Raw genomic sequence first — 72,089 nt, forward strand, 5'->3', positions numbered from 1 at the left:
ATCTCCATATCAAAACAACTTCCCTTATGTGCAGTCAGAATTGGAAAATAACATTTAACACAGCACAGCCCTTAAACCCCCAGTTATCTCGATCCGTTCCAGTCTGGCTTCAGACCTGGCTGCAGCACAGAAACCACTTTGGTCGCGTTGACCGATGATCTCTGGAGAGCCAGGGATGGAGGCCACGCTTCCATCCTGGTGCTCCTTGACCTCTCGGCGGCTTTCGATACCATCGACCATGGTATCCTTCTGCGACGACTGCGGGAGGTGGGGGTGGGAGGCACTGTTTTACAGTGGTTCTCCTCTTACCTCTCGGACAGGTCGCAGTCGGTGTTAGTTGGGGAGCAGAGATCGACCCCTAGGCCTAACATGTGGGGTGCCCCAGGGTTCGGTCCTGTCCCCCCTTCTTTTCAACATCTACATGAAACCGCTGGGTGAGATCATTCGACGGCACGGGATAAAGTACCATCAATATGCGGACGATACTCAGTTGTATCTGTCCGCCCCGTGCCAACTCAACGAAGCGATGGATGTGATGAGCCAGGGGCTGGATGCTGTTAAAGACTGGATGGGGGTCAACAAGCTTGTGCTCAATCCAGAAAAGACCGAGTGGCTGCTGTGTTTCCCTCCCATGAATTGGCCAAGTATTCCATCTCTCAGGCTGGGGGGTCAAATTATACGCCCCTCAGACAGGGTTCGCAATTTGGGAGTCCTCCTGGACCCACAGCTGACCTTCGAACATCATTTGTCAGCTGTGACCAGGGGGGCATTTGCCCAGGTTCGCCTGGTACACCAGTTGTGTCTCTACCTGAACCGGGAGGCCCTCACAACAGTCACTCGTTCCCTTGTGACCTCTAGGCTGGAATATTGCAATGTGCTCTACATGGGGCTGCCCTTGAAGAGCATTCGGCGACTCCAGCTAGTCCAGAATGCTGCCATGCGAGCGATTGTGGGTGCACCTCGGTTCACCCACGTAACACCTATCCTCCACGAGCTGCACTGGCTACCTGTTGATCTCCGGGTGCGCTTCAAGGTGTTACTTATCACCTATAAAGCCCTTCATGGTAGTGGGCCTGGGTACTTGAGAGACCGCCTACTGCCAATTACCTCCACTAGACCGATTCGATCGCATCGATTAGGCCTCCTCCGAATTCCATCTTCTAGCCAGTGCAAACTGGCAACTACCCGGAGGAGAACCTTCTCGGTGGCTGCTCCGTCCCTTTGGAACGAACTCCCCGTGGAGATTCGGACCCTCACCACCCTCCAGTCCTTCCGCGCCGCTTTAAAGATCTGGCTGTCCCGGCTGGCCTGGGGTTAAGATTGTGGCCCCACTCAAATTGTACGATTGTTGTGTTTTCTTTTTAACATGCTGTATTGTCTATTGTTTGTCTTCTCCCCCTTCCTCTTTTGAATTGTGAGCCGCCCTGAGTCCCCCCAGGGAAAAGGGCGGCATACAAATAAAGGCAAAAAAAAATGGTTCAGTTGAGATCTGCATATGTGGGACTGATTGGGGTTGATTGCAGGGGTGACACAGAAATATAATTTTATCATGTTCTATCTATAACGTAAATTATTATATTTGATACCAATCCCATTTTAAATCATATTTGATTCCAATTCCATTTTGAATTGTATTTTATCAAATTCCATTTGATAAAAGCAATATAAAATCCAGATTTTATATTGCTTTTATAAATTGTAGTAATAATTTCTTTCTGGAACTTTGCATTTTTATATGGCCCAAAGACTAATCAATGTAGACTCAATGTCAATGTGTACAATGTCATTATTCCTAAATATGTCAATTTCAATACCCTGGGCCAAAGTCAAGATTTAAATATATGTAGTTAAACATCACAGAGGTAAAAACCATGCACTGAATTTTGGAATGTGGCATTGGAATCTCTGTCTGTAGATATCATTCTGACAAAACCGTGGTTGATGATGCCAGGATAAAAAATGGCAAATGTAGTTAAAATTTTGTAGTATTCCTCATTGTTCAGAGCTCCACCAATAAAACTAGATTCTCAAACATAAATGCATCACTTAAAAGAATGGCAGAATGATAGAAACCATGATGTCTCATTTGTGACTTTCAACCAATTACTCCAATTTCTGAAAATCTCTTTTCTTTCAGCTTCTTCCTTATTTTAGCCATGTGCAGTTCAACAACAGTGCTGGAGAGGAAGTCTCCTTCTCAGAAAATGGACTGGGGTCTGCTGGTTATGATCTTCTCAACTGGGTTTTCCTCCCCAATCTATCTTTTGTCCCTGTGAAAGTTGGGCAAATAGATTCCAGGGCTCCTTCAGGCCAGGATTTCACTATTAATTCTGACGCAATTGTCTGGGGGGAAAAGGTGAGCTGAAATGTTCCCTAAATTCATCCCCCCCCAAAAAAATCATTGTCTTCCAGGGATGAAAAATATCCTCCTAACTGGAAAACAGGCCTATTGAATCGGGGAGGGGGGGACACGCATTTGATGAAAAACTTGTTTGCATGTAACTGATTTGTGATAGATCAAAAAAGGGTTGAGATCAGGAAGAAGTTCTGCTTGAAACCCAGGATGCAGTTAGAACAGCCAACAGTGGTTTCCATAGACATTCCCATTTTGTTGGCCCTCATGATTGTTTGTTTTAGAAAATCAATAGCTCAATTCTAGTCATCTCATTGTTCCTATCAGAGGTGGGTTCCTACTGGTTTGGACCAGTTCAGCCGAGTAGGTAGTAACTTGTCCTGCCATGCCCCTGAACCAGTTCTATTGGCCACGGCGCCATCTTGATTTTTGGTTCTGTGCATTCGCAGAACAATCTTCATTGCAAAAATGTATTTTTTTTCCCTTTTCTAACATGGAGAGTGCATTTCATGTGCATGCAAAACTTTTTGTATGCTGAACTGCCAGTAAAGCCAGCAGCAACCCATCCCTGGTTCCTATCCCCCAACTCCTCCCACTTATGACTGCATGACTGTAACTTTGTTGTTTGTATCATTACAATATATATTGATATTGATTGTTTCCTGATTGCTTATTTGTACCCTATGAGTATCATTAAGTGCTGTACTCTATGATTCTTGATGAATATAACTGGTCTTTTTATGTACACTGAGAGCATATGCACCAAAGACAAATTTCTTGTGTGTCCAATCACACTTGGCCGAGAATTCTATTCTATTCACAAGCCTTTTTGCATGCCAAGTCCCAGTTCCAATCTCCAGCATTCATTGGTGGTTTAGAGTGGGATTGACCTTAATCCCCCTAGGAGTTTTCCTGGTTTCTAATAGACCCTACATAACAGTAGGTAGAAACAGAAATATACAAATGAAAAAATGAAGCATATTTGTCACCGAGGCCAAATATTTCTCTCTTCTCTTTTAGAAAGTGCCCTTTGCCAGGTGTGGCATGAAGAGGTGCCAGGCAGGAGAGAGGAGAAGAGTTCCAGAGGGCAAGCAGGTTTGCTGCTATCAATGTGCCCCTTGTCCAGGAGGGACCATTTCTAATCAGACAGGTAGAACACACTTCAAAAGTAGATCTTCCAGGATCAAGGGAGCCATTCAGTAGAAACAAATATCCATTTTGTTGAATGTCTATGGAGATTCTCAGTCATCCAGGCCATGATTGTCTCAAACATACTTTTTCAAGAGGCAACTGGAATTTCTGGTTTTTCTTTGAAGATGTGTCACTTCTCATCCAAGAATCTTCTTCAGCTTGCAAAGAAAAGCCAGAAAGTCCAGTTGTCTCTTGAAAAAGCACCTTTGGGACCATCATCCAGTCAGAGCTGATGAAGCTTCTTTGATGAGATGCAAAACATTTTGGGGACAACCATTTTTTTTTGTCATTTTTGGTATATTCACATTCTTCAAAATATTCACACTTTTCAGCAGAACCTCTGAATTCATGGATCTAAACTGCCTGCCCATTTACCTCTTCCATTCTTTCCTTCCACTAAGCAATTTAATGCAGGGTAGTTTCAGGGCATAATTTATGAGTTCCCTGCAAGACTTTCTAATCTTTCTCTTAACAACCCACTGGGAAATCCAGCTACCAATCTTTTGATGAAGAAGAGGACTGTGAATGTCAAACTTTAATTTTCATTATTTCGGGTGTGCTTCCTCTGTCAGTCTCCCAGGAAATTGATGGAGAAATGGAAGATCAATCTAGCTATCTCTGCCTGCCTTCTCTACCAAAAAGTTCTGAATGGGTAGATGCAAAAGAGGAAGCAGGGAAGTTGAGCCAAAGAGCTGAAAGCATTTTTGCCTCTGGCTAATGTATCCTCAGAGTTACCAGCATTAAGGGATGATTGACCCTTTTTGAGATACCATATAATATAAAGTGACTGTTGATTTCAGATGCAGCTTCCTGTGATCCTTGCCCAGAAGACCAATACCCCAACATGGACAAGGATCATTGCATGGCAAAGAAGATCCACTTCCTCACCTATCAAGATCCTCTGGGATACACTTTAGCTTCCCTCGCACTTTCTCTGTCTATGATCACGCTGGCAGTTCTGGCAATTTTTCTTAAACATCGTGACACACCAATCGTCAAGGCCAACAACCGAGATTTGACATACATCCTCCTGGTCTCCCTCCTGTTCTGCTTCCTCTGCTCTTTCCTCTTCATTGGTCGGCCCAGGAAGGTCACCTGTATTTTCCGACAAACTGTCTTTGCCATTCTCTTTTCTCTTGCAGTTTCCTCTGTGTTGGCAAAGACTGTCATGGTGGTTCTGGCCTTCATGGCCACCAAGCCAGGGAACAGAGCAAGGAAATTTTTAGGAAAACCACTGACCAACTCCATTGTCTTAGGGTGTCCCCTGATCCAAACAATTCTTTGTGTTGCTTGGTTAGCAACCTCTCCCCCATTTTCCAGCTGGGACTTTAACTCCTTGGTAGGAGAGGCCATCTTGGAATGTAATGAAGGCTCTGTTTTAATGTTTTATGCTGTCCTCACCTACCTGGGTTTCTTGGCCCTCATTAGTTTCACTGTGGCCTTTCTGGCTAGGAAATTGCCTGATAGCTTTAATGAAGCAAAGTTCATAACTTTCAGCATGCTGGTCTTTTGTAGTGTTTGGATCAGCTTTCTCCCCACCTACCTGAGCACCAAAGGGAAGTCCATGGTGGCTGTGGAGATCTTCTCCATTTTGGCATCTGGGGCTGGTCTCTTGGTTTGTATCTTTCTTCCCAAATGCTACATTATTCTACTGAGGCCAGATCTGAATTGTAGAGAAAATATAGTAAGGAACAAGAATTTTTAACTAAGGCAAGCATAGGAAAGATATTTATTTAGTATCTGATGATATTTCTAAAACATGATGGCAGAGAAACAGGAACATGTCCATTAAATAATGCCTTATCAGGTGCTTATTTGTTATAATAAAAGTCTCTTGGTTGAGTTGGATGGTATAGAAATTCAAACAATATATCTATTGTCAGCAAGCATCATGTGGCCTTTTTCACCCCATGTCTTCCAGTTCTCCCCACTGAAGCCCAGGGCCCTATGTAGAAATAAAAGCTGTTGGTAAATATATGTTCTTTATTTCAATAGGGGTACTTTCTTATGAGAAATAACTTGTATCTTTTCCCCGAAATGTTACATTATCCTACTGAGGCCCCATCTTAATTGTAGGAAAAATATGATAAGACTGATAAAATCTGGAAAGAGTGCAGAGAAGAGCAACAAAGATGATTAGGGGATTGGAGGCTAAAACATGTGAGGGACAGTTGCATGAACTGGGCATGTCTAGTTTAATGAAAAGAAGGACTGGGGGAGACATGATAGCAGTGCTCCAATATCTCAGAAGCTGCCACAAAGAAGAGGGAGTCAAGTTATTCTCCGAAGCATCTGAGGGTAGGAAAAGAAGCAATGAGTGGAAATTAATCAAGGAGGGAAGCAACTTGGAACTAAAGAGAAATTTCCTGACCTTTAGAACAATTAATCAGTGGACAAACTTGCCTCCAGAAGTTGTGAATTCTCCAACACAAAATCTTTAAGAAGAGGTTAGATAACCATTTGTCTGAAGTGGTGTAGGGTTTCCTGCCTGAGCAGGGGGTTGGAGTAGAAGACCTCTGAGGTCCCTTCCAACTCTGTTATTCTATACAATACAAGCTCCAATCACCATCCATGGGAAACTTCAAATGAGATGGAGTTAAAGGGCCACTTCCTACTCCCCTTTGTCTCTCTGCTTCCCCCCCCCTTCCAGCCAGCAGCTCCAATCAGCAGCCACAGGAAAGTTCAAATGAAATTCTATTCTAATAAGGAACAAAAAGAACAACGGCCGATAAGATCATACAAGATCATACAGGATGGGCCTTCTCCGGGTGCCGTCGATCAGACAATGTTATCTGGCGATTCCTCGGGGGAGGGCATTCTGCGTAGCTGCTCCGACCCTATGGAACGATCTACCCCCAGAGATCCAGACCCTTCCCACTCTCTCAGCCTTCCAAAAGGCTACTAAAACCTGGCTTTTCCGGCAGGCCTGGGGCTGTTGACCTCAGGAATGAGGTCCAGTCCCACCTAGATTGAGTGCATGAAGTGTTTTTTACTCTGCTTTTCTTCTCTATTTTTTTAACTTTTATCTTTTTTAGAGATGTATTCTGTAAGCTGCCCAGAGTCATTCGGGATTCGGCAGCATATAAATTCATTAAATTTGATTTTGAATTTTGATTCATACAGGGACTGGGAACTTTTGTTGTGAGTTTGGAACTTTTTTGTATTTGATGTGATTTATTCAAAGTAGAGAAATAAGTGAGGGCCATTTTCTTTTACTATTTGGAAATCAAGTAAAATGACTACTCACAAAATTCCTGTTAATCATCAATAATCACCCACACTTTCAATTTTGATTGATACCAATTGTCCCCAGTGAGGCCCCATGATCAACTTGGAAATTAGCTTTGATATCAAAGTTGTGGATAATTTGCTTTGCTTATTTTAATCAAAACAATCTTAACAATGTTTTGGGTTGAGTGTTCTATCAGGGTTTTTAACTATGTTTATAGAATTGTGTCATCAGCATATCAAAAGTTGGTAATGTTTCTTCCTTCAGTCTTTACTCTGATTTTTGATTCTTCAATTTCCAGCTTCTTCATGATCACTTTGACTTACAGGTTCATCACACATAATCACTTCAACATAAAATTGGAACACAACCTTGCCATGTTCCCTTCTCTGTCTTGAATAAACAGTGTGGTTGTCAGGTCCATTATTGTGTCCTGCTATTATGTTCAAAAGGAGGGGGGCTTGCTGCCTTTCTTCACATGTTTTTGCTTTTGCTGTAACCACTTGGGAATGAGGGAGGGGGATTGTTTTTGTAGACAGAGCAGACTCCCTCTCAGCCAATTCCAGCCTGGTTCCAAGGCCATCATGCCCTGAAAGTGAACTATTATCTGCCTAACATCTCAGCATTCTCAAAACAATCTTGCATCATCATATTGGCTGCCAATGTCCTGGTCTTGGTGTTTGGTGTTTGGGGAAATGGAAGAATTGCTTTGTGCTTTGTGTGGGACCTTCAGATTCTTCAGATACTTTCTCTCAGTAAAATTTCTTTTGATTTAATGGAGTCAAGAGTTTTGCTTTCTAGATGGATCAACTGCCGAAGGTCCTTGCAATGGTATTTGCACAATGACTTCCCAATTTGTGTGCAGAATTGTACCAAGTTGACCAAATGTGTTAGCACCCCCAGACCTTTAAGGGGTCTCCACCACGTGTCACAGTCAACACAATTGAAGACTTTCCTGCAGATGTGGGTATTCTTTTGATATTCTTGAGGTTTTCCCATGAGCATAGATTTGCAATATGGTCATGGTTGTCATGACCACTTCTGAAGCCAGCTGGAAAATCTGGTAATTCCATTTCATTGGTCAATGCCAAACATTATTGTACGTTCTTAAGGAGCCTCTTCCAAATGTGAGGATCAGGATAATTGTGTGGTAAATGCAGCAGTCCTTGGAGTTGGCTTTTTTGGCCCTGGAATGGACACTGGTTGGAAAAACAAGAAAGTCCAGTTGTCTCTTGAAAAAAGCACCTTTGGGAATACCATGTGGACTGAATATTAAGACTTATCCTGTCCCTGCTATAATTTATCCTGTCAGATTACTTTGAGGCTAGGTGGATGGGTGTTCATTGGAATAGAGAGGTTCAATCTTGAGTAGAGAGAAAGCAAGACAAAGTTGTATGATATGTGTTTCATGAACTTTCAAGAATGGTTAAGGGTAGGGAGATACCCAACCCTACAGCATCCCACAGACTTGAGCTCAGAGGTCAGACTTCTCATTTCCTGCCACAGTGGGCACTGCAGTGGACAGCAGGGTCTCCAATCCCCAACCTCCATAGGTGGCTCAGTAAGGTACCCCACATGATGCCAAGAATTCCTTATGGATGATGATGAGGAGGAGGATGTAAAATTGGTCATCATCATGCCTTAGGGCAAGATTTGGTCTGCTAAGGTGATGATTGGGTATTACCCTTGCCAGTCAAGAAAAGATAATTCATACTGGTTCAAACCACAAAGGGTGGTGACTAAATAATGGTATAGAACAGAATGGAGCATCTGAGAGGAGCTCTGGATCCCGTCTTTAAGAATTCCTCCAACAGTCAAAGTGATTGGATTTGAATTACATTTAAAATATTGATGACCCACTAAAATAAGAGATAGACTGAAGAGAATACAACTAAGTCATAAAGAAAAGAGAAAAGTGTCTGCTTATTTTTTTTTTTAAACCATCTAGGACTTCCACAACTGAAATGCATCTCCATTGCCTGGGTATAACTAAACCAGTTGTTCCATGCATATTAACAGATTTGGAAGGGACCTTGTAGATCATCTAGTCCAACCCCCAACCCACTCAAGCAGGAGACCCTACACCATTTCTGACAAATGGTGGTAGTCTCCTCTTGAAAGACTCCAGTGATGAAGCTCCCACAACTTCTGAAGGCAATTTCTGTTCCATGGGTTGATTGTTCTCACTGTCAGAAAAAAATTCTCCTTATTTCTAGGTTGAATCTCTCCTTGTTCAGTTTCCTTCCATTATTCCTTATCTGGTCTACAGGTGCCTTGGAAAATAGGTTGATACCCCTCCCATCTGAGATAGCTCCTCAAATATTGAAAAGCTGCTATTCTGTGTCTCCTGGTCATTCTCTTTGCTAGACTCGCCATGCCCACTTCCTGCAACTATTCATCACATATTTTAGCTTCCAGTCTCCTAATCCTCCTGGTTGCTCTTCTCTGCACCTTTTCTAGAGTCTCAATGTCATTTTATAGTGTAGTGACCAAAAATAGATGCAACATTCTAGGTGTGGTCTTACTAAGGCTTCATAGAGTGAATCAATACCACACTTGAGCTTGATTGTATCCCGCTCTTAATGCAACATAGTACTGTGTTGGCTTTTTTGGCTGACACCACACACTGCTGGCTCATATAAACCATATAAACATTGGTATGATTGCTCACACTTCCTAGGATACAATTGACTGCTACTGTATCCCATTAATACCCATTCTATCTGAAGATCCTTTATCACAGGCCAAACTCCACCTTGTGTGCAGCTGTTCATGTTCATGTAGAACAAAACCTCAACTCCCAAGTCCATCTGCTCTGTGGATTAGCAAGAAGAGACATGTTTGAACTATCTGCGGTGCAAACAATATCTATTGCTCAGTGGATAGGACGATTGCTTTTCCTTGCAATTATTGGAAGAACAGTAATTCTCATTGAATTCCCTGTGGATATGAATTTACAGAAATCTTCCAAGGTAAAAACCTGCTTCAAAAATATGTTCAGAGTTCTCCCAGTAGTGATTGAGGGGGAGAACCTTGCTTGGTCTAACAAAGAGCTAACTATGTGGTTTGTTGAGACTTGGCTGCCCTTCGTGTCAAAACCAAACACAGGTAAGAGAAAGCATGACTGATTTAAGGGGACTTTATTGATTGATTGTTGAACTCATTTCAGAATGAGATAGATGGGAGTGAATAAAGGAATAAATTGCAAGTGAGTTAATACAAAGAGACACTAATCAGATAAAGGAACCAGATCAATTTGCCCTGAGACCTTCCATGTGTCATGACCAATTTCTGCTCTGCTAAAGAATCCACTTGCTACCTACAAGTTTCTGCACAAATCGTGGTTTCTCATCCAGGAGAGAAGCTGACAATGTCTGGGCTACCTTCCCTGCTGCTGCTCTTCCGCCTCCTGTCTCTAATTACTGCGAGGAAAATTCTATGTGTGTTAAAAGACATCCAGATTCAGGATAAATGGGAACATTACAGGCCTGGCGATCTCATTATTGGTGGGAATTTTCCCTTGGTAGCTCTTCTAGCTTCCAGAGTTCCAAACTTTCGACAGGCCCCATTCAAGCTTCCTGTCCCAACTGTGTAAGTCTCACCTAGAGGGGGAAAGATGAAGGTGACGGCATTCATTGTCTTCTTTGTTTTGGATTCAGGACCTCCTTTCAGAAGTGCTAGAGTGCTCTCTCCCTCCCTCCCCCCCCTCTCTTCTCCTTTCTCCAAAGCCATAGATGTTTAATCAAGGCAGGCTGATTTAAAGTCCTCAATTGAAGGAAATAAATAAATAATAAGATAAATAATACACTCTTTCATATAAAGTGTAAAATGTAACACAAAGGTGTAAGACTCTTGGCGCTGTAAATTAAGCACAAATATAAGCAGTAAAGAATAATAGAGAATGACTTGCTAAAATTCCTTTGACACTGAAATACAGACAAGCCCACCAATTGGTGAGATGGTAACATCCACCACCTAAATTGAAATAACAAAGAAGCCCAGATAAGAAAGGGTCTGCAGGAAAAGTCATGCTGTCCCCTTGAAATGCGAATTAACCTCAAGGAATGATCTTGGAAATGGGGAGGGCTCCTTCTTAGGCATCAAGCGTAATGAAGCAGAAACCTATCAATTGTGTTATTTGAAATCTGTCCTTGCGCTCCTTGTACTCAAGACATTGGGAAGAGTCTGGGAGGTCACACTTGCAACTGCTTTTTCAATTTCTTTGCAATAAAACTTTTGAATTGTGAACCAGACTTGCCTTTTGAATTGTGAGTATAAGAATTGGGTTTTGATATCTCACATCAATGAAACTTTGGATTTGATGTTGCAAAGAAAACCAAAAACATGTCAAGGGAAACTCCACCAGAAAACACTAATTTCCTTGTAATGTTCAGGCCCCATCACTGGAGGCTTCTAAGAAGAGATTGGACAACCCCTTCTCTGAAATGGGATAAGTCCCCTTGATCCTTGAGGAAGGGGGCTGGACTAGAAGATCTTTAGGTCCCTTCCAGCTTTGTTATTCTATGTTCTGTTCTTTCATTATAGGCCCATACTCAAGAATTACCAGCATTACCTGGCTTTGATGTTTGCAGTTACACAAGTCAACAAGGATCCGGCTTGTTGAATACTGGCTTGCGGGCGGAGCCGGTTCAATGTCTTCCCTGATTGGCCGAGACACTCGACGCCCCATTGGCTCATTGCTCAAACCCGGGGGTATAAATGTTTGGCGCGAACCACGCCAGGTGAATCATAGTTTACTCTGCTAGAATAAAGGTTGCTGTTTTACTACCTTCTTGTCGCGTCCTCCTCCTTCCGCTCCAAGATGCAAAACTGGCGACGAGGATGGGATGAGATTCCCGTGACCACAGAGAAGAACAAACCAGCTTGCCTCCGCGTTTGAATCATACTTTTCAGGTTAGGAACGCCGGCAGCGAACAAAAATCTTCTCTGTTTCTTCTTTCCTTTCCCTGGCTTTTGCATCAGAATGGCAACAGCGCTTCCTCCTTTCGCGCCGTTTGGGTCTGCGGGAGAATCCTGGGACGGCTTCATGGAGCGTTTTGAATGCTATTTAATCGCGTCAAAGAACAGGGCACAGACTGACGAGGAGAAGTGCAGCTTTTTCCTGTCTTGCTGCGAGCCCTCTATGTTTGCTTCTGCGAGAGCCCTGGCCGCTCCGAGGCCAGCTTACAAACTTGGGTGGGACGAGCTAATGTCCAGGTTGAGGGACCATTACGCCCCCTCACCTTCTTTGATTGCTCGTCGGTTTACTTTTCGCCGCCGAGTGCAGAAGCCCAGCGAATCTATCAGTCAGTTCCTCGAGGCATTGCGCACAGTGGCCGCCCAATGCGATTTTGCAGACCTAGAGGAGAATCTTGTGGAGCAGTTTGTATGCGGGGTCCGCGACGTACAATTGCGCAGCCGTATGTTCCGGAACCACAAGATTACTTTGGCGCAAGCTGTGGAGACTGCGCGAGCAGCAGAACTTTCTGAACAATCCACGGCCGACATGGAACGCCTTCAGCTGAAACCTTTCACGCAAACCGCTGCGGGGCCTTCCAATCAGACGAACCTCGTTGACGACCTCTCCCCCACGGAAGACGAGGAGGAGGAAACCGTCGGACAGATGAGGACGCAGCCGAAGCAGAGGCCACACCAGCAACCACCGACGTCCGTTCAGCCAGCTTCAAACATGCCTTGCCGTGGATGCGGCGGCCGCCACAGCCGCGTATCTTGCCCGTTTCGTTCCGCTGTCTGCCGCCGTTGCCGAGGAGAAGGACACCTCGCCAAGGTTTGCCGGGCTCTCTTGCCAGCCCCATCGTTCATGCAGCCCAGCAACCAGCGTCAGACATTGCAACGCCGCCAACAACCACGTCCAGCGAGGCGAGCTGAGGACTGCTATTCAACCCACCAGCTCCCTAGTGCTGAGTGCGTAGTCTATCAGGCTTCCCACGTCCCTGCCGGCGGTCGCAAAATTAGCACCGTCGTTCGTCTTGAAGGTCAGCCTTGCCGAATGGAGGTGGACTCCGGGTCTTCCCGTTCCCTTTTATCTTGGGCTTTGTTTTCCCGCCTTTGCCCTAGGGTTCCTCAGAGTAAATTGCGCCCTGCCGGGGTCTCCCTCTTAGATTACCAGGGAAATGGGATTCCCACGGCAGGAATATTCCACATCCGGGTGGAATACGGAGATTTTAAAGGGAAACTTCCAGTTTTAATTGTTAAGGATAACCTGCCCGCTCTTCTGGGGTTAGATTGGTTCCCCGTTTTGGGCCTCACTATAGAAGGGGTGCATAGGGTAGTTCCCCGTGCCGTAGATAGCGTTTTGGATGAGTTCGCAGATGTGTTCGATGGGAAATTAGGTTGTTATAAGGGCACCCCCATTTCCCTTTGCCTCAATCCCCAGGTCGCGCCTATTAGGCTGAAGGCACGTAGGGTTCCTTTTGCATTGAGAGCAAAGGTAGATGCTGAATTGGATAAGCTTATAGAGCAGGGGGTAATAGAGCCCGTAGATCATGCCCTTTGGGAAACCCCTATAGTCCTCCCGGTCAAACTCGACGGATCGGTGAGGATATGTGCCGACTATAAGTCGACCATCAACTTGGCCCTGCAGGCAAATCCATATCCTGTTCCTGTAGTGCAACATCTACTTCACTCTTTGGGGCAAGGCCACATTTTCGCCAAGCTGGATATGGCACAGGCCTATCAGCAGCTTCCCGTAGACGATGATGCGGCTACAGCCCAGACCATTGTTACCCATCGCGGGGCTTTCCGTTGCCGCCGCCTCCAATTTGGCGTTTCGGTTGCCCCAGGGATATTTCAGAGCCTCATGGAGCGGTTGCTCCATGGGATCCCAGGCGTCGTTCCTTATTTTGACGACGTCCTGGTTGCAGCCCCTAGCCACCTGGAACTCCTAAAAACACTGCGGGAGGTTCTTACACGTTTTAGGGAGGCTGGATTGAAGTTAAAGCGCAGCAAGTGCGAAATTGCTGTTCCCCAAGTAGAGTTTTTGGGATTCCTTATTGATGCACAGGGCATCCACCCCACTCCCTCGAAAGTTGCGGCCATAAAAAACGCTCCTGCACCCACCTCGAGGGCGGAATTGCAGGCGTTCCTGGGGCTTTTAAACTTTTATGCCCCTTTTATTCCCCACAAGGCGTCGTTAGCTGAACCGTTACATCGATTGCTTGACCGGTCAGCGGCCTGGAAATGGGGTAGCCGTGAAGCGCAGGCGTTCGCGGCTATAAAGGACATTTTAACCTCGTCAGCAGTCCTAATTCAATATAGCGACAGGATGCCCCTAGTTTTAACGTGTGACGCCTCTCCCTATGGCATAGGGGCGGTCCTGAGCCATGTCCTCCCGAACGGCTCAGAGGCTCCTATAGCTTTCTACTCCCGGACGCTCTCGTCAACGGAGCGAAATTATAGCCAAATTGACAAAGAAGCTCTAGCTGCAGTGTCCGGTATTAAGCGTTTTCATGACTACCTTTACGGTAGGAATTTCACCCTTGTTACGGATCACAAGCCGCTTTTAGGCCTATTGGCGGGCGATAAGCCAACCCCCCCCATTTTGTCTCCCCGCATGACACGTTGGACTGAGTTTTTAGCGGCGTATTCATATGCGCTGGTATACCGTCCGGGTAAGCAGCTAGGGCACGCAGACGCCCTGAGTCGTTGCCCTTTGCCACAGACGGACACAGCCCTCGTGCCTTCTCTCTCCATTTTGTCTATTGCTGAATCTGATCTCCCCGTTTCAGCCGCGGATGTTGCAGCTTGCACAAAGGCTGACCCCATTTTGTCCCAAGTAGCTTCATGGGTGTTGAGGGGGTGGCCCGAAAAAAAGGTAGCGGAAGAATTTCGACCGTTTAAGGCACGACAAGCCGAACTTGCCCTTCACGGGGGTTGCCTTGTTTGGGGGGATAGGGTAGTGATCCCCAAAGTTCTACGGGCACGAATCCTGCCCGCGCTCCATAAAAATCACCCAGGTATAGCGCGAATGAAAGCTTTAGCCCGTAGCTATGTGTGGTGGCCCTTGTTAGACTCGGAAATCGCAGATTATGTAGGTCGATGTAGAATATGCCAAAATTCTAGGCCGAATCCCCCCACAGCCGCCCCTCGTGAGTGGGAAATCCCTAGAGGCCCATGGTCCCGTTTACACATTGATTTTGCCGGTCCCTTTCACGGCCGAAACTTTATGATAGTGGTTGATGCTTACTCTAAGTGGGTGGAGTTGGTAATCATGACCTCCACTACGGCAGAGAGTACCGTGAGGGCTCTTCGTAAGATGTTCGCCACACACGGGCTACCAGATGTGATAGTTTCAGACAACGGGCCCCAGTTTACCTCCACTATGTTCCAAGAATTTTTGGCAGAGCAAGGGATTAGACACGCGGCCACAGCCCCGTATCATCCAGCTAGTAACGGTAGGGCGGAACGCGCAGTTCGCTCAGCTAAAGAAGCTTTGGGCCGCATGGACCAGGGTGACTGGCAGGAGAGAGTGGCGGCCTATCTCTTGAGCCAGCACTCTACACCCTGTCCAACAACTAATAAAAGTCCTGCGGAGCTCTTGATGGGTAGGAGATTGCGAACCCCCCTAGATAGGCTCCATCCACTTTATGCAGGGGATTTACCGAGCAACTTGGGGGCCCTTCCGTCCCATATGTTTAAGTTAGGGGATCCCGTTTGGGCTCGTTCCTTTTCAGGGGATCCACGGTGGGTTCCCGCAACAATCACAGCTTTGACTGGCCCCTGTTCCTTCAGGGCCGGTCTGGCCGACGGAACGCAATGGAGGCGCCACCTGGACCAGTTAAGGCGCCGCCTCCCTGCGGAAATAGACGGCCCGGGCCCCCCAGACATTCGCCCTCAGTGTGAGCTACCCTTGATGACCTCATCCCCAACGGACTGCCTCTCCTCGGGGAACGGGGGACAAGCCGATACGAACTTTTCGGACAGACGTGCCTCATTTGGCCATTCTTTCCCTCAAAGCCTTTATCGAGACTCTGACCATATATTCCAACCAGATTGTACGGGTCCATCGTCGGATACTCCGGCTGTTGCGGAGATACCATCTCAGACAATTGGAGCGCCATCTCTCGGGGCCGCATCACAGGATCACCGTTCCGCCACAGACTTGCCTCTGTTGGCGATTCCCCCCCCGACGACAGCTGCCGGGGAGCTACGAAGGTCGGGACGAGAGCGGCACCGTCCCACCTATCTACAGGACTATGTTTGCCCTTCGTGAGGGTACTTGACTAGGGGGGGAGGGGTGTTGAATACTGGCTTGCGGGCGGAGCCGGTTCAATGTCTTCCCTGATTGGCCGAGACACTCGACGCCCCATTGGCTCATTGCTCAAACCCGGGGGTATAAATGTTTGGCGCGAACCACGCCAGGTGAATCATAGTTTACTCTGCTAGAATAAAGGTTGCTGTTTTACTACCTTCTTGTCGCGTCCTCCTCCTTCCGCTCCAAGATGCAAAACGGCTCTCCTCCCCAACATCACCCTTGGCTTCATCATCAACAACAATAACCAGATGCAGAGGAAGATTTTGTTTTACAGCCTTTCCATGCTCTCCACAAGAGGCCAAATGGTTCCAGGTTATAAATGTGACAGGCAGGACACTCTTCTCTCTGTCACTGGAGGTCTCAACCCCGAATCCTCAAGGCAGATGGCCTCCATCCTCAGCATCTTCAAGGTCCCACAGGTAAGGGGGGATTCACTGGATGCAGTATGGAGTAGACAAAGAACAGAATCACACAAAGAAACTAAAGAAATTGGGAACGGGGAAACATTGTGAGTATGTGACATAGACAGTCTCTTCTATAATTGAATTCATTTTTATTTTTTATGCATGAAGATACATTTTATACAACCCCAAAGAGATAATGAGATAAGGCTGAAATGCTGTAAAGAAATCCCTTCATAATTTATTCTTCATAAAAGTGTAGCGACCTTTTCAGTACAGTTTATTCCCTGTATCAGGTTGATGGTTTCCTCCCTTCTGTTACAACAAAGTTAAATATGTAACTGGTGGCTCTTCCCAAGAAGGGAGGAAGATGAAGACTGTCACTCAATGTGAGTCAGCCTGACTGGTGGGGCAATAACCACACAATGGTGGCCTCCAAAGTCACCACAAACTTTACTTTGTCTATGAATGAAGAGTCTCGCTTTCTTCAGCTTGGTGTTGGATATGAGCTCCCTCAGGAAGACCCAAGAGTTTATCCTTCCTTCTTCCGGATTAATCCCAAGGAATTTGCTCAGTGTTTGGGTTTAGTCCAGCTGCTCCTGCATTTCCAGTGGAACTGGGTTGGGCTTCTGGCCACCGAAAGTGAGAGCGGAGACCATTTCATCTCAACTCTGATGCCAATGCTAAAGGAGAAGGAGATCTGCCTGGCCTTCACTGAAATGCTGGTATCAGATCATTATCTTTCAATGAAGAAATTTATTTCTTCTACAAAAATGTGGTTGGAAATTGAAGTTATTATACTGTTTGGAAACTCTGGTGCAATTGGAAATTTGTTGGTGTGGCTGTATCTGTACCAAGATGCTTAAGATACCATTTCACAATGTTTGGATTCTAACTTCTCATTGGAAATTTGTCGCATTTGGAAATGCTCTCAAAGCTAGGAAGGTCTTGGATAGGGCACTGCATTTTAGGGACCACACCGGGGATGTTTCAGAATTCAGACATTTCCTCCTGTCTTTAGACCCTTTGAACCCACAAGGGAATGTCTTTCTTCCATTATGGTGGGAATTGGTCTTTGGCTGCTATCTCCGTAAACCAGGAGAAATCCCCCCAAAAGGAAAGAAACAATGTACAGGCAAGGAGAATTTAGAGTCTTGCAGCTTTCCTTTTTGAAACAAGCATGACAGGTGAAAGTTACAACATCTACAATGCTGTTTATGCTGTGGCACATGCGCTACATGCCATGCATGGATCAGGAGCCCCACCAGCTGTGCGGATGATTGGAAAGAAGATATCAAATATCCAGACGTGGCAGGTAATCTCTGTGTCTGGTCCACAGATCCTTAGAGAGGAAGCTTCCCATCTCAGAACAAATTAAATATTTGGAAACTAGTCAAAGAGAGAAGCTACCTGGAATTAAGGAGAAATTTCCCAACAGTGAGAACAATTGACCACTGGAACAGAAGTTCCCTCCAGAGGTTTTGGGTGCTTCATCACTGGAGGTTTTTAAAAAGAAACAGGCCAGCCACTTGTGTGAAATGGTATAGGGTCTCCTGCCAGAGTAGGGGAATAGACTAGAAGACCCTCAAGGTCCCTTCCAGCTCTATTCTATTCTTAAGCATCAATTGTTTTAAAAAAGAGTCACATGAATTAAGCATAATGTTTTGTTGCAAAGGGGGAGAGGAGAGAAAAGAGAAGTAAACAAAACCTGTTGTCCATGCATTCTACAGAGGAAAGACCTTCCAATAAGGTCCTGAAAGGTCTTCCTTGGTTGACTGAGTTTCAAAGGGTGATCATTCTAGGGGAGACATGTCGGCCGGGAGTAAGATTACAATCTGGGTATCTTTATGAATGGTCCTTCAACAGGTCAATGGGCCTATTTGCAGAACCAGTTCAGTTTCCCTCAGAATGTAGCTTGAACCCAACCTCTAGAGAGATACTTTTAAACCTTGATTATGGCTGAGTGGCCCCACCTTGTTCAGTTTGTCATCTTACATGCTTGTGTGTGACAGCAGCTTATCTTAACTTCAGCAGACAAAGTAGGAATCAAAGTGATCCTAATGAGTTCCTCAAAACATTTTGCCTCAAAGGCTAAACATTGGACCTGTCTGGACACTGAAGAGACAACCCAGGGCAGGCACTTCCCTCCACTTGACCATGCTTGCATTATTTCTCTCTCTGACAATCAGCTAGAGAAAGTCAGCAGAATTGTTCATTATTCTGATGTAAGTTGTTTAATCACTCAAAAAAAATTGCAAATTGCCCTGTACAAGTTGGGCCAAAGTAAACATTTAACAATATATACATCCAAGTATCACAGGAGCAATAAACTTTGGAATGTGGCTTTAAAGTAATTTGCATATGATAAATATGTAATTCTATTAAAATTGAAATACCATACTACAAATCTTCAATGATAAAAAAACTTTTCTAATGTTTAGGAAGGAATCAAATAATTGTTTGTATTTGTATTTGTATTTATTGAACATTTATAGGCCGCCCTTTTCCCTGAGGGGACTCAGGGCGGCTTACAATAATGAGGGAGGGGAGTGCAAGACAAGACATAAAAGAAAAACGTGAGTAAAAAAAATTAACCATAAAACACAACATTCACTCAACATTCGGGCGGGGAGAGAGTAAAATCCTATCCCCAGGCCTGACGGGATAGCCAGATCTTGAGGGCCATGCGGAAGGCCTGGACGGTGGTGAGGGTGCGGATCTCCATGGGGAGATTGTTCCATAGCGTCGGAGCTGCAACTGAGAAGGCTCTCCTCCGCGTAGTCGCCAGTCGACTGACTGGCGGATGGAATTCGGAGGAGGCCTACCCTGTGCGATCTGATGGGACGCAGGGAGGTAATTGGCAGAAGGCGGTCTCTCAAATAGCCAGATCCACTACCATGGAGCGCTTTATAGGCGGTAAGTAGAACCTTGAAGTGCACCCGACGATCAACAGGTAGCCAGCGCAGCTCACGGAGGATCGGTGTTATGTGGGCAAACCGTGGTGCGCCCACGATCACTCGCGCGGCCGCATTCTGGACTAGCTGAAGTCGCCGGATGCTCTTCAAGGGCAGCCCCATGTAGAGCACATTGCAGTATTGTTGTCAGAGTTCGAAGTAATAGACATGTACCAAGCAAAACTGAAGCATATGAATTCCTAAAAGAATAGCTTTATTGAATATCTCTTATTGGCGCAAATCTGGTGAAAACCGACTCTGAAGCTTCCTGCGGTTTTTCACCGAATTGAAAGTAAATGTTTTCCCTCAACCCAAAACAATCAGTAACATAGTCCAATCAAAGCTCTGCCTGGTTGCCTGGTGACATCACTCCTCCTTCCTCTGGCCAGGTGTGAGAATGTCCTTGGTTCCCAAGAGAAAGTATTTTATTTTGGCTACAAAATCCCAGCTATCTCGAATTCACCCCTCCTTATCCCTCAGCTCCAGTGTGGCAACACTGAAGCTCCAAGATGGCTTTGGTCAGGTCAGCTTGGAGGTAGACAGTTGTTACTTCTGATTGCTTAGATCTCCACAGTGGGAGCACCTTTGGTGACCATCTCAGAATGATAGAAGCCACAATGTCACATTTGTGGGTCTCAGTGAACTTCTCCCATTCAAGGAGGTCTCTTTTCTTTCAGATTCTTCCATATTTGAAGAATGCCCAGTTCAACAATAGTGCTGGAGATGAAATCTCCTTCTCAGGAAATGGACTGGGATCTCCTCATTATGATCTCCTCAACTGGCTTTTCTTCCCCAATCAGTCTTTAGTCTCTGTGAAAATTGGAGAACTAGATCCCAGAGCTCCCCCAGGCCAGGATTTCACCATTAATTCTGACAAAATCACCTGGGCCTCAAAGGTGAGCTGGAAGAAAATCTTGAAGATTCGGGGAAAGGTTTGTTCCCTCATGAGGACACTAAACATTCTTCTAACTGGGAAATGGTTCTATTGAATTAAAAAAACAGGCCAGCCATTAACACATTGGCAGTCTGACTTGTGGCAGGTCAACCAATGTTTAGGGTTGTGAAGAACTCCTGCTTGAAATCCAGGATACCACTGGAGCAGGCAACAGTGATTTCAAGGAGCCATTCCCATTCAGTCGGATCCTGAGGGGTTTTTGTTATAGAAAAGCTGTAATCAATGACATAAGAATTCCCTTGCATTCTGAGGTCCCAGATCCAACCTCCAGCTTCCCTTTGTGGGCCAGGAGTGTCCCTGGGTGATTTGAATCCTGGTCCTGGTGATTTGTCTTCAGAAGTTATAGGCACTTTACCACTGGAGGTTTTTAAGAAAAGACCAGACAGCCTCCTATTTGAAATGGTGTAGGGTCTCCTGCTTAAGTGGAGGGTTGGACTAGAAGACCTCCAGGTTCCCTTCCAGCTCTTTTCGTATTGATTGATTGATTGAACCTTTCTAGTCTGAGTCCATTTACCACTTTCTTGCAAATTTTGTCTGCCATTCCTTTTCTGTATTTTACAATTCTGGTTTTGACCTGCTGGGGTATTTTATTTCTTTTTTGTATAAGGATAGATTGCAAAGAATGAATCCAGCAGTTCTGCTTTTTCCTGCTGTTTCCTCCTTGCTATCTTCTCCCCTGTGAATCATTTGCCTTTTCCCTTTTAGAAGGTACCCTTTGCCAGGTGTGGCATGAAGAGGTGCCAGGCAGGAGAGAGGAGAAGAGTTCCAGAGGGCAAGGAAGTTTGCTGCTACCAATGTGCCCTTTGTCCAGAAGGCACCATTTCTAATCAGACAGGTAGAGTGCGCTTGAAATGTCGATAAACAAGGATTAAGGAAGCTATTCAGTAAATCAAATCTTTGTTGTTGTTATATTTGGTAAGATTGATATGCCTCAAAGTGTTCAAAGTTTTCAGAAGAACCTTTCAGTTTGTGGATCTAAGCTGTCTTTCCCCCAAAGGCCACTGTTCCCATCCCATCTTCTCCATCCCTTAGAAATTTACTGCAGTGCAGTTTTAAGGAACAATTTTCTGGTTTCCTGCTAGCTTTTCTAAACCAATTGCCAAATCCAATTGGGAAAACCAGCTTCCAGTCTTTCCTTGAAGGGTTGTGCTTCAAGATATTTAAGTGTGCCTTCTTCTGTCAGCACTATTAAACTCCCAGGAAATTGATTGACCTATATAAGAAAGAGGACATTTGTCTATCTATGTCTTCCAACCCTTCCCTACAAAGAACAGATGAACAGATAGATATGAAGTACAAAGCAGAGATGTTGATTAAGAGGTAACCAATAAATAATGTACATCAAAACAGAAAGGTTCATGGCTGACATATTTCTTTGTCTTCTTGAGGTCCCAGTATAAAGTGCTTTTCAAACGGAAAAGTCCATTAATAATGCAAGTTCCCAGTGACTGGACAGAATGATTTCCTTCCCATAGCTAGGTGAAAAGGCCACCTGGAGCTGAACAGACTTTGGCCTCTTTGTAAAATCTCATCATCATGAATGAAAGATGATTTCACCTTTTTGATGAAATGAAATTCAATAGTGAAAAAAGTAAAGTTTTACATTTAGGCAAGAAAAACAAAATGCACAGGTGTAGTATATGTGGTATTTGGCTCAATAGTAGTAACTTTGAGAGGGATCTTAGTCTTAGTGGAACACTATTTAAATAGGATCCAGCCATGTGGAGCAGCTGCCAAAAAAGCCAACACAGTTCTAGGCTGCATTAACAGAGGCATAGACTCAAGATCCCGTGAAGTGTTAGTACCACTTTATAATGCCTTGGTAAGGCCACACTTGGAATACTGCATCCAGTTTTGGTCGCCATGATATAAAAAAGATGTAGACACTCTAGAAAGAGTGCAGAGAAGAGCAGCAAAGATAATTAGGGGTCGGGAGGCTAAAACATTTTTATTTTATTTATTTATTTATTTGTTTGTTTTGTCAGCGTGTAAAAGATAATAGATTTAAGTACATACAAGATTATGAATACATGAAATGGATACAAATGAATGGAGTTGTTAGGACAGCGACAGTTAGGCACATTGGTGAACTTATGCAGGCCCCTTACAGACCTCTTAAGAATGGGGTGGAGGTCAACAAGTCTAAGGTTAAAGTTGCGGGGGTTTGGGGAAGAAACCACAGAGTCAGGTAGTGCATTCCAGGCATTGACCACTCTTGCTGAAGTCATATTTTCTGCAATAGAGTTTAGTACAGTTTACCTTAAGTTTGCATCTATTGTGTGCTCGTGTATTGTTGTGGTTGAAGATGTTGTCATTGACAGGTAGAACATTGTAGTAGATACTTTTATGTACTACACTTAGGTCAGGCCAGAGGTGGCATAGTTCTAAGTTGTCTAAGCCCAAAATTTCAAGCGTGATGCCATAAGGGATTCCGTTGCGAGCAGAGGAGCGGAGGACTCTTCTCATGAAATATCTCTAGGCTCACTCAATTGTATAAATATCCAATATGCAGTGTGGGTTGCACACAAATGAGCTGTATTTGAGAATTGGTCTAGCAAATGGTTTGTTTACTCTGGTTAGTAGTACAGTGTTACCAGACAAGAAGCTACGCAGGATTAGGTTAACAACTCTTAGTACCTTTTTGGCAATGTTACAGTGAGCTCTGGCACTCAGATCATTAGAGATGAGTAATTCAAAGTCCTTGACAGAGTCGGGGGGGGGTCATCTGTGAGGTATCTGGCTAGCTTATATTTTGTATTCTGATTTTATTTTTGCTGATGTGAAAGACAGGGCATTTTTATTGAGGTTTGAAGTTGCAAATTGTTTGACCATTCTGACACATAGTCAAGGTCTTTCTCAAGAGTAGCAGTATTGTTGGTTGAATGGTTTTAAATCCTCAGTGAAGAGAATGCAGTTGCTTATATGATGGCAAAGGTCATTTATGTAAAGAACAGTTGCTGGAACTGGGTATGTCTAGCTTGATGAAAAGAAGGACCAGGGGAGACAAAACAGCAGTGTTCCAATAACTCATGGGTTGCCTCAAAGAAGAGGGAGTCAAGCTATTCCCCAAAGCACCTGAGGGTAGGACAAGAAGCAATGAGTGAAAACTAATCAAGGAGACAAGCAACTTAGAACTATGGAGAAATTTCCTGAAAGTTAGAACAATTAATCAGTGGAGCAACTTGCCTCCAGAAGTTGTGAATGCTCCAACACTGAAAGTTTTTAAGAAGAGATTGAATTACCATTTGTTTGAAATGGTATAGGGTTTCCTACCTAAGCAGGAGGTTGGACTATAAGCCCTCTAAGGTACCTTCCTGTTTATTATAAGGAGGTCATATGACCCATAAACTGCACACCTGATCATTCATCACTGTCTTTGTGGGTTAATCAAGGCAAAAATAGAAACTGATCATGGCAAATGCCACTGTAATCATTACACAAATATTCTTGATATTAGATGCAGCCCACTGTGACCCTTGCCCAGAAGACCAATACCCCTTCAAGGACAAAGACCAATGCATTGCAAAGAAGATCCACTTCCTTGCCTATCAAGACACCCTGGGATACACTTTAACTCGTCTAGTACTTTTACTTTCTCTGGTCACATTTGCAGTCCTGGTGATTTTCCTTAAGCATCGTGACACACCCATCGTCAAAGCCAACAACCGAGATCTCACCTACATCCCCCTGGTCTCCCTCCTTCTCTGCTTCCTCTGCTCCTTCCTCTTCATTGGTCGACCCGGAAAGCACATCTGTCTCTTCCGACAAACTGCCTTTGCCATTCTCTTTTCCCTTGCAGTTTCCTCTGTCTTGGCAAAAACTGTCATGGTGGTTCTGGCCTTCATGGCTACCAAACCAGGAAACAAAACAAGGAAATTTTTAGGAAAACCAGTGACCATCTCCATTGTCTTAGGCTGTCCCATGGTTCAAATAGTTCTTTGTACCACCTGGTTGGTCACCTCTCCCCCATTTCCCAACTTTGACTTTCACTCATTGTTTGGAGAAATTATCTTGGAATGTAATGAAGGCTCAGCTTCCATGTTTTACACTGTTCTCGCCTACCTGGGTTTCTTGGCTGTCATCAGTTTCACTGTGGCCTTTCTGGCTAGGAAATTGCCTGATAGTTTTAATGAGGCCAAGTTCATTACTTTCAGCATGCTGGTCTTTTGCAGTGTTTGGATCTCCTTCCTCCCCACTTATCTGAGCACCAAAGGGAAGTCCATGGTGGCTGTGGAGATCTTCTCCATCTTAGCCTCTGGGGCTGGTCTCTTGGCTTGCATCTTTTCCCCCAAATGCTACATTATCCTACTTAGACCCAATCTGAATTGTAGAGAGAATATAATGAGACACAAGAATCTCTAATTGGAAACTTTTATTTTGACTTTGGGGCATTTTTTTTACTTTGTCTGATTTCTTAAAAATGATGAATATTGAGTAATTGGTATTCAGATAATAAAGTATCAGTTAATCATCAACAATCACCCATTGTTTTATTTTTCATTTAACCTTTTTGTCTCCAGTGAAACCCCAGAGATCAACTGAGAAGTACACCTTGATAGCAAAAATGTGGATATTAGTGATAAGGGTTTTAAGATTAAAATTATAACTTTGAAAGGCCTGCAGATTTTGTATATTTGATATCAGGAGATTTGAAAGCTCTATCAATTGCCAGTTCTGAAAATCCCATTGACAGTTGTGAAGATGACATGGTCTCGTATCATCAATTTTGTTGCTGAATTGTTTTTCCTAAAGCCTCTAACCCTGGTTGTGGGCTTCAGGTGGGTTACATGCAAGGGGGGAGTTGGTGAGGAGTTTTAAATGGTGGCCCCAGAAAAGTACCATATGGATGTGAGAACAGTGGGAAAAGACATTCTTGGAACATTCCCTCCCCCAACTTTGGAAAAGGCAAAGTTGCAGGAACTTCCTCCAGGAGTGGGGAGGGAATGGGGATTTTGCAGTCTCCTTCCTCCAAGAGTGGAGAGAGAATGGGAATCTTGCAGTATCCTTCCCCCAGGAGTGGGGAGGGAATGGGGATTTTGCAGTATCCTTCCCCCAGAAGTGGGGAGGAAATGGGGATTTTGCAGTCTCCTTCCTCCAGGAGTGGGGAGGGAATGGGGATTTTGCAGTATCCTTCCTACAGGAGTGGAGAGAGAATGGGAATCTTGCAGTATCCTTCCCCCAGACGTGGGGAGGGAATGGGGATTTTGCACTATCCTTTCCTCAGAAGGGGGGAAGAAATGGGGATTTTGCTGTATTCTTCCCCAAGAAGTGGGGAAGAAATGGGGATTTTGCTGTATCCTTCCCCCAGGAGTGGGGAGGGAATGGGGATTTTGCAGTATCCTTCCCCCAGAAGTGGGGAGGGAATGGGGATTTTGCAGTCTCCTTCCTCCAGGAGTGGGGAGGGAATGGGGATTTTGCAGTATCCTTCCTACAGGAGTGGAGAGAGAATGGGAATCTTGCAGTATCCTTCCCCCAGATGTGGGGAGGGAATGGGGATTTTGTTGTATTCTTCCCCAAGAAGTGGGGAAGAAATGGGGGTTTTGCAGTATCCTTTCCCCAAGAGTGGAGAGGCAATGGGGTTTTTGCAGTATCCTTTCCCCAGGAGTGGGGAGGGAATGGGGATTTTGCAGTATCTTTCCCCTGCCATGTCCACAAAGCCATGTCCACAAAGCTACACCACACCCACAAAGCCACACCCAAAGAACCAGCAGTAAAATTTTTGAATCCCACCACTGGTCAGTTTCTCTATCGACGCAGAAGACCTTTGAACCAGCTGGGCTCAAAGGAAAGAATTCCTGGTTTTATGTGCTCCTCTTCTTTCTCTGAAGCTGTTCCCGGTCAATGTGGGTTGGAGGGGAGAAACTGAGCCAAACCCCCTGCTTGTTTTTTTCCTTGTTTTTTTTACAGTTTTATTGAGGTTTACTAGAACATAAACGACTGTGAAAATAAAAGATTTAAAAATGGGGGAATTGGAGAGAATGTAGGTGCTGGTGGTGGTTTGGAGAGGGGCAGAAGTCCCAGTGAATAAGTGATTGGACATTCTGATCAGCACACACTTTGTGATTGCGTGGTGACTTTGTAAGCATTAACTGCCCTGTGTCCCCATAATTCTGGTTTCCCCAGGAGGTTGCCAAGGGGTATTGTATTCAGGTGATCATTTTCTCTCCCGTGGAGGATGGGCCTCAGCAGGAAGTGCCAATGTTTTTTGCAGGAAAGCCAAATTTCAGGGACCAACCATTGAGAAATCCATGGCCATTTTTTATTTTATTTCATATGAATATCAGAACTAGAGTTTTGCCCAACCATGGCAGAATGGTTGGCACACTATAAAAAAGAGGTTGAGACTCTAGAAAGAGTGCAGAGAAGAGCAACCAGGATGATGAGGGGACTGGAAGCTCAAACTTACGAAGAACGGTTGCAGGAACTGGGCATGGCTAGGCTAGGGAAGAGAAGGACCGGGGGAGACATGATAGCAGTGTTCCAATACCATAGAGAGGAGGGGAATCAAGCTATTCTCCAAAGCACCCGAAGGCCAGACAAGGAATAATGGATGGAAACTGATCAAGGAGAGATTCAACCTAGAAATTTTTCTGACTATGAGAACAATCCACCCATGGAACACGTCACCTTCCGAGCTTGTGGGAGCTTCATTACTGGAAGCTTTCAAGAAAACACTGGACTGCCCTCTGTCAGAAATGGTGTAGGGTCTCCTGTTTGGGCAGGGGGTTGGACTAGATGACCTGCAAGGTCCCTTCCAACTCTGTTAATCAGAATGGAAGCAGTGGGATAGAATCCTTGCTATGCCATAGTTTTGTGGCTTCGGTGAAATTATTATGATTTGTTTGGGGCAAAGTCCTTTCTTCTGTATTTACTCTGATTTTTTGATTTTTCAATTTCCAGCTTCCTCATGATCACTATGACATTCAGGTCAGAGGTGGGTTCCTAACCAGTTTACTACCAGTTTGCTGAGAGGGCATTTTGTGCACGTGCTGCTCACTTCTAGAATAGAATTCCATTCCATTCCATTCCATTCCATTCTATTCTATTCTATTCCATCCTAGCCATGCCCAGTTCCTGCAACCTTTCATCCTATGTTTTAGCCTCCAGTCCCCTAATCAACTTAGTTACTCTTCTCTGCACTTTTTCTAGAGTCTAAACATCTTTTTTATAGTGTAGTGAACTGGATGCAGTACTCTAGCTGTGGTCTTATTAAGGCTTTATAGAGTGGTATTAGTGCATCATTTGAGCTTGATTGTATCCCTCTGTTAATGCAACATAGGATTGTGTTGGCTTTTTTGGCTGTCACTGCACACTGCTGGCTCATATAAAACATACGAACATTGATATGATTGCTCACACTTCCTAGGATGCAGCTGAATGCCACAGTATCCCATTAGCACCCATTCTATCTGAACATGCTTTCAGGGTTTCAAATAGCATCCAACATTAAATCAGAGTCCAAGGCAAACTATTGCTCAAAGTTCCAATTGATTAAGAGAGCCATGTTGGTACATCTGGGAAAACCCAAATCTAAAGCTTCTCGGTTTCCCCCACCCAGTTGAAAGTTCAAGATCTTGCCCCCACACCCACAAACCCACTACATGATCCAATCCATACTGGCAGTTGCACCCATCCAGTTCCGGTCAGGTGCAGAGACAAATGATGACCTTGGTTTTCTAGAAGGAATTTTGTTATGGCTACATAGCATCTAACTCCATACAATCCCCGCTCCCATTTTCCCATAATAGAAGAGGCATAGTAAAATAATAGAAAGTGTGGCAGGCAAAAGATCCAAAAGGAATATGGCTGCAGGCCTGACACATGCTATATCACAGGCCAAACTCTGTTCACTTCCATGTAGATCAAAGCCCCATTTCTCAAGTCCATCTGCTCTGAGGATTAGCAAGAAGAGGCACAAACATGTTTGAACCATCTGCTGTGCAAACAACACCTATTGCTCAGTGGGAGGGAAATTGCTTTTCCTTGCAATCATTATTGGAAGAACAGTAATTCTCATTGTATTCCCTGTGGATTTCAACACACAGAAATCTTCCAAGGTAAAACCTGCTTCAAAAAATATGTTCAGAGTTCTCCTAGTGGTGGTTGCGGCGGGGGGAGGACCTTGCTTGGTCTAACAAAGGGCTAATTCTGAGCTTTGGTGAGACTCAGCTGTCCTTTGTGTCAACGCCCAAACACAGGTAAGAGAAAGCATGTTTGATATAAGGGTAGTTTATTGATTGTTGATCTCATTTCAGAATGAGATACATGGGAGTGAATAAAGGGATAAATTGCAAATGAGTTACTACAAAGAAACACTAATCAGATAAATGAACCAGATCAATTTGATCTGAGACCTTCCACGTGGAGTGGCCAATTTCTGCTCTGCTAAAGAATCCACTTGCTACCTACAAGCTTCTGCACAAACCTTGATTTCTCATCCAGGAGAAAAGCTGAGAATGTCTGGGCTACCTTCCCTGCTGCTGCTCTTCAGCCTCCTGGTGCCAATCACTGCTAAGAAAATTCAATCTATGTGTGTGTTAAAAGACTCTTTCCAGATTCAGGATGGATTGGAACATTACAGGCCTGGGGATCTCATTATTGGTGGGAATTTTCCCCAGCTAACTCTTATTGTTTCCATAGTTCCAGACTTTCAAAAGGACCCATTCAGGCTCTCTCCTTCAGTTTAGTAAGTCTCACCTAGAGGGGGAAAGATGTAGATGATTGCATTCATTGTTGTGTCTGTTGTCTTGAACTCAGGGCCTCCTTTCAGAAATGCTTGTTCAAGTCAGGTTCAGATCTTTGTCCTTTCCTCAATAAAGAGGAAAACTCAAGAAATAGGATGTCTTTACATCAAGTTGATTATCAACCATAAAAAAGTGGGGAGGGACAAAACTTTAGACACTCTGCTGGCCTAATGAAGGAGTTAAACTTAATTTGAACAGAAAGTCATGGTGGAAAACTCAAATAAAAGCTCAGTCCTTCTCCAAGATGTGGTATTGTAAAAATAAAATCTCAGTATTGTTCATAAATTGATGTCCTATCCTTCCCACCCACACCACTCCCCAGTGTCTTCTGCTCAGTAATGGTTACCAGACCTAAAGAAGCTGCTTCAAGAGAGAACCACTATCAGGGTTCCAAGTTATAGACCCGTACCAAGCAAAACTCCAAGGCAGGTAGGTTCCTCAAAGAATAGCTTTATTGGATATATCTTATTGGCACAGATCTGGTGAAAACCGACTCTGAAGGTTCCCGCAGTTTTCACCAAATTAAAAGTAAAAGTTTATCACTTCTCAAAACAATCAGTCCCATGGTCCAATCTGGGCACTGTCTGGTTGTCTGGTGGCATCTCTCCACTTTCCTTTGACCAGGTGTGAGAATGTCCTTGGTTTCCAAGAGAAAGTATTTTGTTTTGGCTATCTTTTGCCACTCCCATCCCTCATCTTCAGTGTGGCAACAGTGAAGCTTACAAAATAGCTTCAGTCAAGTCAGCTTCAGGGTTGACAACCACAATGGATTGGGTGGAAGAGGAGTAATGTTGAAGGATAAAAGTCACTAAGGCAAAGTGAAAAAGGGATAGAAATGATAGAAAAGTGTAAAATGGTCAGAGATACAGAGAGAGAATCTTTTCTCCTTTCTCCAAAGCCATAGATGTTTAATCAAGGCAGGTTGATTTAAATTCCTCAATGAAACTTGGGATTTGCTGTTGCAAACAAAACCAAAAATACGGCAAGGGAAACTCCACCAGCAGACACTAGTTTCCTTGTAATTTTCAGGTCCCGTCCCTGGAGGCTTTTAAGAAGAGATTTGACAGCGACTTCTTTGAAATGGGATAGGGTCTCCTGCTTGAGCAGGGGGCTGAATTAGCTCTCCAAGTTCTCTTCCAGCTCTGTTATTCTATGTTCTCTCATTATAGCCCCATACTCAAGAATTACCAGCACATCCTGGCTTTGATGTTTGCAGTTACAGAAGTCAACAAGGATCTGGCTCTCCTCCCTAACATCACACTTGGCTACCATACCTATGAAAATAGCCAGATTCAGCGGAAGTTTTGCTTCTTCAGTCTCTCCCTGCTGTCCACTCGAGGCCAAATGGTTCCAGGTTATAAATGTGACTGGAAGGATACCTTATTCTCTGTCATTGGAGGTGACAATCCCAAATCCTCAAGGCAGATGGCCTCCATCTTCAGCATCTTCAAGGTCCCACAGGTAAGGGGGGGAAGCTCCTCTGGATGCAGTATGGAGTAGACAAATAACAGAAGCACACACAGAAACTATAGGCATTGGGGGTGGGCAACGCATTGGGAGTATATGATTTAGACAGCCCCTCCTATAGTTGAATTAATTTTTATTTTTTATGTGCAAAGATGCATTTTATACAAGCACAAAGAGACAATAAGATAATGCCGAAATGCTGTAAAGCAATCCCTTCATAATTTATTTTTCACTAGCTGATAACCTGGCATTGCCCAGGTATTGATTTATAGGGGAGAAATGTTGGGACCAAATGTAATTTCTAATGTTGGGTTTTCCCCCTTACCAGAGGGAGTCTCCTTGTGCAGTACTGTGAAGCTGTTACTTCGCAACTTCACTGGCTATACAGTAGAAGCCATTTTAAGGCATAACAGACTGTATCTTAACAGAACACACACACCAAGGGGTGTTAGGGGTGTCTTATTCCCACAATATTTTTTTTCCAGAAAGTAAGTTGTCTGTGTACCATGTTTGGTTGAAATTGCTCAAGGTGTTCCAGGGGAAGCAGTATGCTCCGTCCCATATTTCGGCATACTAGGTGCTTTGACAAAACACTTAATCATTCCCCAGCCTCAGCTGATAAGGGAGGAGAGCTTGTGGCTTGGAGGTTAATATAACTGCTTAATATGCAAAAACAGCCTAAGTTTGAATCCCAGCAAAGGTATGGTTAGCTGATGAGAGCTAAATAGCTTGAAATAAATCTATACTAGTCTCCCTTCATTTATTTATCAGCAAAAATGCAACACACAAACACACACACATAGATAGATAGAAAGAGGGGGAGATGAAGCCTGTCACTCAATGTGAGTCAGCCTGACTGGTGGGGCAATAACCACACAAAGGTGGCCTCCAAAGTCATCATAAACTTTACTTTGTCTATGAATGAAGATTCTCCCTTTTTCCAGCTTGGTGTTGGATTTGAGTTCCCTCAGGAAGACCGAAGAGCTTATCCTTCCTTCTTTCGGATTAATCCCAAGGAATTTGCTCAGTGTTTGGGTTTAGTCCAGCTATTCCTGCATTTCCAGTGGAATTGGGTTGGGCTTCTGGCCTCTGAAAGTGAGAGCGGAGACCATTTTATCTCAACTCTGATGCCAATGCTGAAGGAGAAAGAGATCTGCCTGGCCTTCACTGAAATACTGGTATCGGATCTTGATAGTATTAGAGAGAAATTCTTTCCTTTTACCAAAAAATTGTTGGAAGTTGAAGTGATTATTCTATTTGGAAACTCTGGTGATATTGTACATTGGTTGGTGCCTCTGTATAGACATCAAGATGTTTTTAAGACGTCATTTCACAATGTTTGGATTCTAACTTCTCATTGGAAATTTATCGGAATGGAAAATGAACTCAAAGCTATGAAGCTCTTGGATAGGGCACTGCATTTTAGGGACCACACTGGAGATGTCTCAGAATTCAGACATTTCCTCCAGTCTTTAGACCCTTTGAACCCGCAAGGAGATGTCTTTCTCCCTCATTGGTGGGAATGGGTCTTTGGCTGCAATATCCTTTACCGAGGAAAAATCCCCCTAAAAGCAAAGAAACAATGTACAGGCAAGGAGAATTTAGAGGACCTTCCAGCTTTCATTTTTGAAACAAGCATGACAGGTGAAAGTTACAACATCTACAATGCCGTTTATGCTGTGGCACATGGACTACATGCCATGCATGGATCAGGAAACCCACCAGCCATGCGGAGGATTGGAAAGAAGATATCAAATATCCAGGCATGGCAGGTAATCTCTGTGATTGCTTGACAGATTCTTAGAGAGGAAGCTTCCCATCACAGAACAAATTACTGTGTTTCCTTGAAAATAAGACAGGGTCTTATTTTCTTTTGGCCCCACAAAATAAGTGCTTGGCCTTATTTTCCAGGAAGTCTTATTATTTTTGAGGTGTATGAGGCGGCGAGCATGGTCATCTAATGGCTGCTTCTGTGTTGCAATATTTTTGGGGAGGGCTTATTTTCAGGGGAGGGCATATAAATTTAGCACATGCGCTCAAAAGCCTGATGGCTTATTATTCAGGGAGATCTTATTTTGGGGGAAACAGGGTAAATAGCTGGAAACTAGTCAAAGAGAGAAGCTACCTGGAATTAAGGAGAAACTTCCTAACAGTGAGGACTACATTCTACACTGAAACTCAATGTAGAGAAAAGTAAACTCTTACACTTAGGAAAAAGTATACAAATAGACTGGGTGAAGCCAGGTTTAATAGCAATAACTGTGTTTGAGATATTGGCGTCTTAGTGGACAACCAACTAAATATGAGTGTATGGTGGTAGCCAAAAAAGCCAATGCAATCCTAAATTGAACTAACAGAGGGATACAATCAAGCTCAAGGGAGGTACTAATACCACTCTATAAAGGCTTAGTAAGACCTCACCTTACAAAAAAGATGTTGAGACTCTAGAAAAGGTGCAGAGAAGAACAACCAGGATGAAAAGGGACTGGAGGCTAAAACATATGAAGAATGGTTGCAGGAACTGGGCATGGCTAGTCTAGTGAAGAGAAGGACCACGGGAGACAGGAGATCATTGTTCCAATACTTGAACGTCTGTCCCAGAGGGGAAGGGGCTAAGCTATTTTCCAAAGCACCTGAAGGCCAGACAAGGAATAAGGGATGGAAACTGATCAAGGAGAGATTCAACCTGGATATAAAGAGGAACTTTCTGACAGTGAGAACAATCAACTCATGTAAGAGAAGTTGCCTTCAGAGGTTGTGGGAGCTTCATCACTGGAGGTTTTTAAGAAGAGACAGGACAGCCACTTATCTCAAATGGTATAGGGACTTCTGCCAGAGTAGGGGGCTAGACTACAAGACCTCCAAGGTCCCTTCCAGCTCTATTCTATTCTAAATCATCAATTATTTAAAAAACAGGCATATAATGTTTTGTTGAAAGGGGGTAGAGGAGAGAAAAGAGAAGTAAACAAAACCTGTTGTCCATGCATTCTACAGAGGAAAGACCTTCCAATAAGGTCCTGAAAGGTCTTCCTTGGTTGATTGAGTTTCAAAGGGTGATCATTCTAGGGGAGACATGTCGGCCAGGAGTAAGATTACAATCTGGGTGTCTTTATGAATGGTCCTTCAACAGGTCAATGGGCCTATTTGCAGAACCAGCTCAGTTCCCCTCAGAATGTAGCTTGAACCCAACCTCTAGAGAGATACTTTTAAACCGTGATTTATGGTTCTAAGGCTAAGTGGCCCCACCTTGTTCAGTTTGTCATCTTACATGCTTATGTGTGACAGGAGCCTCTGTCAACTTCAGCACACAAAGAAGGAATCAAAGTGATCCTAACGAATTCCTCCAAACATTCTGCCTCAAAGGCTAAACATTGGACCTCTCTGGACACTGAAGAGACAACCCAGGGCAGGCACTTCCCTCTGCTTGACCACGCTTGCATTATTGTTCTCTCTGACAATCAGCTAGGGAAAATCAGCAGAATTGTTCATTATTCTGATGTAAGTTATCTGATTACTCAAAAGATGCAAATTGTCATGTACAAGTTGGGCCAAAGTAAACATTTAACAATATATGCATCCAAGTATCAAAGGAGCAATAAACTTTGGAATATGGCTCAAAAGTAATGTATGTGTCAGCGTTCCAGTATCATGTAGAATTAAATCAGAGTCCAAGACAAAACGATCCTTAAAAGTTCCAATTTAATAAAGCAGACATCTTAGCATATCTGTGTAAATCCCAATTCTGGAAATTACATCAGAATCCCACCCAGTTAAAAGTTCGTGATCTTATCCCCACACCCAAAATCCATGGTCCAATCTTCTTCTTCCACCCTGGCGTCTCCACCCAGCTCCTTCCGGTCAGGTGTAACAGTGTAGACACAAAAGATGACCTTGGCTTCTAGAAAAGAATGACAATAAGACATTCCACAATCCTACTCCTTTCTATTCCCCCTCCCATCAACTATACTAAAGAAACAGCATAATGAAATAAGAGAAAGTGTGGCAGGCCAAAATTCTAAAAGGAATTTTTTTGCAGGCCTGACAATAGGCATATAGGTAAATCTGTAATTCCATTAAAATTGGAGTTGGAATGCCAAAGTACAAATCTTCAGTGATAAAGAAAATCTTTTGTATGTTCAAGAAGGAAACAAATAATTGGTGTTGTCAGAGTTCCAAGTAATAGACCCGTACCAAGCAAAGCTCCGAGGCATATGAATTCCTCAAAGAATAGCTTTATTGGATATATCATATTGGCACAAATCTGGTGAAAACCAACTCTGAAGGTTTTCGCAGTTCTTCACCGAATTAAAAATAAAAGTTTTCCTTCAACCCGAAACAATCAGTAACATGGTCCAATCAAAGTGCTGCCTGGTTGCCTGGTGACATCACTCCTCCTTCCTCTGGCCAGGTGTGAGAATGTCCTTGGTTCCCAAGAGAAAGTATTTTATTTTTGCTGCAAAACCCCAGCTATCTTGAATCCCCCTCCCTATCTCTCAGCTCCAATGTGGCAACACTGAAGCTCCAAGATGGCTTTGGTCAGGTCAGCTTCAGGGTTGACAGACGTTACTTCTGATTGCTCAGATCTCCACTGAGGGAGCACCCTTGATGTCCATCTCAGAATGATAGAAGCCATGATGTCACATTTGTGGGTCTCAGTGAACTTCTCCCATTCCTGGAGGTCTCTTTTCTTTCAGATTCTTCCTTATTTGGAGAAGGTCCAGTTCAACAATAGTGCTGGAAGTGAAATCTCCTTCTCAGGAAATGGACTGGGATCTCCTCATTATGATCTCCTCAACTGGATTTTCTTTCCCAATCAGTCTTTCGTCCACGTGAAAGTTGGACAAATAGATCCCAGAGCTTCCCCAGGCCAGGATTTCACCTTTAACTCTGATGCAATCATCTGGGCCTCAAAGGTGAGCTGGAAGGAACTCTTGAAGATTCAGGGAAGGTTTCGTTCTCTCCTGGGAACACCAAACATCCTTCTAACTGGAAAATGGGTCTATTGAATCAAAAAGAGGGCAGCCATTTGGTGAAAAGGCTGATTTTCATATAACACATTGGAGGTCTGAGTTGTAGCAGGTCCACCAATGTTTGTGAAGAACTCCTGCTTGAAATCCAGGATACCATTGGAGCAGGCAACAATGGTTTCAAGGAACCGTTCCCATTTAGTCAGATCCTGATGGCTTTTTGTTATAAAAAAGCTCTAATCAATGAGGTAAGAATTCCCTTGGATGCTGAGGTCCCAGTTCCAATCTCCAGCTTCCCTTTGTGGGCCAGGAGTGCCCCTTGGTGATTTGAATGGTCCTGATGATTTCCCTTCAGAAGTTATAGGCACTTTATCACTGGAAGTTTTTAAGAAAAGACCAGACAGCTTTCCATTTGAAATGATGTAGGGTCTCCTGATTAAGCAGAGGGTTTGACTAGAAGACCTCCAAGGTCCCTTCCAGCTCTATTCTGATTGATTGATTTATCTAGTCTGGGTAGGTGTTCTTTTACCATTTTCTGGAAAATTTTGTCTTGCATTCCTATTCCCTATTTTACAGTTCTGGTTTTGACCTACTGGACTATTTTTTTCCTTTTTGTATAAGGATATATTGCAAAGAATGAATCAAGCAGTTCGGCTATTTGCTACTGTCACCTACTTGCCATCTTCTCCCATGCGAAGCATTTGTCTTTTCTCTTTTAGAAGGTGCCCTTTGCCAGGTGTGGCATGAAGAGGTGCCAGGCAGGAGAGAGGAGAAGAGTTCCAGAGGGCAAGGACGTTTGCTGCTACCAATGTGCCCCTTGTCCAGAAGGCACCATTTCTAATCAGACAGGTAGAGTAAACTTGAAATGTTGATAATCCAGGATTAAGGAAGCTATTCAGTAGATCAAAATCTTTATTGTTGTTATATTTGGTAAGATTGATATGCTTCAAAGTGTTTGTAGTTTTCAGAAGAACCTTTCAATTTATGGATCTAAGCTGTCTTTACCCCAGAGGCCACTGTTCCCATCCCACCTTCCCCGTCCCTTACAAATTACTGCAGTGTAGTTTTAGGGCACAATTTTCAGGCTCATTGCTAGCTTTTCAGAACCCATTGTCAAATCCAATTTGGAAAACAAGCTTTCCCTGAAGAACTGAGAGTTGTGCTTCAAGATATTTAAGTGTGCTACTTCTGTCAGCCCTATTAAACTCCCAGGAAATTGATTGACCTCTATAATAAAGAGGATAATTGTCCATCTATGTCTTCTAAGTCTTTATTTTTTAAATTTTTATTTATTTCATCAAATATGTATTAGATAACATATAAACATATAAACATGATTTTGAATAACTGAAATGTATATGAATAAACATTAGGACAGGGATGGTGGGCACGTTGGTGTGCTTAGCATGCCCCTTACAGACCTCTTAGGAATGGGGTGGGGTCGATAGTAAACAGTTTAAAGTTAAAGTTGGGGGGTTTGAGGATGTAACAATGGAGCCAGGTAGAGCATTCCAGGCATTGACCACTCGGTTGCTGAAGTCGTATTTTCTGCAATCAAGTTTGGAGCGGTTTACCTTAAGTTTCTATGTATTGTGTGCTTGTGTATTGTTTTAGTTCAAGCTGAAATTGATAGTTAGAACATTGTAATAAATAATTTTATGTACTACACTTAGGTCAGGCCAAAGGTGGCATAGTTCTAAGTTGTCTAAGCCCAAAATTTCAAGCCTGATGGCATAAGGGATTCTATTGTGTGCAGAGGAGCAGAGGACTCTTCTCATGAAATATCTCTGGACTGATTCAATTGTATTAATTTCCTATATGCAGTGCTGGTTCCAGACAGATCAGTAATTGTATTTGAGAATTGGTCTAGCAAATGTTTTGTATGCTCTGGTTAGCAGTGCTATATTACCAGAGAAGAAGCTACACAAGATTAGGTTAACAACTCTTAGTGCCTTTTTGGCAATGTTGTTACAGTGAGCTCTGGCCCTTGGATCATTTGAGATGAGTACTCCAAGGTCCTTGACAGAGTGAGGGTCACCTACAAGGTCATATCCGGCCAGCTTATATTTTATGTTCTGATTTTTTTTGCCAATGTGTAAGACAGAGCATTTGTTGTTTGAGATGTGAAGTTGCCAATTGATTGACCATTCTGACACACAGTCAAAGGTCTTTCTGAAGAGTAGTTTTGTTGATGGTGTTGAATAGTTTTACATCATCAGCGAAGAGAATGCAGTTGCTTATAATATGATTGCAAAGGTCATTTGTGTAAAGAACAGTTGCTGGAACTGCTTGATAAAAAGATGGACCACAGGGACATGATAGCAATGTTCCAATATCCAAGGGGCTGCCACAAAGAAGAGGGAGTCAAGCTATTCTCCAAAGCACCTGAGGGTGGGACAAGAAGCAATGGGTGGAAACTAATCAAGGAGAGAAACAACTTAGAACTGAGGAGAAATTTCCTGACAGTTAGAACAATTTATCAGTGGAACAATTTGCCTCAGAAGTTATGAATGCTCCAACATTGAAAGATTTTAAAAAGAGATTGGACAACCATTTGTTTGGAATAGTATAGGGCTTCCTACCTAAGCATGGGGTTGGACTAGAAGCCCTCAAAGGTCCCTTCCAACTCTCTTTATTCTAAGGAAGTCATATGCCCCATAAAGTGCAGACCTAATTATCCATCACTATCTTTTTAGGTTAATCAAAGCAAAAAGTCAGAACACCTCTGAGAGAGGGATAATGCTCATGGCAAATGCCACTGTAATCATTATACAAATATTCTTGATTTCAGATGCAGCCCACTGTGATCCTTGCCCAGAAGACCAATATCCCAACAAGGACAATGACCGCTGCATTGCAAAGAAGATCCATTTCCTTTCCTATCAAGACACCCTGGGATACACTTTAGTGTCTCTAGTACTTTTACTTTCTCTAAACACATCTGCAGTCCTGGCAATTTTCCTTAAGCATCGTGACACACCCATCGTCAAAGCCAACAACCGAGATCTTACCTACATTCTCCTGGTCTCTCTCCTTCTCTGCTTCCTCTGCTCCTTCCTCTTCATCGGTCAACCTGGAAAACACATCTGTCTCTTCCGACAAACTTCCTTTGCCATTCTCTTTTCCCTTGCAGTTTCCTCTGTGTTGGCAAAAACTGTCATGGTGGTTCTGGCCTTCATGGCTACCAAACCAGGAAACAAAACAAGGAAATTCCTAGGAAAACCACTGACCAACTCCATTGTCTTAGCCTGTCCCCTGATCCAAGGAGTTCTTTGTGCCATCTGGTTGGTAACCTCTCCCCCATTTCCCAACATGGACTTCCACTCCTTGCTTGGAGAAACCATCCTGGAATGTAATGAAGGCTCAGATTTGATGTTTTACACTGCCCTTGCCTACCTGGGGTTTTTGGCCCTTGTCAGTTTCACGGTGGCTTTTCTGGCTAGGAAATTGCCTGACAGCTTTAATGAAGCCAAGTTCATTACTTTTAGTATGCTGGTCTTTTGCAGTGTTTGGATCAGCTTCCTCCCCACCTATTTGAGCACCAAAGGGAAGTCCATGGTAGCTGTGGAGATCTTCTCCATCTTGGCCTCTGGGGCTGGTCTCTTGGCTTGCATCTTTTTCCCCAAATGCTACATTATCCTACTGAGGCCCCATCTTAATTGTAGAGGGAATATAATGAGACACAAGAATCTCTGATTGGAAACTATTATCTTGACTTTGGGACATTTTTTTTTAATTTAGTTTAATTTCTTATAAATGATGAATATTATATAATTTAATTTGTCTGACCGTAAAGTATCAGTTAATCATCAACAATCACCCATTGTTTTATTTTTCATTTAACCTTCTTGTCCCCAATGAGATCCCAGCGATCAACTCAGAAGTAAACCTTGATAGCAAAGATCTGGATATTAGCGATAAGGGCTTTAAGATTAAAATTATGACTTTGAAAGGCCTTCTGATTTTGTATTTCTATTATCATCAGATTTGAGAGCTCTATCAATTGTCAATTCTGAAAATCCCATTGAAAATTGTGAAGATGACAGGGTCTCATATTGTCAATTTTGTTGCTGAATGCTTTTTCCTAAAGCTTCTAACCCTGGTTGTGGGCTGCAGGTGGATCAGATGCAAGGGAGGAATTTGTTGAGGAGTTTTAAAGGGTGGCCCCAGATAAGTACCATGTGAATGTGAGAACAGTGGGAAAAGACATTCTTGGAGCATTCCCTCCCCCAACTTTGCAAAAGACAAACTGCACGGAAACTTTTAGAGTCTGTTTTCACCACTTGTGCCAATATATTATGTACCCAATAAACCTATTCTTTGAGGAATCTATCTGCCCTGGAGTTCTGCTTTCAATGGATGCTTTTCTTGGAACTGAGTTTTAGACAGAAATTCCTTTCTAAAGGGAATAAAATCTTAAGACACACCCATCTTAATATATTCACATAAAACTACTTCAGCAGAAAAGAAGAATTGCACATTTCATAGAAGCTGAAGTGTAGGAATGAAAGAGTGAAGGTGAGATTAGAAGATTAAGGTGGAGGGAAAGAAAAGGGAAGAACCACTTGGAAAACTGAACTCAACATTAGCCATAAAAATATTTAGATGTTCCTGATTTCAGCAGGAGAAAATGAAGAGTTCAATAATATTTTATTTTATACAATACAATAGCAGAATTGGAAGGGACCTTGGAGGACTTCTAGTCCAATCCCTGCCTAAGCAGGAAACCCTATACCATTTCAGACAAATGGCTGTCTACCATCTTCTTAAAGACTTCCAGTGTTGGAGCATTCACAATTTCTGGAGGCAACTTCTATTCCACTGATTAATTGTCCTAACTGTCAGGAAATTTCTCCTCAGTTCTAAGTTGCTTAGCTCCTTGATTAGTTTCCACACATTGTTTCTTGTTCTACACTCAGGTGCCTTGGAGAATAGTTTGACTCTCTCTTCTTTGTAGCAATCCCTGAGATATTGGAAGACTGCTATCATGTCTCCCCTGGTCCTTCTTTTCATTAAACTAGACATACCCAGTTCCTGCAACCGTTCTTCATATGTTTTAGTCTCCAGTCCCCTAATAATCTTTGTCGCTCTTCTCTGCACTCTTTGTATGGTTTTTTTTTCATAAACAGGTATTCCAAAAGCCATTCCCCTTATAAATTATATAATGTAGTTCATATAATTAACATATAATGATTATGGGGCCTGACATTTTATTTCAAGTAGACATTAAACAGGAGAAGAGAAAATACTGAATCCTCTTCCATCCCACGCAATGGGGGCCAAGGACTTCTCACTCCCAATTCAACACTGACTGGTACCTTGTAGAAAGGGAAAAATCAGCTCATTACAGAACTACCCACTCTTGTTCCATGGAACCAATATAAAACGATACTATGGTTGAACATCTGTAGAGATTCTCCATCCTCCAGGTCATGGTTGTCCTAAAGGTGCTTTTTCTAAGGGGCAACTGGGCTTTCTTGTTTTTTCTTTTGAGGACATTTTTCTTCTCATCCGAGAAGCTTCTTCAGTTCTGACTGGATGGTGGGGAAGGGGAGGATTTATACTCCTTGCAGACAGCTGGTCATTTGCATCCTTTTAGAGGGTCATTGAGGTTACTTGGAGGTTTATCTGTGTCCTCAGGGTCCTTCCAAGTAGTGCTAATGACTCTTGAAGGCTGCAATTTTTCCTCTGGAAATCCATTCCTACTCACACACCTGGACCACCACTCAAACACCATCAGTATCAATCAATTTCCAAAGGCGGCTTTACTCAGAACAACTTACAACATTTCTGGCTTTGCAGTCTGGGGTGGGTGGGAGAAGAGGAGATGGTGCAGCACAAGTGGTCAGCAAGCGTGCAAGCGCATGTGCAGGTCCATTTGCATTTGTGGCATGCACACACGCCTGCTGCTTAGGAAATAGAGCTTGTGCTCACCTGCTGCTCGCAAAAGTGGGGATGCACGCACACTCATGCACGCTCGCCAGCTGTTTGCACAGCCTGGTTGCAAACCCCCACAGCCCACATCCACATCTGCCTGTACTTGGGAAGGACTCAGTGGGTGGATAAAAGTGTCAAATCCAGTTTGCACATCTGGCTGACTGTGTGATGAACCATAATAATAGTAAGTAAGTAAGTAAGTAAGTAAGTAAGTAAGTAAGTAAGTAAGTAAGTAAATAAATAAATAAATAAATAAATAAATAAATAAATAAATATAAATAATTAATTAATTCAACAAAAAACAAAGTTAGAGAGAACCAGTTTGTTCTAGTGGTTAAGGCACCAGGCTAGATGGTGAGTTCGTCCCGCTTTGGCCATGGAAGCCAGCTGGGTGACTTTGGGCCAGTCACTCTCTCTCCACCCATCCAGAAATTGAAAATGGCATAAAGATAATAGAACTTATATTATTATGATTATATTATATTAATTGACTTTTTAAATTAGTTGTATTGTTTTAAAGGTGGTTTTATATTCGGTAAGCTGCCTCAAGTGTCCATGGGCAAATAGGCGGCAATATAAATTAAACAAATAAACAAACAAACAAGGTAAAGGTTCCCCTCACACATGTGTGCTAATCGTTTTGGATTCTAGGGGGTGGTGCTCATCTCCATTTCAAAGCCAAACAGCCAGTGCTGTCCGAAGATGTCTCCATGATCATGTGGCTTGCATGACTAAATACCGAAGGTGACGGAATGCTGTGACCTTCCCATCAAAGGTGGTTCCTATTTTTCTACTTGCCTTTTTTATGTGCTTTTGAACTGCTAGGTTGGCAGAAGCTGGGACAAGTAACGGGAGCTCACTCCATTATGTGGCGCTAGGGATTTGAACCACTGAACCACTGAACCACCAACCTTTCGGATTGACAAGCTCAGCATCTTAGCCACATGTGCAACTTCTTATTTATTATTGAATTTTGTGTGTGGAAATGGTGCCTTTTCATATTTCCCAATAGATCCTGCAGGAGGCCCTTGTGCATTTGGGCTTTAAGCATCATTTCATGCGATCCCAGTTGTCCAAAACTACATTCACCATAAGGTCAAGAAAGTAAACAGAAACTGGTATCAGTCTTGCAAAACAGGCATGCCCATTAACTTGATGCTGTTCAAAATGGGCCATTGATGTAAGGAATTTCCAGATTTGTGTTGCTTCAACCTTACTGTTGTGGCCTGCTGGAAACCAGCAAAGCTAGAGTTAGACAGTGAGGAGGTTGGAAAGGAACATGGGCTAGTCCTGGGGGCTGAGAAAAGCTCAGATGAGGGCTCTGCATCGGAGGCAGAAAGGGAGCTAGACAGCAGCGAGGCAGAGGAACAGCTGGAGGCTGTTCCCAATGTGTGCATGCACAGAGCTGCCAGAAGACAAGAACAACTAAGAAAGCAGGGTCAGCTTGGGAGTAAAGCCACACCTTGGAGGTGATTGGCTCCTCCCATAGGAAGCAAAAGAGGAATGAATGGGGAGTGGTCTTTTGAAGAAAACAATTCATTCATTCGGTCATGTCAAGAGTGGAAAGTTCTGTTTGTGACTATAAGAGACTCTGTGCCTTGCCCTGCATTTGGAAACTAGTTATCTGGCAGTTCTCCAATTGAGATAAGGTATGTGTAGATAAACATTCCTCTGTAAGACTGTTTGCTAAGCCTTGCTGACTCCAAAGGAAAAGAATTCACAGTCGTATAAATAAAAGAAGTTTTGCCAGGACTAAGACTTTGCTTCTTGCTTTCGAAGGAAGTCTGGGTCAGAACACTTACTGACAATTCCTGGCAAGTAAAGCAGTGTGCATGATGTAAGGCAGAGTTCCACAACTTTCAGGAGAAAGAAGGAATTATTTTGTGGGAGGGGCAAACACAGGTTCACAAGCATGTGTGCATATGAGACGCCATGATTTTTGCTGTGGTGCTCGCATGAACAAGGCTGTGAGCACCTCAATAACACTAGCGCAAGTGGGACCACTAGTGTGAGTGGGGTCATATCAGGGGTGGGTTCCTGCCAGTTCTAACCTCTTCTATAGAAGAGGTTCCACAAATCTACAGTGCCTTTTAGAACCGATTCCAGCTCCCTCCCCCCGCCCATCTGCACATCATTAAGATGAAGAGTGAGAGGAGGAATTCTGGGAGTTGAAGTCCACAAGTCTTAAAGCTGTCAAGTTTGAACACCCTTGGTTTTTTTTATTAAAGGGTTAGGGGTGCAAGGGTCTTGTAACTTGACAGCTTTAAGACTTACATGCTTCAAATGCCAGAGTTTCTGAGCCAACATTTAGGTTGCTAAGCAAGAGTGTTGTTAAGTGAGTTTCACTACATTTTACAAGTTAGCCATGCTCACCCAGTCACATGGCTGGCAAGCCACTCCCACCCAGTCACATGACTAGCAAGCCACTCCCACAAAGCAGGCCACACCTACAGAAGAGGTTCTAAAAAAATTTGAAACCCACTACTGGGCCACATACACCCATAGCAAGAGTGAGTGGGGCCACAATCACGTAGAAAGATTGTAGGCCCGTGGTGATACTTGTATGAATGAAGCCGCCACCCCCCCCCAAGATAATATTGAAGATAATATTGAACGGTAATATTGAACTGCAAACTAGGGCACACAAAATTTTTGCTAGACCAATTCTTGAATACAGCTCATCTGTGGGGAACCCACACTGTATATCAGACATTAATACAATCGAATGAGTCCAGAGATATTTCACAAGAAGAGTCCTCTGCTCCTCTGCTCACAACAGAATACCTTATGCCACCAGATTTGAAATCTTGGGCTTAGACAATTTAGAACTATGCCGCCATCGATCCGACCTAAGCGTAGTGCATAAAATTATCTGCTACAATGTCCTACCTGTCAATGAATACTTCAGCTTCAACCACAACAACATATGAGCACACAATAGATACAAACTCAAGGTAAACCACTTCAAACTTGATTGCAAAAAATATGACTTCAGCAGCAGAGTGGTCAATGCCTCGAATGCTCTTCCTGATACTGTGGTTTCTTTCCCAAATCCCCAAAACTTTAACCTTAGACTGTCTACTGTCAATCTCACCCCATTCTTAAGAGATCTTTAAGGGGTGGGCATAAGTGCACCAGTGTGCCTACTGTCCCTGTTCTAATATTCCCTTGTATTCATATTCATTTCATGTATTCATAATCATATCTATACTTATATCTATTCTTATTCATGCTTGATGAAATAAATTAATGAATAAATAAGGAAGGAAGGAAGGAAGGAAGGAAGGGAGGGAGGGAGGGAGGGAGGAAGGAAGGAAAGAAGGAAAGAAATAAAGATATGGCTTGTGCGAGTGTTGTTGCAACTACCTGTGGCGACACTGACATGAGTGGGGTTGTGTATGAATGCAGATGCATGTTCCAGTGGTAGGTTTGTTCCAGTTTGGACCAGTTTGGCAGAACCGGTAGTGATTTGGCAGGCTAGGTCAGTGGAACTGGCAATGACCCAGGCCTGACACGCCCTTGAACCAGTTCTCCGGGGGGGGGGGCACTATTGGCGCCACCATCATATTTTTTGCTTCTGCACAGGCACAGAACAATTTTTATTGCAATGTGCATGTGCACGCAGCACGCATGAGCGAACTGGCAGTAGTCCCTGCCGGAACCCATGCCTGACATGTGCTCCAGCTGGCCACTCATGCCATCCAATGGCAATTAGTCCATGGCATGGTAGTGGACAGTGGCCGACAGTTTGGGGGCCCCTGCTTTAAGGGATCAGGTAGAAGGAGCTACATAACAAGCTTCAGTCATCCATGAAATTGGCTTTCCTTGTGGGTACCTGGGACAGGCTGATTGCAAAATTTGGTTCTCGATTGCCTAGCTCTTCTGCTTGGCTTTAGGTCTTTTCAAGCATTGTTTCTGGAAGAGAAAGAGGCTATATCCTGTCCTATAAGACACATATTTTGTCCTCCAAGAGCTGAGGAAAAAAAAGTCATTCGAGGAATGAGAGCCTGTTAGCAAGACAGAAGCATAGAAGGAAGGTTTGCATTTTTGGAACCCTCAACTCTTTGCTTCTCAGTACATATCAAAAATTGCTACTGCAAAACAACTGATTATATTTCTTTTTATTAAGGCAATAACTTGAGGATACTAAGAGTAGATGGGTGGGAAAGTAACCTGAGGATTGCTGTTTATGGATATTTGTGCTTACATCATTTATTGTATTTTTTATATGTATGGTCATCATTTTACACTGTTTTCTAGGTTTGCCCTGTTGGAAAATGTTAGAAGTCAAAATGCTTCCAACTCACATAGCTACATTTCTTCTGCTCGTAAGATGCTCCTTTGTATTCAGGTCTGGCCTCAGAATAATAATATAGCACTTGGGAATGAAGACGCAACCAAGCAGACCAGCACTGGAGGCCAGTATGGAGAAGACCTGCACAGCCACCATGTATTTCCCTTTGGTGCTCAGGTAGGTGGGCACAAAAGTCACCCAGACACTGCAGAAGACCAGCATGCTGAAGGTGATCAGCTTAGCTTCGTTGAAGGCCCCTGGGAGATTTCTGGCCAGGAAAGCAACTGTGAAGCAGATGGCAGCCAGGAAGCCCATGTAGCTGAGGGTGATGCAGAACATGACAACAGCCCCTTCGTTGCATTGCAGGATGATCTCTCCAGGCTGGGAGTGGAGGTCAGAGTCAGGGAATGGGGGAGAAACTCCCAGCCAAATGGAGCAGATGATAATTTGGACAGCAGAACAAGAAAGGATGATGGAGTTGGCCAAACTCTTCCCCAACCATTTCTTCATTTGGTTTCCTGGTTTTGTGGCCAGGAAAGCCAGCACCACTGTGATTGTTTTGGCCAAGAGAGAAGAAACAGCAACTGAGAAGACAATGCTGAAAACCATTTGTCGGAGAAGGCAGGTGGCTTTTCTTGGTTGACCAATGAAGAGAAAATTAGACAAGAAACATAGCAGGAGGGAGACCAGGAGGGTGTAGGAGAGGTCCCGGTTGTTGGCTTTGACAATGGGAGTTTCTTGGTATTTAATGAATACGAGTAAGACAAAGCCCGTGGTTAGGGAAAAGAGTAGAGCAAATGATACCAGGATGTTGCCCAGATATTCTTCATAAGACAAGAAGGTTATAAATTTGGGGATACATTGGATTCTGTCCTTATTTGGATATTTATCATCTGGACACTTGGTGCATTTTTCTGTATCTGAGGGGGGAAAAACAATATTTCTTTACATACTATCCTTTCATCTTCAAAAAAAATACATTCTTGGGCCAAATGCATTTCTTACCATCTTCTCTACAGAAAGATCATAAAAAGCAATAATGATTTTCTGTGTAATATGAGAATCTTCACAAGAACTACATTGTTAAAGGTAAATAATAAATAAGTTAATCTTTCCAGACAAACTTCCTGAGTCCTTCACATGGCACTTCTTCATACACTGGACTCAGAAGATGCTAACTTTTGGAATTTGGTTTGCTGACAGGGAAACCTAGTCTTGCAAGTAATCAAGAATGACTACTGAGAGCAGTGGTACAAATATATTTGTCACGAGGTGGACCCACAACTATCCACACCCCCTCAGTGTGGACCAGAAACACCTTCTTGGTGATCCTCAGGTGGAGAGCTGCATAGAATGCGTTGCAATCCCAAAGAAGTTTTTCCCAAAAGGCACCTGGACATTTTGTGTGGCTTTTCCCCTCTTTGACAGCATTTTGCTAGATTGGCCAAAATGTTTCCAAATCGCTCACCTGAATGCTGGAGATGCAACTATAAACAGGGAACTTTCTTCCATATGTGGTGGATGTGCCCTAAAGCTAGAAAGTATTGGCTTAAAATAAAGGAATGTTGGAAGAAATCACAAAACAAAAAATTAAACTGAAACCGGAAACATTCTTACTGGGCATATTAGGTGGAAATATATGTAAAAATTTCAATATACATATAACATCACATATACTAGAATCATCTTTGCTCAAAATTGGAAGCAGAATAACATCCCTTCAGATGCAATGATTATAAGAAAGGTACTTGAGTGTGTAGAGATGGATAGGTTGCCCATGGAGCAGAAAGACAGAGAAGAATTGGAATATTACAAAGTGTGGAGTAGATGGTATAAATGGCAGAAGATACATAAAACTACTGTATATAAGAAGTATGTAATATCTACAATAACATGACAATACTGTATATATTTGTAAATATTAGTACAATCTAAATGATTATATGATTTATAATAGGTGAATTACAGAAATAGAACTTATGTAAATATGAATGATATGGGGATACCAATATGGAAATGCTGTAATGAGCGGAAATTTCTGTTTTGTTTTTTAATGTGTAAATATGTTAAATAAATTATTTTTTTAAAAAAATGTGTTGCAATCCCAAAGATGCTTTTTTCCAAAAGGCAACTGGACTTTTTTTGTGTGCTTTTTGTCTTTGAAAGCATTTGTTCTGACCCAAGCAAGAAGTGGAGTGTTGGTTCCGGCAAAACCCCTTTTATTTACACGACTGTGAATTCCTTTTCTTCACAGTCTGCAAGGCTCCAAACGGCCTTTCAGAGCGTTGTTAATCAAATACGAACCTTATCTCATTTGGCCAGCTGCCAAATAACTAGTTCCAAGGCAGGGCATGGCAAAACTTGGCACAGAATCTCTTATACTTACAAACAGACTTTTTCTCTCTTGACACGACTGAAGCTCTGCGCTTGCACACACTGGGAACAGGCTCCAGCTGTTCCTCTGCCTTGCTGCTGTCTAGTTTCCTCTCTGCTTCTGATGCAGAGCCCTCGTCTGAGCTTTCCTCAGCCCTCAGGACTGGCCCCTGTTCCTCCCCAACCTCCTCACTGTCGGACTCTGCTGCCAGCTCAGCAGGCCAGTGGTGGGCCAGCATTTAGCTTCCCAGATGTCTGCAGAGATTATCAATCATCCAGGCCATGGTTGTCTAACCGTCAAACTGATCAAGGAGAGAAGCAACCTAGAACTAAGAAGAAGAAAATTCTTGACGGAACAATTAATCAGTGGAACAACTTGCCTTCAGAAGTTGTGAATGCTCCAAGTTGGAAGTTTTTAAGAAGAGATTAGACAACCATTTATCTGAAATGGAATAGGGTTTTCCTGCCTGAACATAGGGTTGGACTAGATAGAAGACCTCCACAGTCCCTTCCAACTCTGTTATTCTGGTCTGCCCAAAGGTGTTTTTCAAAAGGCCACTAGACTTTCTTTGTTTTTTTCCCCTTGAAGGCATTTCTCTTAGAACCGAAGAAGCTTCTTGGATGAAACATTTTCAAAGCAAAATAACAGGAAAAACCAGTTGCTTTTTGGGGGGGAAATCACCTTTTGCGATAACCATGACCTGGATGATTGAGAACCTCCATAGACAAGGCATTGCAATAATACTTCCAGGAGATGGACCTAAGACAATTCCTCAAGTTTCAAAGAATTCAGATTCTTCCTAGAAGGGTTAAAAACTATAAGGACACCTCTCAATTGAAAAGCAGAAATGAGATTTTCTCTGAGAGTATCAAAGCTTGCGCAATATGTCAAATCCTCCTTTCTGTTCCCAGCCCTTCCTTCAAGGTCTCTCTCTTGTCACCCCTTAGATAAGAAATGGTGCAGTTTGAAAACAAAAGTGAAAATGGTTGGTCTTCGATCTTTTAACTTGGACTCCCATGAAGATGTTCTGCATGAACCCATTTCCACAAGGCCTGCTTTTTTCTTTGATGTCACCCACCTTCCTGAGTGGAGATGGTCCCCTCTGGACAGCGAATGCAGTCGTAGCAGCAAATTGGCTCTCCTTCTCGAGCCCTCTTGACAAATCCAGGATGGCAATTTTCCACACATTTGGACTGAGGCAAAGACTAAGCAGAAAAGAAGGATGCCAAAGTAAAACCTGAGAGTTAACCATCCATGGAGAATGGAGATAGACATAACCCTTAGTGAAGTAGTTAAATAAATATGAAATATTAGCAACAGCACTTAGACTGATATGCCACTTTCCAGTGCTTTCCAGCCCTCTCTAAGTGGTTTACAGAGTCAGCCTCTTGCCCTCTCAATAATCTGGGTACTCATTTTTCCCATCTTGGAAGGACAGAAAGGCTGAGTCAACCATGAACCTGGTGAGAATCGAACTGCCATATTGCAGGCCTCTGGCAGTCAGCAGAAGTAGCCTGCAGTACTGCATTCTAACCACTGTGGCACTGTGGCTCATATATTACCTGATGTTCCATTCACTTGGATCTATCAAAGAATGGTGGTTTGTGGGCTCCAGGGGAAGAGCCTGTTCTGCTGTGGCCCGCACTCTCTGGAATATTCTGCCATTTGGAAGTGAGGTTTGATCCCCACAATCCTGGCCTTCCAGAAGAACCTTAAAACCTGACTTTGCTGACTAACCTGGGAACACTGTAGAAGAGTTCTATTCTTGTTGTGGCTAACAGGGTAGAGAGAAGATCCTCACCCCTATGTTGCCTGTCTTCTTGGTTTTTAGCTACTGAGTTAATGATCTTAGTATTGATCATATTGTATTAACTTTTTAAGCTTTCTATCACTTTGTAAGCTGCAACAGTGAGATAGATGGCATATAAGTGTAGTAGATGATGGATGGATGGATGGATGGATGGATGGATGGATGGATGGAAGCAGAGAGATACAGAGAGAAGAGAGACAGACAAACACAGAGAGAGAGAGAGATAATAGATAGATAGATAGATAGATAGATAGATAGATAGATAGATAGATAGATAGATAGATAGATAGATAGATAGATAGATAGATAGGCAGGCAGGCAGGCAGGCAGGCAGGCAGGCAGGCAGGCAGGCAGGCAGGCAGGCAGGCAGGCAGGCAGGCAGGCAGACAGACAGACAGACAGACAGACAGACAGACAGATGATAGAATATGGAAAAAATAAACATCTTTATTGCTTAGGCCATCACAAGCATTTCTCTTTCCTTCTTAATTCTAAGGAGGAACAAAGGAGAAAGTTAGATCCAAAACTAAATAGAAATTTCCTGATAGTGAGAACAATTAATCAGTGGAACGACTTGCCTCCAGAAGTTGTGAATGCTCCAACACTGGAAGTTTTTAAGAAGAGATTGAACAGACATTTGTCCAGAATGCTATAAGCCTAAGGGTTGGACTTGAAGACCTCCAAGGTCCCTTCCAACTCTGTTATTCTATTCTATTCTATTCTATTCTATTCTATTCTATTCTATTCTATTCTATCCTATCCTATCCTATCCTATCCTATCCTATCCTATCCTATCCTATCCTATCCTATCCTATCCTATCCTATCCTAGCCCAGCCCAGCCCAGCCCAGCCCAGCCCAGCCCAGCCCACCCCACCTCACTTCACTCTACCTTACCCTATTTCTATTTCTATTTCTATTCCTACCCCTACCCTACCCTACCCTACCCTACCCCACCCCACCCCACCCCACCCCACCCCACCCCACCCCACCCCACCCCACTCCACTCCACTCCACTCCACTCCACTCCACTCCACTCCACTCCACTCCACTCCACTCCACTCCACTCTACTCTACTCTACTCTACTCTACTCTACTCTACTCTACTCTATTCTATTCTATTCTATTCTCACTTGCTCCAAAGGGTTGTAGGAGATAAAACTACTGGTATATTTTCCATTTAGTTCCTTCCTTTTGCTTCTGACTTATTACATTGAAACAAAGCTCATTTCTATCTGCTAAAAGTCTGGAGTGATGGAACTGAGTAAAGATTTCAACATTCAGTGACAAACAGTGGCTTTCTCCTATTGCCATAATAATATGGATTCCCCCATCCTTCCTATAGACATGATTTCCAAGGATGATGATCTATTCATTAAATTCTATAACAACATTTATTCTAAAGGATTTATTAATGCTTATTTTACTAGGATTTTTTTAAAAAAATAAGTAGAATAAAACAGTGATGAAGAAATAAACTCTGCCCAGTAGGATACTAAATTGCAGAGGAACATAAAGGGGCCATGATCTTTGTCATCAAATTTAGTCATAGAACATCCCATTTTGGGCGTGCCTGAATCAGCTGAAAACACTGTTCCTTGTTAGAGCATCTGAAGGACACCTTGGTCAATAGTACTGAGCTTCCCAAGCCATCTAACAAAATTATCAATTATTCCCCACATTCAATTCTCATTGAAAATCATCCATCTTGCTGACTAGGCTTAGCCCACTTAAATGCGTTCTAGGGCTTTGGAAATCAGAGAAAAGTCTCCAATATTTTCCCCACCTTGTTGAGCATCTTTAGTCTTGACAGAGCATCTTGGTTGATAATTGCTCTCTGTCTTTCCAAGTTTCCAAGTTTCAGATTAATGGGATCTTCCTCGGAGAGAATTAACAAGCATCCAAAGTCCAGATCAGCTGTTATGCCTCCATTTTGGTCCAAGTACAGTTTATAGTGGGAAGTATTACAAATTTCATTCTTCTCAAAGAAGGGGTGGAACTGGAATAAATTCAACCCCAGATTTTAAAAGTAGAACCCTTGGTTTCTTATCCCATATGATCTTTTAACATTTGCATTTTTCTACAACAGTGGTCTAACTTTGCAAATATGCTTGGTTGGGGGAACAAGTGTTACCAGTATCTTCAAAAGTGAAAAAAAGTTTAAGCAACATTTGTCAACCATATCATCCTCATTTAATGACCCCATAATCCCTTGAGGGGTAGAATCGGGGCACCTGAAAGGAGCTGAGTGTTTATTGGCCAGATGCCCTTCCTGTCACTGATGCAGAGTTTTGTTCAGCAGGTAGATTCTCATCGTGCCCAGAGAGAAAGAAATATCTGCCTCTTTCTAGTATCAAACTCACGGCCTCCTGATTATGCGGCAAGAGCCGCATCTAGTGATCTAGGGGACTGCACCACTCAAACATCTGCCAACTATATGTTGAGAAAATATAGATTGAGAAAATAAATAATTCGGCAGGTCACAAATAAATTAACAAACAAAGAGATTATGTATATCTCCCTGAAAACAACAGGGTGACTACAAGAAATCAGGGATTTGTCAAGAAGAAAGGTGCCAATTAATGTCTAGGTTGGCAGAAGCTGGAACAAGTACCGGGAGCTCACTCTTATGCAGTGCTTGGGATTCAAATCATCAAACTGCTGACCTTTCTGATCGACAAGCTCGGCATCTTAGCCACTGAGCCACCATGTCCCCTTGACATGTCATTGCACTTCTTTAATGAAATATGAGATGGTGGTAATAAAATTTGATTTTAGCAAAGTACCAACAAATTACTTCCTGATGTTATGATTCGATAGCTGATTATGTAAGATTTGGATTGTGAAAAATTAAATGAATAAAAAGTAAAATTGTGCCAAACAATTTTCAATGTTCATCATAAACTGTAGTTATGGAAAGCAATTAGGCATTTGTTATCAATTCATATATTTTCAGTAGTAAAGACATGCAGAGCTTCTATGAGGTGAGGGACCCAGAAGGAAAGGGAAAAGCTAATGACTCATCATACCTTCTACAGACACAGCTACAAGGTCAACCCAGCTGGGAATGGCATGCAGCTTCATCCTGCCCAGTCTACAGTTGAAGAGACCATTTCCAAAACAATTTATCTGAATATGATTGAACAATGAGAGACCAGCAATGGGAATGTTAACTGTGAATGTTTTGGCACGCGAACCTCAGTTCTGGCTTTGCTATAATGAATCCACTTGGCCTTTAGTAAAGTAAACCTTTCACACCAAATGTAATCAAGGGTCATTCTTGCTTAAAAGACCAAGTTAGGGCAGGACTACCATCATGTTTTTGTGATACAAGATTTATCCCAACTCAGAGACAAAGATATTTTGGTCTATTTTAAAATAATAGCAAGCTTCCAGAAAAATATCTAAGATTTCCCGAAAGAGAGAGGTGCATAAGTTAAATCCAGCAGAAAAAATTCTGATTTTCAGAAACTATGAAGAGAAAAAAATATATTTCATATAAGAATAAATGGATGCCATCTACAATGTAGGCCTTTTGTTAATTTTTTGTTTCTACTTTTTCTATGCTATTATATATCGCTACTGAACACAAATTATAATAAATTAATAATGGTGGTAGTGTTTTAAAGATTTGATGATAATTATTTAATTAGGTAATAATATTAACTCATATGAAGAAGCATGATGGGTATCAAACATCATTAGAGTATTTATGAAAAAGACCTCAGAATAGTAATTGATTGCAATCCAAAAGTGAGTCGGCAGTGTAACTTTCATGGGAAAAAAGGCAAATGAAACCATTATAATCTTAGGAAGTGAATGTTCTGATTTGGGGAGACCCCAACTCAACTACCAGATCCCCTTGCAGACACAAAGCTCAAAAAGACATTGCCAAAAATTGATATCAAAATTGATCTACCATGATATAGACTTTTTGGATTATCAACCCCCAGTTGATTAGACTGGCCCAAAGTTTTGGACTTGTAGCATAATTAAGTTGAAATGGTTCCCCTCCTTCTCCATTGGTCTTCTTCTCAAAGAGAACTGAGATTAATAGATACTTGGCAGGGCCCCATACCTGCCATGGTTGCAACCTTGGAGCTTCCAAATTCTCTCCGCCCTCCTTCCTTCTCCTCCTGTATCTGGAGGAATATGCAGCATTCAAGACATGCACCAGAGTCTTAACGATACTGTAAACATGTTTCTTATTTGAGATCCGTAAACTGTTCCTTCCCTGTTGGGCCTCCATTGATGCTTTCTGGGTGCATCTTCTCCGACCATTGGCAGACGAGTCACGGTTTGAAAAAGAACAGTGAAAATACTGGTCTTCATACTGGACATCTACAAACAAATATGGTTCAAACGCGTCATCTTTTGGGCTTTGTTTCCCCTGAAGATGAAAGGACCAAATACTATGGACATATTTGAGAAGTCCCTGTTTTTTCAATGAATATGCTCCCAAATTTGTGGTGATCCAGACTTTCCCTTCAATGGGTCCTGGCAAACCTTCAAGTGTTAAATGGAAAGGAAGGATTCTGCCTGAAATGGAAACGTATTCTAAGAAGTGGACAAAGACATTGACTTGTCTCCACTTAGAGATGGCCTCTCTGAGGAGTGCCGGCTGTCTAGTCATTGAGATTCGTTGCGATATAACAACACAGATTCCATTCCTGACAAGCATACGAGGCACAATCCTCATGAAACTCTCTCCCTTTTCTGTGTCTGAAGCGAAGAGACCAATCAAGGTCCACCTGAAATGGAGAAGCAGGTGGACAATTGCTGGGTTCTGAAACCCTTCTTTGGGGAGCATCCAGTGGAAAAAAGGGAATTGACTTTTATCACTCAGAGCCTCTGAAGGAGTTAGATAACTGATCTGAAAAGACAATGAAGAATGCTTATATTTAGGTTTGGACCAAATCCGAAAGATTTTTATACCAATAATTATACATCCCAATTTTAGACAAAGAACAAGTCATATAATTTCCCAATTCAGGCCTGAGGGTGGAAGAGACCCACAAGATTATTAGATTGTGTGCTTAATTGAGTGATGATATATGTCTTAAGCTTCAAATCTCAACTCCATATAGGATCTTAGGGGCCATCTTGGCATTATGTACTTTAATAAATGAGGCTAAAGAAGTTGGATCTCTATGATTTTTTTAAAGTTTAAGTAGTAGGTTCACTCATGTCCTTGCTCTGAGATCCTTTGATGTAGAGTGAGCAAAGATCCAATCTCCAAGAAAACTACCTCTAGATAAGGAAAGATTTACGTGCTCTATTGGCTTATCACTGAATAGCCACATATGGACATGATGTCATTTAAAAAAATCATAACTGTTGACTTTGATTTATTAATAATCAAATAATGACTGTGGGAGTTGGAGCTAAGTCTTCTTAATAGCACATGGAACTCAACTTGAGTGAGTCCTTGGTGCTCTCTGAGCTTGCTTGTTTTCTTGCAGATGTTTCATGACCCAACTAGGTAGCATCATCAGTGCTAGTCATCATCATTATCACTAGCATTGATGATGGTACCTAGTTTGGGTCATGAAACATCTGCAAGAAAACAAGCAAGTTCAGAGAGCACCAAGGACCCCACAGTCCTCTCCTCCTCTCTTCCTCCCCCTCCTCTTCTTCTCTACAAACTCCATTCCCTTCCAGCATTGATGATGGTACCTAGTTTGTTTAATAAAACATCTGCAAGAAAACAAGCAAGCTCACAGACCACCAAGGACCCTTCATTTTAACCCTGAGCTACAAATATTCTCCTTTATTACAACTCAACTTGCAAGTATAATAATAAGAATATCATCCTCAGTATATAAAAAATGATAATATATGTATTTAGTGCCTCAGGCATGTGTACATGAGGGTCCTTTATTAGTCCTGGAATATCATTCATGTCTAGACTGAATAATAATGGTGAACGTATGCCCCCTTCATGAGTTTTGATCCTATTTGCTACCAGTAATTTTCTAATGGTGAGAACAATCTACCAATGAACAGAAGTTGCCTTTGGAAGTTGTGGAAATTTTCAAGAAGAAACCGGACTGCCATCTGTCAGAAAGGGTGTAGGGTCTGCTTAAGTGTGTATGTGGGGGGGGGGGGGTGAACTAGATGACATAAGCTCCTTTCCAACTCTGTTAATCTGTAGATGTAAGTGTCCAGCAGATGAAGATCTTGACATGAGAGGAAAGAGCTGCTTTAATGATTGCCTCCTTCTCAATATGGATCCTAGTTACCAGCCATGGCACCTACTGTACAATGGCTATGGTGAAAAGCAACTCCCGAATTCCATAGAGAAGATATAAGTGGATATATTGATCACTGACCACCTCTATGCTCACTTTACCAGAAGCAGAAACACACACATACACAAACCTGTGGGACTTTGTAGATGCCTACTAAAGTTGACATCTGGATGGAGATGTCCCTTCTAGCTGCGTCAAGAAGTATCAAAAGACTGTCCTCCTTTCCACAGCTGTAGTTGGGAACATTAGCTTCTCCAGTAGAGAGTATGTCCAGCAAAGCATCCGAAGTGGCAAGTGTGCTCAGCGAGTTGTCATGGATGTTGTAGCCAAGGGTGAGATTGTGCAGGAGCTGTGGATTCTTGTTAGCCACGTGAATGGCAGAAATGAATCGGACAATTCTAAACTTATCAGAGGTTAACCCACCAGAAGGTGCCCACCTGTAGAAAAATATCCATATTATCAATACCACCATCGAAAGCAATGGCCGAATATTGTTACTCTTTGTCACCACAACCTTATGGAGTCTTAAGCCAATACTGATCCAAAAGCAGAGGCAACAATTAAACCATTCAATGAGCATTTATAGATAGATACAGATACAGATTAACAGAGTTGGAGAGGACACTACACCATTTCCAACAGTGGGCAGTTCAGTCGCTCCTTGAAAGCTTCCAAGGATAGGCTCAACATAGGAAATTGCAACCTTTTCAATAGTTACTTTAAACAAAAGTCAGTTTTCAATAGATGTACTCAGGACTGGATGGGGAGGAAGAAATAATCTGGAGTTCTTTTAGCTGTTTCTCCATCTTTGGATTTGAGTCTCCTCCAGGAAATTGGGTGGGTCCTGCAATACAGGAGTAAGTGAAATATGGAGGGAAAAAAGGGAATATTACAACTGCAAATGGAAGGAGGGCAACTCCATCATCCTTAACGACTTACGAGTGAAACTGACTAGAAGGAATCATGTTGAAAGGCAACGTTATATTTGAGCTTAATGTTGCCGTGGTGACTATGCTAATGAAATGGTCTCCTGGCCTGTAATAGCTTGGTGGGTTTTTTCCATCCCGGTACTCCAAATTCATCAGGCACTTCCTCCTAAGCTTTCCAGAGACTGGTTGGAAGACAGGCAGCATAAGAAGCACCAGGAGCAGAATCAGGAGGTCCATAATTCCTTGGGATGAATCAACCCTTTTCTAAACAAGGACACCAGGAAGAGGTAGAAGAATTCCAGGCCAAGATGGAAAGGATAGTGGTTCTCCTGATTCAGACAGAGACAAGCCGAGCTTCATCTGGAAAGGAAAGTACATTCAAGAGAAGAGCTCCTACCTGTCCCAAAACCTGTGTCATACAGAGCATCACCTGAGGCATTTATCCTTTTCTGATGCAAGATCCCTTCCATGCTGCTTCAGGCTGATGTTTACATCAAGGCAGTCGCTGGAGAAGTGACAGAAGAGGTCAACAAAGAACAAGATGGCGATAATTACACTCTGAAGCAACTTCTCCTCTGAGAACCCTGGAGTTTTTCCAGAGCTCCATATCAGGAGGGATGGCTGGAGAAAAGCATGCAAGTGCAAAATCACAGGTAGACTCCTGGGAACATTATTCTGTAGTGGTTGTGGTCCTTCCTATCCAGGCATGCCCAGAAAATGTTGCTGGATGAAGGAAATTGATTTCTGCTGTCCTTCAACTCGGCATCCTGTCTCCAGAGGTCACTGGGGAGGTGACCATAGCTATAGGTTGACTCAGCCTTCCGTCCTTCCAAGGTTGGTAAATTGAGGACCCAGATTGTTGGGGACAATATGCTGACTCTGTAAACTGCTTAGAGAGGGCTGTAAAGCACCGTGAAGTGATTTATAAGTCTAAGTGCTATTGCTAAGGAGGTAGATCCTGGTTGAGTTGTAGGAATGTCAGCTAAGCAATAAAAGAGGTGAACGAATTGTGATGGTGCAGTGGTTAGAATGCAGCATTGTAGGCTAACTCTGCCCACAGCCAGGAGTTCAATTGTCACCGGCTCAAGGTTGACTCAGTTTTCCATCCTTCCAAGGTGGGTAAAATGAGGAGCCAGATTGTTGCAGGCCCAAAACGCCGTCTCCATGGTCATGGGACTGGTATGACTAAATGCCAAAGGGGCATGAAATGCTGTTACCTTCCCACCAAAGATGGTCCCTATTTTTCTACTTGCATTTTTATGTGCTTTCGAACTGCTAGGTTGACAGAAGCTATGACAAGTAATGGGAGCTCACTCCGTTATGCTGTGCTAGGGATTCAAACCGCCAAACAACCGACATTTCTGATCGACAAGCTCAGCGTCTTAGCCACTGATCCATTGCATCCCTTTGCTAGTAGTATTAGATCTCCATATATTAATCTTAAATGGGAGCTCATTTTAAAATTACTTATACCTGAAATTTCATTTCTCCACTCTTCTAGAAATGCCAATTTTTCAATGAGATCTAACAGACTGGAAAGTGACTATTTGAGGAGTGCATTGTTGGGCAAATAGGAAGAAGTTTACATGATGGATACAGCATAAAAACCTACATCCATTCACACTCATTCATTCAGCTGGAAGGGACCTTAGAGGTCTTCTAGTCCAACCCCCTGTTCAAGCAGGAGATCCTATACTCGTGATGGTGAACCTATGACCAGATCTTGAACTTTCAACTGAGTGGGGAAAACCGGGAAGCTTTCAGATTTGGGTTTTCCCAGATGTGCCAACATGGCTCTCTTAATAAATTAGAACTTTGAGCAATACTTTGCCTTGAATTCTGATTTTACTTTGGATGCTATTTGGAACCCTGACAAATGGGCCATGCAGAGGCATTTTTGGCCACCAACATGCCCCCCTCACCCTCTGCCCCCACAGCCTTCAGAAGTCAAATACAACCCTGATGTGGCTCTCAATGAAATTGAGTTTGACACCCCTGTGTTTAGAGGCACAGATGTATCCCTGTATGCTTTGTTTTGCCTTTTGTTGGTTTCATAATAGTTTGTATTTCTTTATTTAATAACTGACAAAATTGGAAGGCCCAGTCACAGTCCCAGCAAGGAATTCATGGTGATGATGATGATGATGATGATGATGATGATGATGATGATGATGTGGAAGGTAGAAGAGTTGAACAGGCTATAAATAATATTTGTTTTTTTTACTTTTAATCCATGACATAGGCCATTAGGGCATGGAGTGGAAAGAGGCAGATTTTATCCCTAATAATGATAAATTTGGTTTATGTCCCTTTTCTTATGGTGATATCCTATCAGTAGATTTTATGGTGAGTCCTCTATTTGGTTTTCTCTTGTCCAAAGAACCCAATTGCTCTCCCTCCATGGTCCTCCCAATTAGATCTTCTTCCTTATTTGACTCTATGATCTTAACAAAGATTGACTGGTTTATTGATTGATTGATTGATGTATCTTTTTAAGGAATGTAAATTTAGTTTGGGTATTCAAAAGCCATTGATGTGAAACTGTGTCTCCAGTTTCAAAGAATTCAGGTGTTCCTAGCAAAGATAAATATAGAAGGACACTTTCAAACTGAAGAAGTGATGGGACTGGACCATCAATGGCAAGGTTTGAGCAAGGGTAAATGGAGCCTGGATGCATTTGGCAAGAACTCACCAGTGTGCTATGTGACAGAAAAATGCCAACCTGTCTTAAATCTAAGATTCACAAGACAACCATCCAAAGAAATTTAGTTTGGCGGATTCTTGTTGGGCCTGCAGCCATCTTTTCTGTTGGGTCTTTGGCCTTCCATACTTTCCATTATTCTGCTATGCATTTTCTATGGTGGGAAAATGGGAGGGGGGATTGTATATAGTTAGATGCTATGTAGCCATATCAAAATTCTTTCTAGAGAGCCAAGCTCATCCTTTGTCTTCATCCCTCTGCACCTGAGCGGAACTGGATGGATGCAACTGCCAGCATGGTAGTGGAAGATTGGAACATGGGGTGGACTTGTGAGTGTTGTGGGGAGATCTTGAACTTTCAACTGGGTGGGGAAAACTGGGAAGTTTTCAGATTTGGGTTTCCCCAGATGTGTCAACATGACTCTCTTCCTAAATTGGAACTTTGAGGAATCCTTTGCCTGGGACTGATTTACTTTTGGATGCTATTTGGAACCCTGACATTAACCCAAATCTGCAAGCTTCCCTGACAACTGGACTTTTCTTGTTCTTTTCCTTAAAAACATTTTGCTGCTCACCTTTGGAACAAAATTCAACAGTAAAAATGATATATATATATATATATATATATATATATATATATTTGTGGTTCCAGCTAACACATCTCACCTAGGAAGCTTGGTGCTTACTTAAGGATTGGACTGGAGGGATATCTTAAATTCTTGATAGAACATCCAGAACGGAGGTAAAAAGTTCTACCACATGCCCTTTTTTGAGTGGATGGACATTTGAATGCTAGTTCAAGAGCCGAGGTGGCGCAGTGGTTAAATGCAGCACTGCAGGCTACTGCTAGATCAGCAGTTCAGCGGTTCAAATCTCACCAGCTCAGGGTTGACTCAGCCTTCCATCCTTCCGAGGTGGGTAAAATGAGGACCCAGATTGTTGGGGGCAATATGCTGACTCTCTGTAAACCGCTTAGAGAGGGCTGAAAGCCCTATGAAGCGGTATATAAGTCTACTGCTATTGCTATATAATTGACTCTTGGAAGCAGAAAAATGGACTGGCTAGAACATCCCCCCCCCCCCAAGACCAACATCATTTCCAAGAATCAATATGAAAAATGGATTTCCATGAATTTAGCTAACTGTAACTTCAAACACAGACATGTTATAAAGTAGCTCTTGAATTCTGTAGAGAAGACAGGGTTGGTTCTATCACTATCACCACTTCAGTCACTTTACTTTAATCTTATTAAAGTTGCAAAGTTTACCAGATAGAGACACATATAGACACACACAGTGGTATGACTTTGTAGGTGCTTACTAAAGTTGACACCTGGATGGAGATGTCACTGTCGGCCGCATCAAGAACAACTAAAAGGTTTTCCTTCCTTCCGCAGCTGTAATTGGGAACGTTGGCTTCCCCAGTAGAGACCGTATCCAGTAAACCACCTGAGGTGTGAAGGGTGCTCAGATAGTTGTCGTAGATGTGGTAGCCCAATGTGAGATTGTGCAGGAACTGGGGATTCTTGTTGATCTCTTGAATGGCTAAAATGAATTGTAAGTTTCTTTCAACAGAAAAAAATTAACTTGCTGTAAAAAAATATTCAAGTTATTATCATCCACATCAAAAACAACATTTTTTTTCATTTATTCACTTTGACTTCCCACTGAGTCTTCAGCTAATACTGACCCAAATCTGATGTCAGGGTTCCAAATAACATCCAAAAGTAAATCAGAGTCTGAGGCAAACAGTGACGTGTGGTGACGGTTACCGTTGGTGAGGCAAGACTGCAGCAGCAGTGAGAAGCAACATCCCCGGCACTGTGTCCGACAGGCATCTCGCATTTATGGTGGACATAAACGTGAGATGCCTGTCGGACACAATGGCGGGGGTGTTGCTTCTCACCGCTGTCGCGCTCCACCGCCATGCCCCCCTGCCTCTTCCGACAAACAATCCTGATGCCCCGGCCTGCAGCCAGCCCAGCACCGAGCCTGGACTCACCGCTCTTCTCCTCCTCTTCCTCCTCGTCCCAGCTCGGTGCTGGGCTGGCTGCAGGCCGGGGCATCAGGATTGTTTGTCGGAGGAGGAGCCTTTAATTGCCGGCTTGCCTTCCGGGTGTCCTGGCTCCATCTGAGATGCTTCTTGCCGCCGTCGCGTTCCACCGCCTTGCCCCCCCACCTCCTCATCCAGACAATCCTGATGCCCCGGCCTGCAGCCAGCCCAGCACCGAGCCTGGACTCACCGCTCTCCTCCTCCTCCTCCTCCCCACTCGGTGCTGGGCTTTAAAGGGGTCTCCCCTCCCCAGCCAGCCAGCCCACCCAGCCAATTCCTCCCACCACCACCACTGTGTCCAACAGACCAGGTGTCTCACATTTATGGCGGACATAAATGCGAGACACCTGGCCTGTTGAAACACAGCGGCGAGAACGTCCCTGCTGCTTCCGTGCTCCGCCGCCTCACCCCCCTGCCTCCTCCGACCCCACCGCTGTGAAGAAAGAAAAAAAAAACCACACACAAACCTCACAATAAAAAATTATTATTTTTTTATTAAATTACAAATTAAATTACAATAAATTTGAACCCCCCCCTCCCTCCATCTGATCCACCTTTTCCAGCTGTGGAAACTCTCTCAACTCTCCTCTTGTCCGCCCAACGTAAGCGTGCTCAACGTAAGGTCATAAGGCATGATTCGCTGCTCCCCGATCAGGAGGCGGGAGAATCAGTGCCTCTTTTGCATATGAAAGTTTTCGCTTGTTAACTCCTCCTTAACTTTTAAAAGGCGAACAATTCCTTAGGCAAAAGAGGCCCCGAGTTCTCTGGCCTCCTCCCATAGTTAACACTGAGAGCAGACACCAAGCCACTGTGACTTTGAATCTGGTAGCAACTACCCTGGCTTTAATTATTTTAAAAAAAATTATTTAAAATTCTTTCTTTCCCTCAGGAGACTGGTGAGGCCACGCCTCCCCTGCCTCTAGTGACTGCACGTTCCTGGAGGCAAAGTATTGCTCAAAGTTCCAAGTTATTAAGAGAGCCATGTTGGTACATCTGGAAAAACCCGAATCTGAAAGTTTCCAGGTTTTCCCCACCTAAATGAAAGTTCAAGTTCTTGCCCCCATACCCACAAGACCATCACATGGTCCAATCTCTCTCTGCCATGCTGGCAGCTTCCACCCATCCAATTCCGGTCAGGTGCAGAGACACAAAGACAAAGGATGACCTTGGCTTTCTAAAAAGACTTTTGTTATGGCTACATATCATCTAGCTCTGTACAATCCCCCCTTCCATTTTCCCACCATAGAAAATGCATAGCAGAATAATAGAAAGTGTGGCAGGCAAAAGACCCAAAAGAAAAGATGGCTGCAGGCCTGACATCAATCTCTGAACAGTCCAACATTTTCTGAATGATGCTTTCATCTGATGAGGTGTTCTAATTTTTTCAATATTGTGCAAATACAATTCTATCCGCTGTCAATACATGTAGCAATAAGTATATAGTCCCTTTATTATAGCTTTCTGGTATTATATATAACAGAAATATTTCTCGTTTTAAATCTATATGCTGCTGAGTCATCTTTTCCAACCACATATGTATTTTTGTCCAGTATTTTCTTGCCTTTGTATATGTCCACCACGTATGATGATAAGTACCTGGCATTTGGGTACATTTCCAACATTTAGCGGACATGTTTTTAAACATTTTTCCTAGTCTTGCCAGTGGCAGATGCCACCTATAGAACATTTTATAAAGGATTTCCTTATAAACAGTAGTCATTGTCAGTTTACAGTTTCTGTCCCAAAGGTTTTGCCATTTATCTAGTTCTATAGCATAGCCAAAGTCTTTTGCCCATACTATTCTAGGAGAGGGGGTGGATGCTAACTTTCTCTGATGGGTTGGAAACCCGCCATCCTGGGCCCAATGTTTGGGAAGCCAGGCTCTGCTTGTCACAAGCCAGGACAAAGGGTGAGTGATGGAGGAGTAACACCTCCTTCAAAAATCTTGGTCTGGCAGGTAGCACCTCGTAAAGGCCCATTTCCAGTGTTACAAGAGAAGACAGTCAATGATTTTGAAGGGGGAAGAGGGCTCTACGCCCCAACGGCAGATCAAGAGGCTCAGCCATCTTCTAGGAGAAGGGAAACCCTGATTAAAAACATCCACTGCCTGGTGGCTATAGCCACTATGGGGAAAGGATTCAGGAATCAACCTCCAGGCAAAATCCGGAGCCGGAGTCCCGGAAGCAGTTCATGACTGTGCACAACTATGTTCTGGTGACTCCTGCGACACAGCTGGAACCAATCGTATCAGCTTTGCTGTTCCATTGGACTATTTCAGTGACATGGAGAGAGGGGGATCTTCTACTTGGGTAACAGTGGATCCTCCATATTAATCTATCCAGGCCTCGTGCTCTGGAGAGGACACTCCAGCTTTGACCTCTTTCCAGAGCATGATACCATAATCTTTTTAGACTGAAGGATGCCAATAATGAAGGAAACAAAGGTTGGGATGGGGATAGTCCCCCACCAGTGTTATATATCATCAATAGTGCTGATTTTCATTTGTCCTATTAGTAAGATTTGAAACCATTCACTCATTAAAGCAGAACCATCATAAAAGCAAAAACATGTGTTAATAGATGGGTAAGCAAAGCAATTCTAAAAAAACACTTTGTCCTTTATTTCCATAAGGAGAGGGCATTTAAATTATACTAGGGTGAACCAACTACTCTCCTTTCTGTAACTATATGAATAAAAAGTCAGTATTCAAGGAACGAAATCAGGACTGGAAGGAGAGGGGAAGATCCCCTGGACTTTTGCCTCTCTCTTTCTCAGGTTCTTTCGGGATTTCTTCTCCCGGTCCTTCAATTTGAGTCTCTCCCACATGACAAGACAAAAGAAGGAGCCTTAGAAATAACAATGACCCAAGATGTCCTGTAGGAATAAGTGGAAGAAGAATGGAATGGAGTAGGATAGGATAGGATAGGATAGGATAGGATAGGATAGGATGGGATGGGATGGGATGGGATAGGATAGGATAGGATAGGATAGGATAGGATAGGATAGGATAGGATAGGATAGGATAGGATAGGATAGGATAGGATAGGATAGGATAGGATAGGATAGGATACCAGTAGAATGAATATAGAAGAGTAGAGTACAGTAAAATAGAATAGAATATAGAATGGAACAATAGAATAGAATATAGAATAGGGAATGGAATGGAATGGAATAGGATAGAATAGAATAGAATAGAATAGAATAGAATAGAATAGAATAGAATAGAATAAATGCTGGAAGGGACCATGGAGGTCTTCTCGTCCAACTCCCAGATCAAGCAGGAGACCCTATACTATTTCAGACAAATAACTATCCAGTCCCTTCTTAAAAACCATCAGTGATGAAGCACCCACAACCTCTGGTGGCAAGGTGTTCCACTGGTTAATTGTCCTCACTGTTTGGAGGTTTAATTCCAGGTTGCTTCTTTCTTTGATGAGTTTCCATCCATTGTTTCTTGATTTGCCTTCTTTGGTGCTTCGGATAATAATTTGACCCTCTCTTCTTTGTGGCATCCCCTCAAATACTGGAATCCTTATATCATGCTCCCCCTTCTTTTCTCTAAACTAACCAAACCCAAATCCTGTAGCAGTTCTTCATATGTTTTAATCTCCAGGCCCTTAATCATCACAGTTGCTCTTCTCTTAACTTTTTCCAAAGTCTCAAAAACCTTTTTGCAGTATGGTGACCAACATTGGTTGCAATATTCCAGGTGTGGCATTACTATGGTTTTATAAAGTGGCACTAATACTTCATGTAATCTTGGTTCTAAAGGCTACTGTTAGAATTATAAGGTACGGGATACAAATCCACCCCACTGAATGACTTACCGAGGCAGAGGAGAAATATAACGAGCACCATTGAACTGTAACAGCTGAGACGAAGTTATTGATGCAGTGACAAATGCACTAATAATGTGGTCACCTGACCTGCAATAACTCTCTGGATATTCTCTGTCCTGCCGTCTTAAAGTCGGGGGGGCATTTGGGTCTGAGCCGCCCTGAGTTTCTGGGTCAGAACAAGCAGCAGCATCAGATGGCGAAGCAGAAGGTCCATTTTGCTTTAAGATGAATCAGCCACTTCTCTCTTTCTAAACCACAGGTGGTTAGTAAAATTCAAAGTGCTCTTGCAAGATGGAAACTCCAGGGGCTTCCCCAATTCAGACAAAGACAAGCCCAGTTTCCCTTCGAAAGGAATAGAAACACATGGTCGGCAGCATAACCATAGCCTGTCTATCCTCAATACTCTCCAGACTGGAGGCATTTATCCTTTTCTGAGATCCCTTCCCTGTTAATTCAGACTGATGTTTACATCCAAGGCAGTCATTGGAGGAGTAGCAGAGGAGGAGTCAAAGACCGAGATGGTGATAATTAAAGTGAGGAGCAATGATACAGAATAACAGAGTTGGAAGGTAGACCTCGTAGGTCATCTAGTCCACTCCACCCACCCCCATCCAAGCAGGAGACCCTACACCATTTAGCAGATTAACAACAGTTGGTAGGGACCTTGTAGGTCATCTAGTCCAACCCTCCAGCCCACGTAGGAGACCCTACACCATTTCTGACAGTTGGAAGTCCAGTCTCTTCTTGAAAGCTTCCAGGGATGAAGCTCCCACAACTTCTGAAGGCAACTTCTGTTCCAGGGGTTGATTGCTTTCCCTGTCAGGAAATCCCTCCTTATTTCCAGGTTGAATCTCTCCTTGTTCAGTTCCCATCTATTATTCCTTGACTGGCCTAGAATGGTTTGTAAGAAGGAACTGCAGAGTCACATGTGCTATCAGCAACAATAATGCAACCACTTACATCCCACTTCTTCCAGGTGTTCATATTGAGGCCCAGTGTCAGGGTTCCAATAGATGCCCTAATTAATTCATGAGCTCATTAACTTCAGCCAAGTTACAAAAGAAATCCAGTTATTTATTAGGAACAATATGTCACCACGTTCTACGCACCACTTTCGCGGGTTGTAGAAAACACGCCTCTCTGGCTGTCTCTGGTAGCCTGGGATACAAGCCTTGAGAAAGGTGTGCGTGGAATGTGCTTTTGGTCGTGGTTGCCAAGCTGCTCTGTCAGTTCTCCCCCTCTCCTGCCTATGACAACTCGAGAGCAGGCCAGGAATGCTATACAAGTCAACACCCAGGGCCTTACATTGAAAGAAAGTTTGCTGTTAAAGATATGTTCATTATTTCAAGAAGGACATTTTCCAATTTTATTCCTTTTTATTAGATATTGTACTGTTGTCATGTTTTGAAAGGTTGGTTCCCTATTAGCATTTCTGTTGTGTATATTTGTTTTCCATAGCCTTCCAACACTGTAGAATTTTCTGCTTCTATTCCTCTTTTTAATGGTAGATTTGAAATTCCCAATTTCCTACCCAATTCTGCTGTGTGGCCTCATCCATGTGGTGGGAATTTGTGGTCAGGATTAGAAGGTAATATCACTATGTACACTTATTTTAACAATCCCTTGTGACATGTCATATCTCAGAGCTTCTAGTTAAACATGATGTTTTATGATAATTATGTCCCCTTAGAGGACAAAGAAATGCACTGACATTTATACATTTCAGAAGGAGAAAATGGTGTAAGAAAGGAAGGGGAAATGATGCTTGCAAACATATTCAAAAGTAATATTATAATGAATCTTGGGTTATTCCCTGCCCTTCTCTTATTTACAGAGAACAGTGGACTTAATTAGAACAAACATTGGCATCTAGGGATTCAGAAGCTGCTGTAGGAACGTTCTGAGAAAAACTACAATGGGCCTCTGGGAGACACAAGAACACATTTTTTTTATTTCTCAATTTGTATATTATCTACTCCTATTAAACTAAAAACTAATTTTCCTGACTATCTTTTTGTTTCATTTAACCTCTCAGAGGTCAAATTCCCCATAGCTGTGGCCCTTTTTAAATAATGCAAGTCAACAACTTCATTAGTTTTGCAAGATTGCTTTTGTTGGCTCTCATCAGCTAGCCATACCCTTGCTGGGATTTGAGCTTGGGCTGCTAATTTATTAGGCAGTTGTATTAACCTCTAAGCAACAAGTTCTCCTCTCTTTATCAGCTGAACCAGGGGAGAGATTAAATGTTCTTTTTCTTCTTCTCTCAAAGCACCTGGTCTACCCAAATCGTCTCTCCCCTGGTTCAGCTGATAAAGGTAGGAGAACTTAGAGGTTAATACAACTGCCTAATATGTTAGCAGCCCAAGTTCAAATCCCAGCAATGGGTATGGCTAGCTGATGAGAGCTAAGCAGCTTGAAATAGATCTATACTAGTCTTCCTTCATTTCTTTATCAGCAAAAATGTAACACAAAGTAGTTTGTTGTGAAAGAGACTGACTGGAAGGCATAAGAATTATGGTGCACCAATTATGGAAATAGTAAGCCCATAAATATTTCTGATATTTTGCAGTTTCCAACACTGAGATTTTTAAAGAAGAGATTGGACAACCACTTGTCGGAAATTGTACCGTGTGTCAGGGTTCCAAGTAATCCGCCCGTAGAAAGTGGCAGTCCGAGGCAGGCAAATTCCTCACAGAACAGTTTTATTGGATACATCATATTGCCATGACTGGTGAAAGCTGACTCTAAAAGTTCCCAGGGCTTTCACCTATTTAAAAGTACAGGTTTCCTCTTTCCCCCATTCACCAGTCCCATTGTCCAGTCCAGGTACTGGGTGGTCATTTGGTTACTTGGCTCCTCTTCTGGCCAGCCACCTGTGAGAATGTCCTTGGTTCCCACAGGAAAGCTACAAAACCCCATCTAACTATTTTCCCCCTCCCTCCATTGTGTGGCAACTCTGAAGCCTCCAAGATGGCTTCTGCCATGCTCATTAGAGCCAAGGTGGTTCAGTGGTTAGAGTGCAGTTATGTAGGCTATTTCAGCTGACTGCTAGCTGCAGTTTGGCAGTTCAAAACTCACTGGCTCAATGTTGAATCAGCCTTCCATTCTTCCGGGATGGGTAAAATGAGGGCTCAGATTGTTGGGGGCAAGAGGTGGACTCTGTAAACCACTTAGAGAGAGTTGTGAAAGCACTATGAAGTGGGATATAAATCTAAGTGCTATTGCTGTTCATTTCAGGGTTGACACAGGTTCCTGCAGGAGCAAGAGCCTGGACTGTGAAGGTTCCTTCATATTCTGTTTTTCTATTTTTCTGTTACTCCAACATGGTGATCATAGCTACTATCAACTGGGGAGCCCTCAGTGAGGTACTGACTTCAGTCCATTTGCTTGGACTTGTGATAAATGCAGTTTTGGACAACTGGAACTGCATGAAATATACCTAAATTCCCCATGGCTCAATAGCTTCCTGAGGCATGTGCTGGAAAGTATGAAAAGGCACAATTTCCATACAATAAATACTATCTGTACCACAGGAGAGTTTGAACATAGCCAATCTTGATGTGCTAGATTATCGGCTGGAGGAGAAGGGGCACCTCTAGGGGAATAAATAGATATTGCAATGCGGAGTCAATTTGAAGGAGAAAGATCTTCATTCAGACCCTTAGTTCTATATCTGCTTCTTCCCAAAGGAAGGCAGACAGTTTGGCCAGTTTCTTGTAATATGGATGATCAGCAATAAAGTATCTACTTGACTGTCAAAGGTGCTTTTTCAAGGGGCAAATGGACTTTTCTTTGAAGACATTTCACTTCTCATCCAAGAAGCTTCTTCAGCTATGGTTCTAGGATATATGGCCGTCTTCTAGTTGCCAATGATTTTTTTAAAATTTGGGGCAGATTCCTAGAACTGGGAATATTCAATATCAATGAGTGAAGATGGAGGTGGGGTGGTGATGTCTCTTATCCAAGACCTGAAAGGCTAACACAGAGAAGGCCATGACTTGTTCTCTGTTGTTCTAGAAAGTAGGAGATGGAGTTACTGACTTAAGTTCTAGGAGGCAGCTCTGACTCCAGTTGCAAAACCCTTCCTAGATGTCTCTGCAGCCCAACAATGGAACCACTTCCCCAGACAGGTGGTGATCTAAAACTTTCAGAGATGCATTTGCTCCTTCAGCAAGAGCTGACAGCCCAGTGAGACCCTCATAGTGCACAGCAGTCCCAAGAATGGTAGTGCAATGTCATGCAGGACCAAAGATGGAAGGTCCCCAATTCTGAGAAGACAAATCATTTACAGCTACTTGGTTTTGTTAGGGTTGGAACCGAGACCATTCCTCTCCTGTCAATTGTCTTCGGGCACTGGGAGAAATCCTTGAGAGCATTGCTTGGTCAAACAATGGTAGAATAATTAAACATCAGAATATGGATGATGCTTGACCTCGAGCTGGGAAGGCCTCACTGTGACCCCCTGAGAAGCAGGTGTTGGCCTAATTTCTCCTTCCCAACCAATGGGAACCAGCTTCAGTGAAAGATCAACCAGTGTTGATGCTTGAACCATTGTTCAAGCATCACATTATGTCAAAAAATCTTTGCCCACTGAATCATGCAATGTTTATTTATCATATCATAAATAACCAATTCATTTTTAGCAAAATCAAACCCACAATTCTTTTTATTTGACTTTCAGTTGTTGATATGTAAACCAATGGTAATAATTTGTTTACATAAAACCAACATAATTCAAGTTCTCCCCTCAACTTTAATGTAGGTTCACCAGAGTTGAAAGATAATATTTTCCGACACGTCCAGCAGTCTGGCTTTGCCATCATTTCTTTTCCTTAAAAAGTTCTTAGGGGGAAAAACCAAAGAGGCAACTTCATATAGAACTTATTCCAAACTCTTATATTAGCACATCTAGCAAAGTGATTATTAAAATCAACATTAACTTTAACTTTATCATACCATAAATAACTAGTGCCATCCAAACTTTAATTCGTGGGGCCCTAATTCAAGTAGCTTCTTATTCTGAAGCTTCACCCACTCTTTTAACCAGGCCAAACAACATGCCTCAAAATATAATTTAAAGTCTGGTAAACCAAACCCCCTTTTTCCTTAGCATCTTGCAGTAGTTTGTATCTAATTTTGGATTTTTTTTCTCTTGACATATTAACTTAAAAATATATGAAATAATAAACATGTCTTTAATAACAAGTTTTCTTTCCATACAGGGCACTGGACCTCACTAAGGACACTTTGAAAACATGATAAACAAAAAATGACTACAGGAATATTGTGACCAGTTGCAGAACTTCATAAGGATTTTTTTTATGGACAAATTCCTCCTTCACTAAATCATTTCTTAGACATCTTACCACATTCTAAACATGCCCCAAAGACAAATATAAATGAGAAAATGCCTCACATTTGTTAGAAATTTTTGTTTCTTACTATGTTTTCTCTACAATTCAGATCAGGCCTCAGTAGAATAATGTAGCATTTGGGGAAAAAGATGCAAGCCAAGAGACCAGCCCCAGAGGCCAAAATGGATAAGATCTCCACAGCCACCATAGACTTCCCTTTGGCACTCAAATAGGTGGGGAGGAAGGAGATCCAAACACTGCAAAAGACCAGCATGCTAAAAGTAATGAACTTGGCTTCATTAAAACTATCAGGCAATTTCCTAGCTAGAAATGCCACTGTGAAACTGACAAGGGCCAAAAGTCCTAGGTAAGAGAGGACACCATAAAACATTACAGCTGAGCCCTGCTTACATTCCAAGATGATCTCTCCAAATAAGGAGTGGAAGTCCAAGTTGGGAAATGGAGGAGAAGTTCCCAGCCAGGTGGCACAAAGAAGGGCTTGGACCAGAGGACAGGCTATGACAATGGTGTTGGTCAGTGGTTTTCCCAAGAGTTTCCTTATCTTGTTCCCTGGCTTTGTGGCCATGAAAGCCAGAATCACCATGACAGTCTTTGCCAACACAGAGGAAACTGCAAGGGAAAAGAGAATGGCAAAGGCAGATTGTTGGAAGAGACAGGTGATCTTCCCTGGTTGTCCAATGAAGAGGAAGGAACAGAGGAAGCAGAGCAGAAGGGAGACCAGGAGGATGTAAGTGAGATCTCGATTGTTGGCCTTGACAATTGGTGTGTCATGGTGTTTATAGAAAATTGCCAGGACTGCAGAAGTGATCACTGAGAGAAAAAGAGCAAGAAAAACTAAGGTGTATCCCAGGGTGTCTTGATAGGAGAGGAAGTGGATCTTCTTGGCAATGCATTGGTCCTTGTCCTTGTTGGGAAATTGGTCTTCTGGGCAGGGTTCACAGTGAGCTGCATCTGAAATCAAAAGTCTTTGTCTAAGGATTTCTTGAGCAACTACC

This window comes from Thamnophis sirtalis, unplaced genomic scaffold (assembly GCF_051295495.1).
Source record: "Thamnophis sirtalis isolate CommonGarterSnake01/CBP01778 unplaced genomic scaffold, rThaSir2_p1.2 scaffold_1, whole genome shotgun sequence".
In the NCBI taxonomy this organism is placed as follows: Eukaryota; Metazoa; Chordata; class Lepidosauria; order Squamata; family Natricidae; genus Thamnophis; species Thamnophis sirtalis.